The sequence below is a fragment of the Manacus vitellinus genome, unplaced genomic scaffold (assembly GCF_001715985.3).
Source record: "Manacus vitellinus isolate BGI_N305 unplaced genomic scaffold, ASM171598v3 scaffold_47_pilon, whole genome shotgun sequence".
NCBI lineage: Eukaryota > Metazoa > Chordata > Aves > Passeriformes > Pipridae > Manacus > Manacus vitellinus.
Genome location: NW_021940585.1, coordinates 3,854,120 through 3,922,158, shown reverse-complemented (window position 1 = coordinate 3,922,158; position 68,039 = coordinate 3,854,120). Strand labels below are relative to the sequence as shown.

The 68,039-nt window shown below is 50.1% G+C and overlaps 4 protein-coding genes across 10 annotated transcripts in view; 3 read left to right on the top strand and 1 right to left on the bottom strand.

Annotated features, from left to right (window-relative positions):
* Window positions 1–10,407, top strand: part of IKBKE (inhibitor of nuclear factor kappa B kinase subunit epsilon) — a 13,210-nt gene extending 2,803 nt beyond the window's left edge. The window contains exons 6-20 of the mRNA XM_018079659.3: window positions 337–447; window positions 714–893; window positions 1,227–1,429; window positions 2,096–2,160; window positions 2,243–2,334; window positions 3,108–3,209; window positions 4,462–4,537; window positions 4,616–4,728; window positions 4,960–5,036; window positions 5,341–5,380; window positions 6,204–6,305; window positions 8,014–8,110; window positions 8,656–8,759; window positions 9,023–9,094; window positions 9,815–10,407. Of these exons, the coding sequence (XP_017935148.1) occupies window positions 337–447; window positions 714–893; window positions 1,227–1,429; window positions 2,096–2,160; window positions 2,243–2,334; window positions 3,108–3,209; window positions 4,462–4,537; window positions 4,616–4,728; window positions 4,960–5,036; window positions 5,341–5,380; window positions 6,204–6,305; window positions 8,014–8,110; window positions 8,656–8,759; window positions 9,023–9,094; window positions 9,815–9,848 (1,468 nt within the window). The 3' untranslated portion in view covers window positions 9,849–10,407. The remainder of the gene's footprint in view (window positions 1–336; window positions 448–713; window positions 894–1,226; window positions 1,430–2,095; window positions 2,161–2,242; window positions 2,335–3,107; window positions 3,210–4,461; window positions 4,538–4,615; window positions 4,729–4,959; window positions 5,037–5,340; window positions 5,381–6,203; window positions 6,306–8,013; window positions 8,111–8,655; window positions 8,760–9,022; window positions 9,095–9,814) is intronic.
* Window positions 10,408–14,828: 4,421 nt separating this feature from the next.
* RASSF5 (Ras association domain family member 5) lies at window positions 14,829–41,906 on the top strand. 7 transcript variants are annotated; one of them, XM_018079820.3, is made up of 8 exons: window positions 19,776–20,166; window positions 21,781–21,896; window positions 22,525–22,648; window positions 23,700–23,818; window positions 37,088–37,201; window positions 38,581–38,878; window positions 39,285–39,400; window positions 40,451–41,906. In XM_018079820.3, the coding sequence occupies exons 1-8, from the start codon at window positions 20,016–20,018 to the stop codon at window positions 40,601–40,603; spliced, it is 1,191 nt and encodes a 396-aa protein (XP_017935309.2). In that variant the 5' UTR covers window positions 19,776–20,015; the 3' UTR covers window positions 40,604–41,906. The 7 variants fall into 7 exon arrangements, with proteins under 7 accessions (XP_029818428.1, XP_017935306.2, XP_017935308.2 ...); XM_018079817.3 differs by lacking the exons at window positions 19,776–20,166; window positions 21,781–21,896 and adding an exon at window positions 18,588–18,769; XM_018079818.3 differs by lacking the exon at window positions 21,781–21,896.
* A 2,143-nt stretch (window positions 41,907–44,049) lies between these two features.
* EIF2D (eukaryotic translation initiation factor 2D) lies at window positions 44,050–54,575 on the bottom strand. Its single transcript, XM_029962557.1, has 15 exons — window positions 54,520–54,575; window positions 53,233–53,423; window positions 52,591–52,674; window positions 50,449–50,539; window positions 49,699–49,806; window positions 48,577–48,851; window positions 48,357–48,474; window positions 47,840–47,885; window positions 47,264–47,367; window positions 46,878–47,036; window positions 46,145–46,234; window positions 45,962–46,057; window positions 44,694–44,814; window positions 44,384–44,558; window positions 44,050–44,290 (listed from the first exon to the last, which is right to left on the bottom strand). Exons 1-15 carry the CDS (start codon window positions 54,573–54,575, stop codon window positions 44,220–44,222), a joined length of 1,785 nt encoding a protein of 594 aa, XP_029818417.1. The 3' UTR covers window positions 44,050–44,219.
* Window positions 54,576–56,545: 1,970 nt separating this feature from the next.
* DYRK3 (dual specificity tyrosine phosphorylation regulated kinase 3) lies at window positions 56,546–63,224 on the top strand. Its single transcript, XM_029962550.1, has 2 exons — window positions 56,546–56,687; window positions 60,454–63,224. Exons 1-2 carry the CDS (start codon window positions 56,604–56,606, stop codon window positions 62,014–62,016), a joined length of 1,647 nt encoding a protein of 548 aa, XP_029818410.1. The 5' UTR covers window positions 56,546–56,603; the 3' UTR covers window positions 62,017–63,224.
* The last annotated feature ends 4,815 nt before the right edge of the window (window positions 63,225–68,039 follow it).

Here is a 68,039-nt window from a genome sequence, read left to right as displayed (position 1 = left end):
GCCGTGTTTGCCAGCAGACTGATCTAGTGGGTGGCATCTCGTGGGTTGGAACCAGATGGTCTTTTAAGTTCCCTTCCAATCCAAACCTTGCTGTGACTCTATTATTCTATAAAATGCATTCCTATGACTTTGTGGCTAAACAGCTGGAAGAGGAGCCAGGGTTAATGTTGTCTTGGAAGTTTGTGACTGTTTCTTGCAGCATTTTCCCTCTGGGTATTTTTTTCTCTCTGTGAATTATCTCTTTCCCAGCCCATCCATACTCTGCCCTTTCCCTACCAGAGGGACACCCAAACAGAGCTCACTTGGCTCGTTTCAGCAGCAATTCCCTTTCCACAGGTACAAAATCACCACTGAGAAGCCTCCTGGAGCCATTGCAGGGATCCAGAGGCAGGAGAACGGGAACATCGAGTGGAGTTACGAGCTGCCCATCACCTGCCGCCTCTCCATGTGAGTGTCCCGTGCCAGGGGGGGATCCCACCACAGTTCCCACATCCTGGCACCACCTCAGACAGCACAGGGGGGGTTTAACGAGGCAGATAAGCTTTTCATCTGCGAGTGTCACAGCTCTCAGACCAGGTTTTTGCTTTACAGCCAGGAAAAGGGGGTGCAAGGCAGGGCAAGCTCAGTGCAGGATCTCCTGTCCCTGCAGCCGCCGCGTTCGTGGCTCGGGGTTACACCAGTCTGTGCAAACATCTCTCCTTCTGCTGTTGCAGGGGGCTGAAGGACCAGCTGATCCCCATTTTGGCTAACATCCTGGAGGCTGATCAGGAGAAATGCTGGGGATTCGACCAGTTTTTTGCAGGAACCAATGACATTTTGCACAGGATCGTGGTGGACGTGTTCTCCCTGCAGCAGGCTTCCTCCCACCGCATCTACATCCACTCCTACAACACGTAAGGCTGTGTTAAAAGCAAATTTGGGAATCAAGCTCGAGAGCCTCGGCCCCTCATTTCACTAGGTGAACCTTGGGGCAGCACCTGTTCCCCTTGCACCACACCTAAGCCAGGTTAAAACAAACCAGGCTCAAAACAGCCTTTGCTGGGAGCGCACTAACTGGGACCCGTGGGCACACAGAGAACCCCAGGGAGGTGTCCAGGGCTCTGCTGACCTTGTGGGATATTTTGCTAAGAGAAAATATCAACATTTTGGTGTTTTGAGGGCAGCAGGCTGCTAAAGCCATGGAAATCTGAGCTTGTCCCCACCTTGTCATTCCTTTTCTATTTCAGTACCACCAAGTTTTTAGACGCTGTCTTCAAACAAACGAACATAGTCCCTCACCATCAAGAATACTTTTTTGAAGGACACTTATATGAGCTGGATCCTAATCTCCAAGCTCACAATTTCTGCAAAACCACAGAGAGCAGCCCCCTGACCTTGCTGAGCACAGCTGAGCACCCCGAGGATGTGGTGGGGGTCCGGTACAGAGACCGTGAGTACCCGTGGTTGGAGATGCTCATGGCATGAGGGCGGGTGTAGTGAGAGGGATTTGCTTCAGGTTTTATCCCAAGAGCTTTCCCATTCCCATTCCCTGTCTGGGTGATGGGCCCATGTTGTGGATGATCCCTGGTTTCAGTGCCTGAGCAATGTTGGACCCTGATCCCAGTTCCCAGCAGGGTTCCAAGTTCACCAGACCGGTCCCCAGGTCCTGGAGCAGTGCCAGCCAGTGCTGCTCCCATTTCCCACTTCCAGGTGGTGCCAGTCCCCATTCCCAGAACTGATCCCTGTTCCCAGCAGTGGGGAGTGCTGGCTCCCAGTGCTGGTTCCTATTCCTGATGCCAGTTCCCATTCCCAGTGCCAAATCCAGGTCCCATTTCTGGTCCCTGGTGCAGGGCAGGAGGGGAAGGGATTGTGCTGCTGGAGCAGGATTAGGAGGTTTCAGGGTCAGTTTTCCCCTGCCATGTGCTGGTGCTCCACGCACCACACCGGGCTTTGCAGGCGATTCCTGCCTTCATCCATGTTTCCTAAATATCTTGGAGGGCTGCACTGAGCCTCCAGCAACCCAGCAGCTCCTGTGCCCAAGCTCCTGAGTGGCTGCAGGGTTTGTTGGTGGGTGTGAGATGTCCCAAAGCCCCCTGACCGCCGTCTGTCTTTCCAGCGGCACTTGAGTTCCCGAAGTTTGTCCCCAAGGTGGACGTGGTGGCCGACTGCAGCGCAGCCAAGGTAGGTGGGAGTGCCCAGGGGGCTCGGGGAGGGGCCCGTGGGGCAGCCCCAGGCCACTTTTTTGGTGCCCTTTGCTTCGCAGAGCGCGGTGGGCGCCGCACACCAGACCCTGCGCATCGGGCAGGCCCTGCGGCGCGGCCGGGAGCTGCTGGCCAGAGGCCTCCACTGGGTGATGTGAGTGACAGGGACACCCTGGGGGGGTGGCAGAAGGTGGGACATGTCCCTTCCCGGGTGTTCAGTTGAAGCACTTGGGGTTTTCCAGCCTCTTCAGCCAGTGTGGGACCACTGGGGATGGTGGGATGGGGTACCGGGGTCCTGGGGTACCGGGAGGGAGCAGAACATAAAGACCAGGATGGACCCACACAGGGGACACAAGTGCCAGGCTGTGAGGGGGCTGCTCCTGTAGGAAAATACCCCTCAGTGTTGTGAGGATGTTCCCGTCCCCACTTGTTAGTTTTGAGTCACTTTTTTCAGTTTAGGAGGCGCTGAGGAAAAAGTATCATTATTATCATCATCATTATTATTATTGTCACCATTATAATTATTATTATCATAATTATTACCATCATCATTATTATTGCTATCATCATTATTATTATCATCGTTATTATTACCATCATCATCATTGTGCATATCACTGTGGAAGGTGTACCTGCCCATGGCAGGGGGTTGGAATGAGATGATCTTTAAGGTCCCTTCCAACCCAAACCGCTCCATGATCCCACGATGATTTTCACTGTCCCACCCATTTCCTTCAGGGCAGGAGCCTCATGTGCAGTGGCAGGACCAAAACCCAGGAGCTGCACCCAGTTTTAGGGGCATCCAGCCCCCCTTTTCTGAGAGAAGCCACCATCTCCATCCTCCCCTCACCACATGCAGCTGGCCCCGGGATGGAGTTCCTGATTCCAGGGAGCACGTGTTGGACGGGCTGTTTTCTCTCTTGGCAGAGGGGACCTGAAAACAGAGTGCTCGAGGATTTTGGAGCAGAGGAGGGGGGCTCTCTCAGTGCTCAGCTGCCTGCAGCTCACCGAGGTGAAGACCCGTGTGCTGTAAGTGTGGCCTTGCACGTGCTGGGCTGTGGCAGAGAAAATATGGGGCTCTCAAAGGGGAATTATCAGAAATCAGGACAATTCCAGGAATAACCTGGTATCTGGGAGGTAGGAGGCCTTTTCACTGTATGTGGAGGCTGCAGGAAATGAGCCCCTCTGGCTGTTTGTCCCTCTTTGCTTCAGTTTTTAATGATCCCTGGTTTCACAGGAGCCCAGAGTTTAGCCCTGGCTGTGGCTCCTGCTCCGGGGTTTTCCAACTGTTACAGCCCATGAGCTGCAGAGTAAGTGCAGGAATGGGACAGGGCTGCTGCTCCAGCTCGGGGCAAAGGGAAAAAGAGCTGAGTTAAAATAATGGGCAGGATGGCACCAGCTGCCAGGGCCCCTCGGGGGTCTGGCCCCCACCACAGCCCTGCAGAGCTGGGCACAGGGAGCATCAGCAGTGCTGGGATGGGTGACATTCCCATGGATCCAGCATCCCTCCTCACACCATCCATGGTGAGATGTCTCGTTTCCACTCAAGAGTCTCCACTAATGGAGCTGAACTACAGAGGAACCCTGGGCTGCCCTCGACCTTTCCACTCCCCACATTCCCACCCAGCTGCCCCGGGGTGGGGAGGGGGAAGCTGAACCCATTTAAAAAGCAACCCAAGGATATATTTTGCTCTTCTCTTTTGTTGTAGTTGTAGTGGAAAATTCTTTGCTGCTGGGTAGCTGTTCTTTTATTCTTTGCCATTTAGCAAGTCTCTTAATTTCCATTTCATCTCAAAAAAAAAATAAAAAAAAATAAAAAAAATAGGGACACATGGTTCCCATTGAGTTCAGCAGGATTAGAGCAGGGCTGTAGTGCCAAGAGCAGTAATGCTGCAGCTGGATGCTCTGGCTCATCCATCCCTTCCAACATGCTCTGGATCAGGGATATTTCTGCTGACTTAGCCCTCCCGTGCCAGCTGCAGGGAGCCAGACGGCATCTGATCTGGCCTGAAGCCAGCGGGTATGAAACCAGCAATTTTTGGAACAAATTGGCCACAACGGGGTGAGTTTTTACCAGATCAGCACTTTGCATCTTGTGGCTCAGATCTGTCACCCCTTGGATATAACTTTGGATGAGTTGTTGCCCGAGGAAACCACCTCCCAGCTCCGCAGGAATCCATCCAGCGCTGGCTCCACCGTGGGATGGGTTCTCCTTGCCCAGGTGATGCTGCCTCTGGCTCAGGTTCCACTTCAGGAATATCCATTTTCTGGCTTCCCTCAGGTACGAGGCTGTTCCTGCAGGCAGTGGGGTGCCAGCTGTGATGGACATGGCCATGGTGAAGACAAGGCTGCAGAGGGTGAGCCCCCAGCCCGGGGTGGAGGAGCATCCACAGCTTCCAGAGCTGCCAGTCCCAACCTCTCCTCCTCACCCACAGGTCGCAGAGGAGCTGTCTCAGTGCTCCCACAACATCTTTGACTTCCAAGGGGCGCTGGATGGGATTTTGTCCGAGCTGGTGAAGGACAGGCAGAAAGTGCACGAAGACAAAAGGTTTGTGGTGAAATCCCTGATGACACTTCGCTGTTCCCAGCTGGATGGAGCAGCTTTGCTGTGGGATCCATGCAGGGCCATGCACAGCCCTCCCTGTGATGTCCCTGCACACAGACATGGGGAGCAGCAGTGACTCTGAGTTCAGATTTCACCCCAAAAGTGCTGATTTTACCCCAACCTCCCACCCTTCCTCTCGGGGGCCCTCATGCCTCCCTCCCTGTCCCATTCCAGCACCCAGCAGATCGAGTGCTGCCTGGAGAAGATGCAGCTGATCTACAAGCAGTTCAAGAAGGCCAGGACATGTCTGAGTGAGTGATGGGGAGGGGGAACACGAGGGGTGGGGCTGCAACAGGAATGTCCCTGTGCTGGTGGAAAAAATGGATGGTTTCACTTTGCTGGGTTTAAATTATTTCATACAGTCATCGAACCACAGACTGGTTTGGGGTGGAAGGGACTTTATAGATCATCTATTTCTGTGCCATGACAGTGGCCCCAGGGGCTGAGCCCTAAAAATCCCCTTGAGTGATTTCTGTGTGTTGTGAAATTGCCCATTTATTGGGGTGTGAACAGGAAAATATGTGGTGAGTGGTGACCTGTGTCTTTCCTCCTCAGGGCTGGGCTACAATGAGGAACAAATACACAAGCTGGATAAGTGAGTCCCAACCCTCTCCCCTTTCCAGGACCTGCCCCTTGCTGTGTCCAGGCCGGTGTTTGGTAGTTCTGACTGAATCCTAAAGGGATATAAAAAGTTCTCTGGTCACCAGTGTTGCCAGAGGGCACCTGTAAGTGGTTCCTGTGATGGTTCATCCAGGCAGGACCTTTCACAGGGAAGTTTTCAAGCTGTGAACTATTTCAGATGAAGAAGTCAGAGAACCTCTGGGGACAGAGAGCTGCTGTTGGGCCAAATCCCTGTGTTGGATGTGGGGATAAGCACATTCCAGCCTATTGCTCACACAGGGCTTAGTTTGGGGCTATTTGTTACAGAGATGCTGATTTAGGAAGTGCCCCTGCTTAACTTCCACTGGGAGTGAAGTGCCTGATGGGTTTTGTACCTTTAAAAATCCTCCTTTCTGTTTCCACTGAAATCAGGGGAATTAAACAGAGGCAAAAAATAAAAATGCCCACTTCAATGTATTCTAGGAAGAGTGAAATTTCACAGGCAGCTCCTTTAACTCAATTAATCTTCAGTCTAAGACTGAACATTTGCCTTAAATTCCAAGTCAAAGACTACTCAGAAGTGCCCTGGAGGGGATGACAGCCCAACTGGGCATCCCCCCCAAAACCTCTTGCTCCTCTTCATCACAATTAGGGCTTGTTTTCTCTATAATACTGATCCAAAATTCATTACTGAGCATCCAGCCCCTCTTTCTCTATTCAGCAGCCAGCTTTAGGTCTCTGGCCACGTGAGCTGTGATGTTCATTTTCATACATATAAGGAAGTAACAGTGTTGTCTCTTTTTTTTTCCTGGTTTTAGGATGAATTTAGGGAACCTGGCCAGGAAGGTTCTGTCGATTTTCCAGAATGATTGTGTCAAGCAGTACCAGGACGCCCTGGCCCTCCACAGCAGCAGGATGAGGTACCAGCCCTCCCTGGGGGTTTGGGGGCTCTGGATTTGGGACCCTGGTGTGGATGGGAGAGGGAACTTTCCAGTAACCCAGGACTTCTGAGTGCTCTTTGCTATGGATCAAGATGGGGATGGAGATGATGATGTTGGGAACTGCTGAGGGACTGCAAAGGGGCAACAAGCCCTCAAAGCAGCTGGAAACCCCACTTTGTGGGCTGGCTCCTAGCCCATGCCATGTATTCTGCCTTGTTGTTTAAAGTTTATTTTTAAAAAAAGCCCCTAAACCTGCAGCTCGAGTCCAGGCAGCTCTTTCCTCGCTCTCAGGGTGGGGAGAGGTTGTTTTATTGAGACAAAATTGGTATTGAGACAAAGAGATCTACTTACAGGGAATGATCTTGTGTTAAATGGTGCTTGGGGAATAATGCAAAGAGCAAATTACCCTGCGGTGCTGGAGAGCAATCCACCGACCAGGGCAGCAACAAAGAGCAGGGAGGGGAGGCAGTTGGGAAGAGGATGGAGCAAGAATTGGATTTTCATTGCTTTTAGAGAGGAGCATCAGTGCCCTGAGCTGCCAGTGTGGGCAGAGGGAGTTTATGGAATTCCTTAGAATTAAACCCAGCTTTTGACCTGGTCCTGTTTTTGATGGGGAGCAGCCCCGTGTGGGATTTGCCAGTGGGAGGGATTTTTAGGCTGGAAGTTTGTCTCAGAAACGCTCCAGGAGCCACGGGCAGGGTCTGTCCTGTCCCTGTCCTCTCCCTGCCTTCTCCCTGCCTCCTTTCCTGCCTTCTCCCATCTTTTCCCAGCCTTCTCCCATTCCCAGCCCAGCTCCTGCCACCGGGGTTTCCCTTACTCAGGGGTAGGTTTCACTCTGGGGACAGGAGCTCTGTCCCACAGTTCCCCCCCCCACACATCCCATCCCAAGGCAGTGATACCTCCCTTGGCTTCACTGGGAATTTTGTCTTGGGGTGAGATTCCTCTGGATGTGGAACTCCACAAAATCCATGCAGCACAGGAGCCTCGTCTGCACTAAAATAGGGTTTTAACTCTGCTCATAGGGAGGAAAAAAAGCTTCTTCATGTTTTCCTGCAGTATTTTTGTACCTGGTTTTCTGTCCTTAGGGAGAAAACATCGTGAGTCACAGCTGGGATATTTTTAATTTATTGCTACTTCAGTTCTAATTGTCCTGGTTTGGGTTGTTTCCTGCCAGGGTTTGTGGTGTGGTGGCTGGGTTTTTTTGGGGGACTGGAGGTGGATCATCCACCTGAAATATTCTTTCCTTTGTTTTTTTTTAAAGCCAAAACAATTTTTTTTATTTTTTTTTTTTAATATACAACTCATGATGTGCCTGTTGAGTGTTGGGAGCAGCACCAGGGAGCTTTTTTGGGTAGATTCTCAGCCCTCCACGGGACACAGAGGACCAGCCTGTGCAGAGCTGCTGGCAAAAGTGATGGGCCTGAGCTGTCTGTCTTACAAACAGCACTTTCCCTAATTAATTTGCTATTAGTGCTGTTTGGATAACCAGGCTGTGGTGACTTAACAAAGCTGCAACTGTAATTTCAACACTGCTCTGACTCACTTGCTTTCCTTCAGGATTTTAGCTTGGATCCAGAAAGGTCTGCAGGAAGCAGTGCAGAGTTAAAACACATAAAAAAATTAATGATCCCCACCGATGCCAAACACTGACTGGGGATTTTGTCGCCGTGTTTTCTTTTCTTTCTAGGAAAGTTTGTGAGATAAAGAAGCACCTGAAGAGGCTCAGCAACCGCATCAGCACCTGCAGTGTGGAGATGACAGAGTGCCAGGACTGCCTGCAGGGCGTAGGTGTCCAGGGGGTCCTGCCAGGGATGCAGCTCCACAGTCTCCCCCTGCTCCCTGACGATGCTCCTGCTCCCCTCTCCCAGCTCCCACGGGGTGCAGGAGCACCTGGGCTAAGTAGGGAAACCCTGGAGTGTTTTTTAACAGCTTGCTGCAGTTCTTTGTGGCTGATCTCACACTGGAGATCCTGTTTTGCCCCCACGGTGCGAGCAGGGAATGGGGAAACCTTTGGCAGTGGAACCCCTGGTTGCCAGGATTGCCTGGCACGGGGGATCTGTCCCCAGCAAATGGGAATTGCAGCAGTAGAAAAACGATGCTTCACCTCCAGCTGCCACGATAAACTGGCTGATCAGCTGGGGCACAACTTCCTGGGAGGTGTCCTGGTCCTTTGGTTGTTTTGTTTTGTTTTGTTTGTTCTGGAGAAGTGGATGTGCTGGGTGTGCTGTCACTTCCTGGGGGTTTACCCAGGCAGGCACTGCATCCCCCCGGGGTCAGACCCCCAGACAGCCCCTGCTGTGGGGACTGCCAGGTCTCTCCATCTCTGCAGGCTCTGGACAGGTTTCTCCAGATGGAGAAATGGAGTTTGGCCCCAGTTCCTCCCGTGCCTTCCCCCGTCCATCCAAGCCCGGCGCGCCAGGAGATGGCTCTTCGGTGAGTCTCTTGGAAATCTTTTGGAAGAGGGTTTTGGGGACAGCCCAGCTCCTTGGGGAGGAGCAGAACCTCCTGCTGCTCATCCCCTGCAATGGGGGGAGGACTCTGTGTCCACAGGGCTGGAAAACCCTGTGCCAAGCCCTTCACTGTGGCCCTGCCGGGCGTGATCCCTGCTCTGTGACCCCTGGGACACCCCAGCTCTTCTCCCGTGGGAAGCAGGGTCTGAGCAGCACAGGAATAAGGGGCTGGTCGTGTCCCTGCAGGATGCAGGAGCTGCTGGAGCAGATGAGGTCAGTAAGTTGTGATCTCCAGTTCAACAACAGCATCATCGAGCGGTGAGTGAGAGCCCCCAGAGCTGGAATTCCTGCTCCTTGCACCGGGAGATGTGGGCACACCCCTGGCAGAAGGTGGAGGGTCTGGGTGGTCTCCCTGGGAGCTGCAGTGTGGGAGCTGTGCCTGGTGCTGAGCACAAGCACAGCCACCCGTGAGCTGGTCCAGTGGGGGGTTTTAATGTCACCAAATTTACACCACGGTCTGGCAGCAGAAGAGTTTATCTTTCCTGGAGGTTTAGCCACGATCCTCAGCAAAGCTCTGTCATTTCTACACCCTCTTTCCAGCCTTTTCCCTGTGCTGCCCAACTGCTGACTGCCACAGAGAAGTGGAAGCTTTCTCCTTCTGTATAAAACTCTGTGTAAACCCAGCATGTACTGCTGAAAAAAACCTGATTTTCCTCCTCTGCCACCTTTTTTTGAGGCTCTTGAGGCAAATCGAGAGTGAGGACATGCAGACCAGAATGTCAGAGAGTTTAAAAAAGCAAAAAAGAAATCGCAAATTCACCCCAGCCCTGTTTTTTATAGGACCAAGTGTGGTGTTGCAGCACATCCACTGTGAATAGGGGGATAAGAAAGGTCGTGTTTGCTTTCTCTAGGAAGAGCTCATCCCAAAAGACACGGGAACAGGTCCAAAGCTTAGTGCCTGGCTAGAGCTGTAGTTTGGGATTGCACGTGCCCAGGTGACCCCTCTCTAGCCTAAAGCCTTTGGTTTTGTCCCTGCAGGTTGGGAGGGGCTGCTCCCACCCCTGGCGTTTGAGGGACGTGGGGAATGTGCAGCTGCTGAAGCAAAACCACTTCCCAGCACGGGGAAAGCCCAGCACTTGGGGAGCCATCGGGCACTGGTGTTTGAGGAGCTCTCTGTGTCCTACCTCTCTGCCCCAGCACTTTTGCACGTTCACCAGCATTAGCTCTGAGTGCCTTCAGCCTCTGGAAGTCTGACCAGAACATCGAGTGGGGTTTCATTTTTCTTCATTTCTAAAAAGTGCTCGAAGGACTCCGTGGTGTTCTGGCTTCTCTGTATCACCGTGTCAGAGGAAGAAGAGGCTAGACCTTTTGTCTTCTTACTTATTTAGGGATTATTCCCACTTTTAACCTACTTCTTCTCCCTGGGGCTTCATGGAGTGGGGCAGGAGGGATTGCTGATGGATGAGAGACTGGATCCAGCCCAGGAGGTGATGGCACAGAGAATGTGGGAGTCACAAACCTCTGCCCCTGGGCACTGCAGCTTCTACTCCTGCTGCAGGGCTTCTCCTCAGCCCAGCCCCGTGCTTGGGCTGCTGAGGGCTGTGGGAGGGGGAAGCCAAGGGAGGCTTCTCCTTTTTGGTACATTTCTATAAATATAATCTCGTTCTGTGGATGCACGTGAGGGTTGTGCCTTCTCCAAACAACCCTGGACTCAAAACGTGGCTCCAGCCACCAAACTCGGGGGTGCTACTGAATTACCAAGGCAAAATCTCAGATGAAAGGACTCCCACGAGCCCTCTCCAGCCACACCACTGCAGGAGAAAGGGGGGATATTCCTTTTTCTTTTAGATAAAAGACAGAAAGAAATCCCAAGCAGCCCCCCCCGCCTTTGACACGAAGGATGTTTTCACATGTGGGGGTGGCAGAGCAGGGATGGGGACAGGAGGGACTCCAGCTGTGAGCACTTGTTGCTGCCTTGGGAATGGCATTCCCAAAACTTCACTCCTGTTACGCTCCAGAGAAATGAGGCTGGAGAGGAAACACATTACCCCTGTCCTTGTTGTCCCTCAGGGCAGCACACAGAGAACTGTGGGAGGACCCTGGTGGCAGGGCTGTCCCAGCTTTTCCTACTGGTTTGTGACCTTGGGTTTGATGAGGAGCTGTAATCCCCTGGATGTCAGCCAGCAGCAGCATGAGGAGCAGTGATATGGGATGCCTGGGATCTCAGGAGCATTAGATGGTATCAGGGAGATATTTGTGGGAAGGGTCAGTCACACCTTCCCCCATCCACCTCTCCCTGCCCATCCCCAGCATGATTTATGGGCTGTCACCCCAATCCCACCCCCCAGATCCCATAATGCAGCAGAGGGGAGCAGCATTCCAGCTGCACCCAAAGCTGGGCACAGCCACAGCTCCCATCCCACTGGGATCAGACATAGGGATTTACACCTGGGGGGCTCCTGGCACATCAGTGGGCACATTGCCTTGGCTCTCCCCACCCCTCCCTGGCACACACCAGTGCAAAGACACAACAATCCCTGCCCTGGGCTCTCTGGGAAGCTCTGGCCCCCTAAATCCTCCTGCTGGGGAAGGGGCTGCATTGCTGGGGCTCACAGTGGCAGCAAACAGGCCTTGGGAAGCTCATGCCCCCCAGGTTGCACTGGTGGGGGGTGTTAAAAGATGTTGGGATTCATTCCTGTTCCCTGCACAAAGCCCTTCCCTTTGTGTAAACCTGGTTACTCCAGGGTGCAGACTGGGACTGGCTGCTGGGGATAAAGGAGGCTGGAGGAGGGACTGGGGATCTGGGATTTTGGGCAGCATCAGCACCAGCAAAATCCCAGGGTGGGGGACCCTCTGCAGCTCCCAGGGACTGACTGTGCATCTGGAAGGAGAGGCTGGGCCATCAGCCAGGCAAGCAAACGTGTCAGAGTCAGCAGAGGGGATGCTCAGAGGGCCTGCCCAGACCTGCCCTCCAGGGAGAACACAGCACCCTGCTCAGCCCTTCGCCTTTCCTCCAGTCCCCTCCCCAGCACCTCTTCTGGAGGTGACACCTGAGCCAAACCTCCAGCTGAGTCTGGGCCTGATGTGGCTGTTCTGGCTGTCCAAGGGTTGCCCCCAGCCCGAGAACCAGGATTCAGGTTATCTGGCAGTGCCCAGGGGTTGAGAGACAGCAGAGACAGGGCAAGGAGCTGCCTGCTGTGGATGCTCCTGGGATGGACCCAGAAGCAACCCTTTCTAACCTCTGCTGGGAGACAGAATCGTGGGATAGTTTGGGTTGGAGGGGATCTTAAACACCATCTCATTCCAAACCCCCTGCCATGGGCAGGGACACCTTCCACTAGCCCAGGCTGCTCCAAGCCCTGTCCAACCTGGCCTTGGACACTTCCAGGGATGGGGCAGCCACAGCTTCTCTGGGCAACCCGTGCCAGGGTCTCCCCACCCTCACAGGGAAGAATTCCTTCCTAATTTCCTAAATAATATATGGGGACACAAGGCAAACCAGTGCATCCCTGGAGCTGAACATCTTGCTGCCCTGAGCCTCAGCAAGGGAACAAAGGAAACCAGGAGCAGCAGCTGCAGGGCTGTGCCCGGCTTGACTTTCTTGTAGGAACACGCCAAGGGTGCCCAGGAGCTCCCCCCTCCCAGGAAACCTTCTCCGGTGGAATTTGGCACCAAACCTTGCCATTTGTTTTAATTATAAAGACCAACATCCTGAATGTCAAACCCATCTATTTACTGTGGAGAGGTGGAACTGAGCCATCGCTTAAAAGCTTTTCTCCTACAAATTATTTTCCAGGATCCTCCTGGTTTTCTAATGAACGTGATTTTTAATCCAGCTCGAATTTGCTGATATTCCCTGTAGGAACGGGGCAGGAAGCCCAGGCAGGGTCTCCTGCTGCACTTCCTTGGATTCAGTGGAGCTGCACTGACTCGCACCAGCTGAGAGTTTGACCTGGAACATGTTTGGCTTCCACAGAAAGGGATTTATTTCTTGGCAAAAAGAAAAAAGAGTTGTTGCTAATAGCCCTTGTCATGCTTAAACTGCCGTAACACAGCAGCTGCAAAGGGGACTCCTGGAATCCAAATGAAATGGGAATTTTCCTGCCAGTGTTAATTAGCTGGGTGGTTTTTCCCCCCCCTAATATTTTAACCCATGGCCTAAAAGAGCTTCATGTGCTGTCAGCCCTGAATACCTGCAGAGACAGATGAGAAGGATAGGACAGGTCTCTTGTGCAGGTTTGAGCCAGATCTTTCTATGGGGACGGAAAATATTACATTTATTTAGTATTTACGTGCCCTGGTGCTGCAGAATGGAGACTGGAACTGTGTCCTGAGATTGCACTGGGAAAACAAAAGTCCAGAATGGCTTTAACAGGTTCCCAGCCAGGTGCCAGGTAGACCTTTGCCCTCAGAAAGGTCATTTCCTTTCTTGGAGGTGATTCCTGAGACAATTAACAGCCTGAGGAGAACATAGGATAAAACTCCAGGTTTTTGTGAAACAATTTACTGAGGAATAAATCTGCTGCTGTTCTCTGGCACGAGCAGGAGGCATGAAAGTGAATCAGGATCCTGAATGGGGAAGAAAAAAACCTTCCAAAAATTAATCTTGCTGCTTAGCACAGAATAAAGCTGCAATTTTTCAAGCTGCATTATTCCTCCTTCAGTTTGAAGGTCTTATTAGGGGCTGCTTATGGCACTAGTCTGCTGTAATTCAGAGCCAGTGTTTTAATCCATCCTTTAAATTAGAATCCTTGAAAAGGATTTAGATATCCTTGGCTTATCCTGTCCTCAGGAGTACATGGGAGACGCTAAATTCAGCTTCCCATGAGCCCAGAAGCCAGGATTCACCCAGCCCAGCCCTGCACTCACTGCAAACACCTCTCACCTGGAAACCAAAGAAATCTGGGGGCAATTCTGGCTGGATTAATGTATTTCAAACCAACACGAGTGAGAGCAGCAGAGAAGGGCCAGTTTTGTCCTGCACGACTCGGGGTGATGTGTCACCTTCTCTGCGCTCTGGGCTCCACCCAGACGTGGGGAAGGGGTTATGGTGACAGGGACCTTCACATCATCTGCGACATCCAGCCCTGCTGCTCAAAGGGGGGAGTCACTTGGAGCGGCCCCAGGTCCAGCCACCCTCATTTGTGCCCCCCAACCCCTCCTTTGCCCAGGGCGGGGCTGTGCCAGCAGCTCCCCAGGCACCGCCGTCCTCTGAGCCGGAGCCGCTGCAAAATTTTGGCCGCAAGGTTTTCCCTTTCCCATTTCCCACGACCACGGGAGCCTCAGCTGGGGGAGATAATTCCCCCCGCGTCGCGCCGGAGCCCGGCTGTCCCCGCAGCGGGGAGAGGGGATCCAGCTGCGCTGACACTCGTGATCCGCCGTATCCCGTGGGGACAAAGCCCGGGACGCGGCTGGGAAGCTCCGGCAGCAGCCCCCGACTCCGCTTCGTGCTGCGGGACCCCCCCGGGTGGGGATGCACAGAACACCCCCCACCCCGGGGCATCCCAGCCCCCGTGGGGGTGCCCGTCCAGTGGGGAGAGGTCCCCCGGGAGCGGGGATTCCCACGGGGGGGAGGCTGTTGGGGGGAGATTCCCGCGAGGAGGGGGGAATCCCACGGCGAGGAGCGTTCCCACGAGGAAGCATCGCACGGAGGGGTCCCAGGGCGAAACCTTCAGAGGGGGGAGGGTGTCCCCACGGCCCCGAGGGGCCGATCCCGGTCCCCACCCGCCGCCCCCCCCGCCGTGTCTCCCTCCCTCCCGGCCGGTGCCAGGCGCCTGCGCTGCCCCGCTCCGCCGCTCCGAGCCCATGGCATCGCCGGGCCGTGGGGCCGTGCCCCCCCCCGCTGCCGCCCCCCCGTGCCCACCTCGATGCTCCGGGGGCCCCGCCGCGCGCCAACCCGGGCAGCCCCTGCGGGCTCGGGGGCGCGGGGCTGCGGCGGCGGCGGCGGGGGAGCCCCGGCTCTTTGCCCCGACGTGCGGAGGCATCTCGCGGCGCCGCGGGAGCCCCCCCGAGCGAGACCGCGGCCACCGCTTCGCCCCCCGGCTCCCGCGCCGCGGATGGTGCGAACCTGTGCGGGGAGGACGGTGCGGGAGCGCGCCCTGCGCTGCGACTGTGAGTGCTGGAGCCTTGCTTGAGCCCTGCCCGCGCCCTTGCCTGTCCCCTGCCTTCACCCTGCCTGTCGCCTGGCTGTCCCGCACCCCTGCCTTGCCCGCATTCTCCGCCCGGTCTTGCCGGTCCCGCATCCCTTCGCTCTTGCCCCCCCAGCGCTCCTGCCCGGACTCTGCCCCCCGGACTTTCTCGTTCCCCTTCTCCCAGCTCTGCATCCCCCAGACTCCCGCTCCGGGTCCCTCTGCCTTCCCCGGGTGGGTCCGGTCTCCGGGAGGGACCGAGTGGGGGTCTCCGGGTGCGGGCGGTGGGCGCGGAGCTGCCGGGCGGGTTTGGGAAGTGAAGCTTTTCCAGGAAAGAGGAGATGGTCAGCTCATGGGCGGGTTTGGCGTCGCGGCGAACAGGGAGGGTTGGCGTTTGTAAAAGCTTTATGGTGAGGGGTAAAGTCCTCTGGAATTCCTGAATTTACCTGAGGCTTTGCCCAAACTCCAGCGGAAAGAGAGTTCCTGCCAGTGGGGTGCCTGTCTCGTGTGAGATACGTGCTGTGCTGGTGCTCGTGTTAGACAGGAGAGATTCATCTTTCCATCGTGTGGGAAGGGACACAGAGGGCCCGAACGAGGTGACTCAGCCGGGGCCGTGTCCCGTGTCCCATGTCCCGGGGTGCTGCTCTGTTTCCCTGGAAAGGTGTGACCCGTGTTAGTTGTTGCAAGGGGGGGAAACCGAGGAGGTTTGAGCAGACCCGTGCCAGGGATAACTCGGTAGCGTGTGCTGTGCTCTCTGCTGGCCCTGGGACTGCTCCTCTCCAGCTCGGTCCCTCCGTCTGGGGGAAACTTCTCTTTCAGGACAGAGCTGAAGTGCTGCACTTGGCCTTGAGGGACTTGAAAATTTGCTGGTCGGGGTCAGCTGAGCCTCTTGATTTTTTGGCAGAAGTTGTTAGTGCTGATGCCATTCACACAAAACCACCTGTAGGTGGGTGAGGATACCCCGAAGTGTCGGCGTGGAGGGCAAGTAGCTGGTGCTGGCGGTAATTTGGGAACGATCCGTGTCCCACCGGGAGCTCAGGGCTGGCTGGAGGAGGCGTCGTTGCTCATTTTTGGGTTCGTTTGGGGTGGGGTGGGGGTTATGCCGGGCACGTGCTGCAGCGCCAGCCTCACCGGGGCAATTAGCGCCTCGCTCAGCCAGTTCTGGTCCTTACGCTTGGCTTTCCTTAGATTACGAATCAATTAAATGTTTCTGCTGGTGATTTGCATGGCGCGGGGCGAGCGGGGCTCTCTCAGATGCCTCCTGGTGCCGTTCGGAGTGAAGGGCAATTGGGAGCGACAGTCGCACCATATGGCCCTGCTGCATCGCATTAAGGGTTTAGCCCTGACTGCTGTTAATTAAATGTAACCCAGCCGTCCCCACAACGTGACACGGGGACACGCCGGGGCCGGGGAACTCGCTGTGTGGGGCGTTGTTTGAATGAGGACGATGTAAATCTGTTTTCTGGGGTGCACCTTTGCTTTCCGCCTGCTGTTCCTGATTAACTCCCTCAAAACCTGGTAAGGGCCGGATTATCCCCCTGGGGGGGCGGCAGCTCAGCAGTGTCTGGTGCACTGGAGCAAACGTGTGAATGGCTGTGCTTAAAGAAATGGCGCGTTTAATAAAAATAACGCTTATTGGAAGGCAAACAAACTTTGTCGGGGCTTTTGTCTTTCCTGGAGACCTGCCCCAGGGGTGCAGGATGAGGTACTGCTTTGAAACCCTGACCTAAAGTACAAATTCACAGAATTTCGTGGTGTTGTGAAACACTGTAAATAGTCGTTTTGAGGGACTTCTCCTCTGGCAGGATGTTTTCCATAGTTATATTGAAACAGATCTTAAATAGTTCTATTTCCCTTTTCATTTCAGAGAATTATTCAGACTGTGGGAGTAGTTCTGCCTCAAAAAAAACTCCCTAAACAACCAGGATGGGGGAGAGGGACACTCATAACATCATCTGCATTCCCTGTCATCCCAATAGTGATTCCCATTAAAAATGCCTGAGAGCTGCAAACAGGGTGTGCTCTCCTCCCCTGGTGAATATTTCCTTTTCTTCTGCTGCAGAGTTGCTGCTTGTTTGCTTTTGACTTGCAGCCTGAGGATACTCGGGGTTTTGTTTGTACAGTTCTGGCCTATTTTTATTTCTGTCAGGTCTGGTTGTATTTAGTAAAACAGGAAAGCGGTGTTTATTTATTTATTGTCTTTTATTATTATTTATTGTTCAGGTTGGAGAATAAGAGGCTCAGGGGGGACCTTCTTGCTCTCTACAACTCCCTGTCAGGAGGGTGATGCAGATATCTGAGATATGGGAGCCTTTTCCCTGCTTTTAGTGGGAGTGTTTAAGTCTGTCCCACGTGTGACAGACATCCAGCATGCTGCTCCCACTGGCATCAACCTGAAGGGATGGGGAACTGGGAGCTCAGGAGTGACTGCCCCGAGCCATCCTGCTGGCATTCCTTAAAAATCCTTGTTTCCAGTCTTGGAGGGAATGCACTCGGGCAGGAGGAGTAGCTGTGCCATTTCATGCTGTGCCTTGAGTATCTCCTACCTGATGTCTGTGGCTTTGTGCTGCTGGCACCTTTCAAAGCCTGAGTCAGTATTAAAGTAAATAATCTCAGTGTGGCAGTGTAAATGTGTCTGTCCCACTGCCAGCTTTTCCTGGCAGAGGAGCAGCTGGGAGAAGGGGGCTGGATGGGCAGGTTGCAGAGGTGCATCTTTGCCAGGGGGGTTTTTGGTGTGTTCTGGTGGGGCGGGTGCAGTTGGATGTCGTGGTGACTAAGGCAGCTTCAAAGCCCTCAGTGTGTTTTATTGGGCTTTGGGACAGCAGAGAAACCAGGCTGGGCTTGGCACTGGAGCAGCTTCCTGATGGGAAGGGTGGACACTGGTGGGCAGTGATGGGTCAGGTTTGGGAGGTGGCTCTCAGTGTCTCTGATGATCAGGGTGTTACCAAAATAGGGCGTTATGGGCTGAAGTGCTTCTTTGCAAGAAATCCACTGCAGGTCTCGGTGCTTCCCTGTGGGAAGGCTGCCTGTGAGGCACTGCCTCGAGGGAAACCTTGGAGCACGTCCAGCACCTGATGTTCCCAGTGGCAAGTGCAGTTGCACCTGAAGCAGCTTTTGATCTGTAGGTCTTGCGACACGATCTGGTTCAGTGAAGCACCTCAGCGTCCAGCTGGGTTTATGCCTCTGGTCTGATGCCACCTTTATCTCCCAGAGCAGCTCCTCCTTCTGTGTTTAGGCTCTGGGCTGAATCAGTCCCTATTTCCTTAAGAAGGGAGTTGGTAAAACTCCATTTCTCCTTCTAATTTGTAGAGCAAACTGCAGTTCCAATGTTATTTGTTCCCAAGTATGTTTGCTTAAGATAACAAATTCTTTAAGGAGCCCAGCCTGGCTGGGACGAGGTTCTGCTCACACCACTGGAGCTCTGCAGGACACGGTGGTTTTTCATGTCTCTTCTTCCATCACATCCTCCCACACTCAGTCGTGTCTCTGGTCTTGCCACTGTAAATAATAATTGCTAACAGCACAGGACCCACAGTACTTTGCATTTCTGTTCCATTTAGCTGATCCAGACAGATTCCTGAGGCTTGTCCTGCTGCCAAGTGACTGGGGCAGGTGGGGATGGCGTTTGCCAGGTTGGGTGAGGGTGGGGTGGGGTGCTGGGGTGGCTCCCCCAGGCAGGGCGTTCGCTTCCCTGGGAGGAGATGGAGGTGTGGGATGGGATGGTGACCTGCCCAGAGCTGTGTGGCAGGATCCTGGGGCAGCTCAGGTCTTTTAGGGTCATGTTCCATGCTGCAATCCAGTCCAGTGCCTCAGGAAGGATTTATGGACGGACACACCGGCCGAGGCTCCAGCTCTTGCCTTGCAGGTTAGTTTTTGGGCTGTCTCTTTTCTCCCTCTGCTTCATCCCTGGCCCAATGTGTGTAGCTGAGTCTCCACGTGGGAAGGAGGGATCTGTGTAGCTGCAGAGGTGCTGTCTGGGTGAATAAGGAAGCCCCCTGTGATAACTCATTGCTTGTGCTGCTTGGTGTGATTTCTAGGATTAGTTAAATCCCATCTTTGTGAGTCCCTGTGCAAAAGCCAGAGTGTGTTGTGCAGGAAGCTGGAAACTGAACACTGGAAACTGGTCTGCTCGTGAGAGGAGTCCTGAGCAGAGAGGGGACAGTCGTGGTGTAGTGGGTACAAAGTAGCAGATTTCAAGTGTGTTGTTAAACTGATGTTCATGTCCCACCCCATGGTTTGACACATGATATTGTTGTAACTGATACATCACAGAAGGGTTTGGGTTGGAAAGGACCTTAAAGACCACCCAGTTCCACCCCCTGCCACGGGTAGGGACACCTTCCACTAGCCCAGGTTGCTCCAAGCCCTGTCCAACCTGGCCTTGGACACTGCCAGGGATGGGGCAGCCACAGCTTCTCTGGGCAACCTGTGCCAGGGCCTGCCCACCCTCCCAGGGAACAATTTCTTCCTAACATCTAATCTAAATCTCCCCTCTTTTAGTTTAAAACCACTCCCCTTGTCCTAGCACTGTCTGTCTGTGTAAAAGGTCACACTCCCTCCTTTTTATAACTCTGTGACTTCTCTCGTTGCTCTGAAAGGCTCTAGAAACCCTTGCTGTGCGCAGAATTTAAATCTGTTTAAAACTCTTATAAATACAGTTTCAGTCCTATAAATGTAGTTCATCTCAGTGTATTTCTTTAATTTAATCTCTGTTTAAACACTGGGGACTTTTTTTCCACCCCCTAAACTTTAAAAGACTGCAGGGAAAAGCAGCAAAGCAAAGGGAGGATGCCGGGAAGAGACCTCCCAGCACACGGCCGGGTCCTGTGCTTTCTCTCTCTAATCTCTCCCGTTGGGTTGTTTTATCTTATCAAGCAAAAAGCCCCAGAAATAGAAAGTTTTCCATGGCTTACGGGACGGGCCCAGAGATGCACAAGCTCTGAGCTGCGGCGCTGCCTCATTGCTCAGAAAAATAAATAAATAACCCCGTCGAGTGGCAGCAGGTTGGGAATGGGCAATGTCAGGGTTTTATCTCCGTGGGAGAAAAGGCCCCTCGTGGAAGCAGCACGCTCTGTGTGTGCCTGGAGAGCTCTGGATCTCCTCTCCCAAGGATGACAGACGGCAAAGCAGGAGCAGCCACTTGCTTTGGGCTCCTAACAAAGAGAATTCGCAAAATCTTCCGGCATTTCCCCAAGTCCAAGCCTTGGTCCGAGGGGCTGCGGCCGCCCAGGAGGCAGAGCAGGGAGGTCTTGCTGCTCAGAGGTAGGTGGTGGTGTGAGTTTGGGGGGGATTTGGCCGTGTGCAGGTTTTCTGCTGCTCTTTGGGGTGCTCTTAGGGTTTCCTGTGGCGCTGCAGAGCCGCAGGGATCCTGCCTGGCAGGCAGCGGGGCTGGCACAGGGCTGGCATGATCTCCTGCCACCACATCTGTGACACCAGGAGGCTTCAACCTCTGCTCTGGCTCCTTTTTCAGCCCTGCTCTGGCAGGAGCACAGAGTGCTGCTCCACTGTAAAGGAAAATTTGCCTTTTAGTAAAAAAAGGCTCCAGAGCATCCGCCAGCAGCTGCATTTGTGCTCCAGATGCTGCAGCAGTGCAGGGACATCACAGAAGGGTGCCTGTCACCCAGGGGGCCTTGGCTGCTCTGGGCAAACAGAAGAAACACCCCCTTGGGGCTTTGCCTGTGTTTGCCAACAAATGAACCCAAACCATCTGGTTGAGACCTAAACCCGACGAGACAAAGGGGGCTGCAGAGACGGGGCTGGGTCGGCGCTGGGGGGGTGTTGGGATGTGTCTTGCAGGAGAACTGAGCCCCTGCCCTGCATTACTCTGGGAGTGCTGATGGTTGTGGTGGTGCCACAGGTCCTGCCCTGTCCCCTCAGAGCAGGAGGAGCCGCCTGACCCCACTGTCTGGTGTCACAGGGCCACATCCTGCTGCCATCACTGAGGTCACCCCGCTGACGTGGGGTGTGGGCAGAGGCACCCAGCAAAATCCAGCCTCGGGTGCAGCCTGCACTGAAAGGTGTGTGTGATGTGTGAGAGCCCCTGAAGGATTCTGGAGTGTTCTGCCACATTTTCCCCTTCCAGCAGAACCTCCCTTCTCCTTTTGTTGGGGAATTGAAAGGTGCCCCAGGGGGGTCTGTGGTATCCTGGAGGTGGGGGTGGGAGGATGGGGCTGGCCAGGATGACAGGAGAAATTGTTCCCTGTGAGGGTGGGGAGACCCTGGCACAGGTTGCCCAGAAAATCTGTGGCTGCCCCATCCCTGGAAGTGTCCAAGGCCAGGTTGGACAGGGCTTGGAGCAACCTGGGCTAGTGGAAAGTGTCTCTGCCCATGGCAGGGGGTGGAACTGGGTGGTCTTTAAGGTCCCTTCCAACCCAAACCATTCTATGACTGCAGCCCTGTGTTTAGGCATTTGAGATGAGCATCTGTATTGGACTGGTTTACTCTATCCAGCTTAATCCCCCTGAGAGACTTTAATCTTTGGAGAAAGGGAAATTCCCTTCAACCACCCAAGTTTTTCACAGTATCAGAATCAGACTAATTTTTTTTTTTTAAAGAAACTACATTTCCAAGCGTTCCTTTGTTTGACTGGAATGGAAATTATCTCAGTGTAAGTGGAGGCATCCTGCTCTTCTTGGCTAACCTGTCACGTGGCTGCTTCCTAAAGCTGTGCAGGGTTTCTAAAATTAGTGTTCCCTGCCGGATACAGGATGATTAGGTCTGTTAATAGGTGATGGTGACTAAGGAGGTGTCACACTTTAATCCCCTAAAGAAATGCCTGGCCACAATGGGCCTGATCCAGAGGTGTGCCTGGGAACTGGCATTTCTGTGGTCCAGGAGGTTACTAGTGTGTCACACCTCTGGTTGCCTTTACCCCAGGTGCTGGGAGGGCTCTTCCCACTCCAGGAGGTCTGAAAGAGCCAGGAGGCAGCTGCCCAAATGTGAAAATCTGGGGCCACACAGGCAGAAGGGACGTTCTGGTGGCAGATGCTCAGGTGAACCCGCAGCTGGAGCGTTCTCCAATTGGCACCTCCAGCAAAGACTTGGCAAATGTCCCCTATTAAAAGGCTGTTCCAGTTGCTCAAAAGGTCATGCATTAAATTACTGTGTAACTGCAGCTTATTTCTAATTAAAAAAAAAAAAAAAAGGGCAAGATTCCCTGCTTTTCCCCCAGGCTGACTTGAGACAACTGATTTGGAATAGGAGAATGATAGACAGCTCACGCCACATGAATGTTAAATGATAAATGATTTCCCTCTTTCCCCTGGAGATTGATGCTTCCCCCCTCAGGCACCAGCTCCCAGCAGTGCTTCAGCTCCTCTCATTCATTCTGGGGCGTTGGAGTATTCACCAGAGCTGAGCAGAAATCACTGTTTCCACAGCAAACATGAGATATTCCTTCGCCTTCCTGCCAGCCCCAGATATTCAAAACCATTGACCCAAATGCTAAAGAAAAAGGGAAAAAAGGGGGGAAAAAAAAAAGAAAAGTGAAAAGAAGGGTATTTAAAATGGGTTGGTGGTTCAGAGTGGGGTCACAGGGCAGGTGCAGGGACAGGCACTCCACTCAGTGGGGTGAACCCTCTTGCCTTGGTTTGGGGATTTTTTTCTTAATTTTTTTTTCAGGTTGGTGACCTCTCTGGAATTTTGGATAACGTAAAAGTAAATTTAATGCTGTTTGAACGGCAGTTAAAAATTAAAAGGCTCAGCTGGGCCATTAAAGTGGAAGGAGGTTGTTTGCTGCAGTCAGGTGGGTTTGGAGGAGTTGGGGCTTCGAGGGAAAGGGCTGTGGGAGTGATGGCCATGAGTGTGGGATAACTGGTGGAGGGAGGAAGCTCTCTGTGCCAAAGGCTGCCCCTCTGGAGCCGTGGGCAAGCAGGACCCTGTCCCCTAAGGGGTTAAACCTGGGCTCAGCAGTGTCTGTGCCATTCCTTCCTTGAACTGGTTAATGTCTGACATTGGGTCAGCAGCCAAAAAACCACTGTGCAAATGCATTACTGCACCTGGGACAGGAGGTCATGGCCCCTGCTCCGGCTGGGATGTGTCCCTGCCCTCTCCAGGGGAGGATTTGTGGCAGCCTGGAGGTGGATCTGTGCCTTAATCACTGTAACTGGCCCTTGCAGTGTTCGTATTTAGGAACTGGCACAGGTTGCCCAGAGAAGCTGTGGCTGCCCCATCCCTGGAAGTGTCCAAGGTCAGGTTGGAAGGGGCTCGGAGCAACCTGGGCTAGTGGAAGGTGTCCCTGCCCGTGGCAGGGAGTTCAACAACATGTTCTTTAAGGTCCCTTCCAACCCAACCATGCTATGATTCTGTGATATTTAGTGACCTTAAATACTTTGACTTCTGTCTAATACAAAGACGTCTCTTCCCTCCTGGTGGTGAAAGGTGAAGGATCCAGTGCAGTGGTCAAGCTTTTGGTCCAGATGTTTTGCAGGTGACTCCTCCCAGGAGCAGAGCTGGGGAGTGGGTACCCCGTGGTTTGGTGGGGTTGGGGTGTTTTCCATGCTTTGTGTGTCAGTGTGCCAGGTCTGGGGAAAGGCAATGGGACACGAGGCAGGAATGTGGCTTGTGCTGCTGTGGAAACACAGGCTGGGGAGAGGGCAGGGGAGCAGAGTTTGCTCTGGATGAGGTGTTTTGGTGCCTTTCCCCCCTGAGCGGGGACCCTGAACGGGCTGTGCTGGTGCCCACCAGCATCTGTCTGCCCTCCAGCTGGAATCCAGTCCCTTCCTGGGGTTCCCCCACCACCCCTCAACCGCAGCCTGCAGGTCTGGGCGCCTCACCTTCTCCTTCTCTCCCTGCAGACTGCAGATACACGTGTCACCAGGAGTGCCGCAGCCTCATCCAGCTGGATTGCCGCCGGCCGGGGCCGTGCCAGGGCCAGCTGTCCCCAGAGAGCACCCTGCTGCCCCCCTGCAGCCAGGTACCACGGGGAGGGGCTCGGGGAGGGGGGGCACAGCCTCGTGGGGACCGATGGCATCTCCTCCAGAGACCTGGTGTCTTGCATCCAAAGGGTTTTCCAGGAGGGAGGGCTTGTCAGAGCTCAGCCCCAGGCGGTGTCACTGATGGACTCTAAACCCCATGCCCAGGTGTCCTGCCTGGGTGGGTGTGTGATCTGGTGGATTGGAGGTTGGCCTTGTGGGCATCTCCCTCCCTGTAGAGGTGAGTGTGTGCAACTTTGTTGTGTTTAAAATGCTCCCATTCAGGAGTGGACGTGAGAGGAGCTGTGCCATGCAGGAATGCTGGTCCACGTTCTGCAGCTTGGCCATGTCCCAGTGCTCTGAGGGGTCATCAGCCCCCTCATCACATGGTTCATGTCCCTGTGCCTGCCGGGGATCACCAACACTGGCATTAAATTGTCATTAAATTGAGCAAAGCGCTTGTAAATCAGCAGCAAAGGTGCATTTTTCCTGCGTCGCCGCAGAGCACAGGTGCAGATTTCACCAGGAGTCCTGGCTAATGGCCTTGTTTTAAGAGTTTCAGTAGCCCCAGGGGATTGAGACCCTTCAATCTGCGTTAGGCATGTGCAGTAATCCCGGGGTTACTCCGGAAGGTTTAGCTGTTGGCTTAATCCCCCCAGGGTCCCGCGGTGTCTGTGCCGCAGTGTCCTGCGAGCCAGCGTGGGTGGGACAGGCTGCAGGGTGCAGGGACTCCTGTCACACCACGTGGGATGTAAGAGACTTAATGCTGGAAGCTTAAGGCACCGCTTAGAAACCTGCCTGGAGTGGATTTGACTTGAAAATGGAACCTTTTCAGTCTCTGTGTGTTCTTTTCTAACAGTTCTTTTGAACAGCTCCCCGCGGAAGCGGTGGAGTTGCCATCCCTGGAAGTGTTCAAAAACTGAGTAGATGTGGCACTTCATTCTATGGTTTAGTGGGCATGAGGGTACTTGGCTGAAGGTTGGACTGGATGATCTTGGAAGTCTTTTGCAACCTTAATGGTTCTGTGATTCTGTGTTTTCACCTTCATTATAAGGCTGTGTTTATATCCCTCTTTGTGGAGGACTGTGCTTGTGCAGAACTGGAGATGGAAACATGCACTTTTCCAAAGGCAACACAGGGTTTCTGTTGAGTTTGTGGGGTTTGGTTGTCATCCATCCTTTGCTGTGCAAGGTCTGCTGAGCTTGGTCTGGCTGATGCGTGGCTGGGCAGGTGCTGCTCAGAATAAACTGTTCAGGAGGGATCTGAAGTGAGATGGGATTTATCTTCTAAGTTACGTGTTACAAAGGGGCTCAGAGTGGGTTCCCCACTGAGCCTTGAGGTGTTTGTATAAGGATGTGAAGCCAGATTTGTGGTGGATGTTGTTGGGCTTCCCCCAGCAGCATGAGAAAAGCCTGGCTCTCAGGAAAATGAGGAAGGCTCGTTTCATCTCGGGGGCGATAACACCAGCCGGGGTTATTGATGGGCCTAATAACAAACACAGAGCCCGTGCTCAGTGGCAATCCATCACTCTGACACGGCTCTGCTGGGATCCCAGGGAAGGGAGGGGGGAATTTTGTGCCCAGGAAACAAAAGTGTCTCTCCAGTTCCAGCAGCAAACAGAAATCCATAAACCCAACCCCAAGGTCCTGGCCGGGGATTGTACCTCGAAACCTTTCGTGCTGCAAAGTGCTGGATGGAGCCTTGTTGCCTGTGCTGGGGGAAGCTGGAGGTGTGGGGGCTGGTTTGAGGGTTAATGAGGGTTAAATCACCGCAATAAGGCTCTGTTCTCTTTTATGGATACTGGATAATCAGGGGAAAATCATGTTTACTTGATCTGAGCCCGTAGAGCTGAGCACACAGCCACATTCCTGGAGTGTTTCTGTTGGCCAGGCAGGTTTTGCTGCTGGAAAGGAGGAGGATGGAGGGAAAGCACTGACAGTGTTCCAGTAGGAGACTAACAGGATGCCTGAATATGCTGGCAGGAGGGGAAGGGGATTGCACTCTGGAAAGACAGGAAAAATTAATAGCTGGCAGAGTTGGAAGTCATTAAATAGTATTATCAAAATTAAGCAAGCTGGAAGCATCGGAGAAATAACTACTTTATTATCACATATTTAATGCTGTTACCTTGTAATACCAGGCATTAATAATTTGGGCTTTGATCCAGTAAAGTACTTAAGAGTGTGTTACATTTGGGTCCCAGATCAGCCTGCCCAGCTGAAATCCAGATTCAGCTGGTGTTGGCAGCACCAGGAGTTTGGTCCCTGGTCATGTACTTCCCACCTGAGAACTGGTGCAGGTCACCAGTGGGTGGGTTTTGGGGGGGGCTGATGTGCAGGTAACCATTAAGTAGAGCTTCTGCTGGACCAACAGGCCAAAATTACTTGGGTTTATTTGGCTTGGTTGTTTTGGTTTGTTTTGTTTTTTTTTATGGAGCTGATCTCCCTCATAGGTGCACTGCAATGGAAAAGTGAGGGTTTCTTGGAGAATCCCATGGAGCAATGCAGAGGGAGAGCACCCAGCTTCACATGGGGCTGCCCCCTGGCTCCCCTGTGACACTCCTGGGGCTGAGACTTCATAGGAGACACCAGTGCTGATCATCAGCCCAACACTCACTTTCTGCTAGTGTTGCACATGCTCAATTTAAGCCTCTTTCTCCTCTAAATATATCCCCGTGGAGCAGGGGGGGTTGTGCTGCTGCAGGAGGACTCTGCTGCTGAAAGCATGGCTTATTTATTCCACACTGTTACCAGTTGCTTTGTAAATAAGCCACTTGGATTCTTGCCTCCCTCTTTTTGAGATGCAGATGTTGCCTCCTCCCTCCAGTCTTTTGCCATGTACATCTCAGTTTGTATTCCTGGGATGCTGCTGGCAGAGGGGCATGGAGCTTATCAAAGGCTTGGAGTGATTTAAGTCCTTCAACCAACAGATACAGATTTGGAGCACCATCTGCAGCCTATCAAGAGGGGAGGAGGTTTTTGTGCTGGGTGGTGGCTGTGAAGGCCTTGGATGGAGCCCTTTTGGACCAATTGGAGGAGCAAGTTTAGCTCAGGTACCGGGAAGGAATTCTTCCCAGTGAAGGTGGTGAAGCAATGACACGGATTGCCAGGAAAAGTTGTGGATTCCTTATCCCTGGAAGTGTTCAAGGCCAGGGCTCAGAGCAGCCTGGGCTAGTGGGAGGTGTCCCTGCCCATGGCAGGGGGTGGAATGAGATGAACTTTAAGGTCCCTTCCAAAGCAAACCCTTCTGTGCTCTCAGGCCTCGTTCCCTCCTCTGTTTCTGAAGTGTGGTGAAGAATTCTCAGCACGTACATTAATACTGCATTGCCTAAGCAGGGTCTTTCATAACACAGCATGTCAGGCTTTTCTTCAGTCCCCTCTACTTGCTCACAAACATGTGTTTTCAGGTGGCTGTGGATGTGCTGGGATGTGCTCCCCGTGGATGCACAGCCCCTCATGGGATCCCCCACCGAGGGAGGAGGAAAAGCCTGTGGGGAGCAGAGCTCTTCCCCTGCCTGGCTCCAGAAATACCTGTGATCTTCACCAAGCAGGAAGGTCACAGCTGCTTTAAAAGCTGCTGGGTAAATCACAGGGTATTGATGGGATGGTTGGCAGCTCTGGAGGGGATGGAGCAGGCAGTGCTGGGGTGGGTCAGTGCTGAGCTGGGTCCCTGCAGGGCTGGGGGGGCAGAGGGGACCAGGGATGATGCTGTTGTTCTGAGCCTCTTTCCAAGGCCAGCACAGCATTTTCATGAGCCTGGAGCTTCTTGCAAACAGGACCCAGGAGCTAAAAGGCTTTTTCCTGGGCTGCAGTTGAAGCTGCCTTATCTGGGTGCCAGTGCTGCTGAAACTGCTCCTGCTGCTCTAAAATTATCTGCAGAGCAGAGGGGCACCCAGTGCCTCCTGCAGTGTGATGGCCAGGGGTCTCTGGGACCCCGAGGAGGGTCTCAGGCTGCACCTTCACCAGCCCCCCCCTGCTTTCCCTACCACCTTTTGGTCCAGCCTAGCCTTGATTCCCAAAACCAGGCGATGCCCCGGCAGCTGACAGGGACGGGGCAGCATCCAGCCCTCCCCGGCGATGTGTTTGGGGTCACCAAGGTGGTGCCGGGGGTCCCCGGAGAGGGGGGGCCGGGCATTGCCCAGCACCTCGGCTGCGAGCGGGGGGGTGAGAAATTCTGCAAGAGGAAGTGGCCGGGGCCGCGCCGAGCGAGGCGAGGGCAGGAAGGGGAGGCGAAGGCGAGGGCGATGCTGCGCGGGCACCCCCGGGACCGGCCGGGCTGGGCTCCGGCAGCGGGAGCGAACCTGCGGCTCTGCCCCTTCCACGCTGCGCAGGGAGGCGGGTGGAGGAGGAGAGGGAAGGGAGGGAAGGGAAGGGTTACCGGCACGCTGCCTGTTAAAGAGGAGTAGCCTGGGGCTCCGGAGGATAAGCAGAAGGAGCTGCTGCCCGCAGATGAGCGCCGGCGAGCCGATGTGAGCGCGGGCTCGCACGGGGGATGGTGGCCCCCCCCAGAGCCCCCGGCGGACGCCCGCGCCCTCAGCCTTCGTCTCTGCTGGGCTTCGATGACCCTCGGCAGCAGCATGAGCAGCGGGTACTGCAGTTTGGATGAAGACCTCGAGGATTGCTTTTTCACGGCAAAAACCTCTTTTTTCCGCAGCGCGCAGAGCAAGGTCCCTGCCAAGGTAACGGCTCCGAACTAGTGAGGAGGGATGTGCTGGGAAAGAGGGGGGCACCGGAGGAGGGGGATGTCGGGTGTTCCCGCACGTTTGGCTGCGGGTGCTGCCAAAATGAGCTCGTGCAGGAGTCAGGGCAGAGCTGCCGGAGGGCTCTTCCCTCTCCTGTGCAGGGGGGTCTGCGCTGCTGCAGGTTTTCCTCAGCCATCTCAACCTTTACACGCCGGGTTTCCCCCTTCCCCGGGGGGGATTCACGCTGGAGGAGCCGACTCTAAACGCGATTTTTTATTTTTTTTTTCGGCGTTAGGTGAAATCCTGTAGCAACCCTGCCAGCTGTCATCCACGGGTCAGGCTCCCGGCCAGGGACCTGTGGTTTGGCCTCGCAAAATCTGCAGCATTGCTGAAAAATTGCGGGTGGGGAGATGGGAAAGTTCAGGACCGAATTAATCCGTGAGCTTATTAACACAGTGATGAATGTGATCCCTTCTCTGGGCGCCTTGGGCCATGTGCACCGGCCTTGGAGAAGGAAGAGAGGGTTTGGCTGGGCAGTGTTTCACCCCAGGGTGAGATTTCTGCCTCAGTAACATTGACAGGGCTGCTTCGTGGGTTTTAAGCATTTATTTAAATAAAATTAAAAATCCCTGTCGTAAACTTTGGGGCCCCAACCGGAGCTGAGCACAAAAGGAGAAGGTGCTGCTGCGGAAGTGGGGGTTTCACAGCACAATGAGAGCCCTGCAGCACCCACAGGTCAAATCTGGCCCAGGGAACAGCTTTTTTCACTTAAAACTCCCCTGTAAACCATTAGCACTGGCACACTCCTGTTCAGGCTCTGCTGCATTTGCACCTGAGGCTGCAGAGCAGCAATCCTGAGGAGGTGCTTTGGGGTTCATCCTCCTGCAGCCCAAGAGCTCTCCCCTGCTCTCCCTGGGAAGGTGGGGCTGCTCTGGGGGAGAGCTTCAGTCTGCTGGGAATTTTAATTTCTCTGAGGAAACACTCCCTTGGGTTTAAGGTGGGATATTCCCTGCTGGCCAGCAGCTCCCTTTCACTATGATTAACCGACACTTGCTGTTGGTTTTTAAATGTCATTTGATGATTCATTTGTGTAGGAGACGTAAGAGATCGGGGTGTTGGTGCTGCTCTGTTTGAGCCAGAGCACTGCAGATCCTTGGGTACCTTTTGGAAACCAGCCTGGTGCTGTTGGTGCTCAGGAGCTCTCCCTCACAGAGGGATTTGGAGCTGCTGCAGCCCCTTTTTTCCCAGCTCCTTGCCTGGATGTGACCAGCGTGGGTGGCAGAGCTGCTGGGGAAGATGGAGCCTTTCAGGGGTTTGGTGTTATGGGGAGGAAATGGTTCCTGTGAGTGGAAAGGACAAAAAAAACCCCCACACAAAATGTGCTGCTTAAAACCAACTGCTGTTGTGTAATGTGTGGGGATGGGTCCTGGTGTCTCAGGCTGGATGGAGGTGGAAACCACTGTCAGGCCTCGGGGGAGGAAGGTTTTGGGGGGTTCGTGGCATCCTTGGGGGGCAGTGGTGGGGCAGGTCATGCAGGAGGAGGAGGAGGTGGTGGTGGACGTCTCATATTGCTCACTCCCTGTCTCCCCTTTTCACCTTGGCACCTTAATTAAGTGATATTATTGAATGTGGAACCTTCCCACCAATACAAGAGCTGCTTGTGGCAACGGCTTTGTTTTTCCCCAAGTATGGTCCCTGCTCCTGGCCACGACCAGAGAACATCAGCCTAGACCCAAAAGTGAGTTAACCTGAGGGGTGTGTTTGGGAATGGTGATGTTTGTCCATCTTTTGATGCCCAGGAATGATTCCTGAATCCAGGATGCACAGTGTGGCACCCATCAACCCGTGGGCATGCCCTGCACTGGGCAGGAGGAAGCTAAATATGGATAACTTAGGGATACAGGTCTTGAAAGATATAGGAAACATGTCTGTGGAGGAAATGTGGGGGGTAGGAGGAGACATACAGGTCTCCAGTCACTTAAAACAGTGGAGTGGAATTTGTTCTCTATGATTACAGAAATGATTTTTCTGATTGAAATAACTGTATTAACCTGAAGAGCCTCTTTCCAGGATTGCTGTAATCCCTTTTTATTTTCAGAACCATCACTGCAATCACTCTTCATTAGCAAAGAACCGTTTTAGATCTCACGTGTGACCCCCTCCCTGGAGATCCATTACTTGGCATTTTCAGGCCTCTCCAGCTGAATGGCTTCAGTGGCTTCTGCCTGAAGCCTGATTGCTTAAAACTCTGCAAAATTGCTCTTGGAGTCCTGCATCAGTGGCTGCTGGGAGAGCTGGCTCAGACAGGGAGAGAGAGGGGCAAGTGTCTGTCCAGGAATAGAAAACACAGGAGGGACAGAAGCTGAGCAGGGGCTGGATGAGATGGTTTGTAGGGGTGCAAAGGGGGCATTGCAGATGAACCAGAGCCCAGGGACTAGTTCAGGGTCCTCCCTTTGTCCCCTTGTCTCTGTCCTGCAGAGCACAGAGTGATTCCCAGGGGGGAGGCAGGTACAGTCTTCCTGCAGGGGTGGCCCTGGGGCACCTCTTGGGGGAGGGAGGGGGGGAAGAAGCTTTTCTGACCCTGCAAGGCTGTGACCAGTTCCCAGTGTCTGCTCCTGAGGATCAGCAGATCCCTCTGATCCACCATCCGGGCTGGGGTCTCTGTGCACACAGACACTGGTGTGGTTGTGCACCCTTGGGGTCCTGTCCAGCCCAGACCCCCCTGAGATGCAACTCCTCGTGAGGACCTTCTCAGCTCTCACTGCTGAGCAGAGATGTGGCAGGAAAAACGGTTTCTAAGTGAAATCTCCATGGCAATCAAAACACTGAGCCCATCTTCACTTGCTCTAACCTCTCTGAAATGCAGCAACCATCCCTCTCCCCTCCTCTAGAAATGCACAGCTCTCTTATCTTCTGCCTTTTCCTCTGAACCCCAAAGCAAACCACAGCCTCTCATCTGAATTTCTCAAAGGGAGTGAATTGTTGGGGGTATTTAGGGTTTTTTGGGGGTGATTTTTGGTCTAAATCTGTTGTGTGATTCTCTCCCCTGCCTGTCTGTACTGGAGCAGTGGATCCTTTCCCAGCATAGTGCTGTGAACCGTGGGAGTGGGTGGTGAAGGGGAAGTGTTGGGTGTCGAGCAGTGATGGAGAGCTCTGTGAGAGCAGAGATGTCCCAGCTCTGGTGACTGCCCTGGCCCCCATGTCCCCCAGCTGCCACCACTCCCTGCTGCAGCTGGATTTACAGTTCTGAGCTGCTGCTTCTCCTGGATTTACAGTTCTGAGCTGCTGCTTCTCCTGTTTCTGGCTCAGATTTGAAGCATTCACTTCTATTTCCAGTCCTTTGTGCTGTGGTGTGATAGTGGGCACAGGAGGTGAGCTGGTGATGCTTCTCTGAACTGTGGCCCAGACGTGCTGTCCAGGCTTTGCTTTCTCATATTTTAGGACACATCTTTCCATAATAAGCAGGAGAACTGAGGGTTGATGCCCTGAGTTGTATAATCCCTTCAGAAGAGATCTTTGAAATACTCTTGCAGTCTGAACATGGAAGCCAAAGGGAGAGCTTGGGCTGTGTTTTTGGGAGTGCAAGTTGTCCCAGTATGGCTGATGTAAATGGTGATGGAGCTGTGTCTGAGCACCCCAGGGAGGACTTGGCCACTCCTGCCTCGAGATAAGACAGTTGATGCCAAGAATGTGGTGATGTTGGGGCAGATCCATCTCCACTGTTCTGCTCTTCAAATTCATTAACTAAATAGCTGGTGAGAAGAATTGACTGGGAGTGAGGGGGCAGGGATGGTGTCCCTGAGGCTGGTTTGGGGCTGCAGGGAAGTGGCCCTTGCTCCAAGGAGTGTCCCAGGGAAGGGCACAATCAGACTTTCTACCTACTGTGCCTTTCCATGTCTGGTTTGGTGGTGAAGCTTATGGCAAAGAGCAACTGCTGGTCTTCCACTTCTTGGGCTGTGCATCCAAATTGTAACCACAGCTCCTTTGTGCCAGCTGGGGCTGTGGTGGAGCCATGGGAGAGGGCACCATCCACCCACACTGCTGAAGTGGCACCAGAAAGCTCCTGGGTCCCACCTAGAGCTGTTATTCCCAAGATGATGCAGAGCTGCTGCCTTTGTTTGCTTCAAAAAGGTTTTTAAGTTGGGGGTCGACTTTGGGCAGGTGAGAGGCTGTAGGGAGGATGCCCTTTGGCTGGATGGGGAGGGTGTTTCTCCTCTCCAACCGATAAATGGAAATATCTGTCGTGGAGGCTTCGTTGTTGCCTCTCTTGGCTCAGAATTCTTTTGAGAGCGTGTCACCACAGTCACCAGGGCCTGTGGGTTTTCCATAATAGCCTGTCACAAGCTCACGGCTCATTAGCTGAGTGGTGGGTTGCAAAGAGGGGGTTGGTGTGGGGAACTCGTGGGGACAGTGGCTGCCCGAGCCCCGGGCCATGGGCTTTGTGCACCAGGAGCTGGGCAGCCTTTATCCCACTGAGCTTTAGCCCAAGTGCCAGATGAGGCTCGAGTCATTTCTTACAGCTGGTATTTCTTACAACAGAGGGATAATGTAGGGTATGGAAAGGACCTTCTGTGCAGGGGGAGGACATGTGCAGGGCCCTGTGCAGTCTGTGGGTGCCTGTGTCGCTGCAGCTCTGTGAGTTATTTTATGGCAGTGTCACACAGGCTGGCAAACCCCTCACCTGCTGAGTTTAAACACTGCCAGCGAGCTGACAGCCTGTTTAACCTCTGGCATCCACAGCCCTGCCATGTTCTGCATCAGGGTTTTCAGTGGAGCAGGTGTGGAATCACCCTGGCAGCTCCAGCCTCGCCGTCGCTCTCCTGCTGGTCACACAGGAGGGTGGCACGATGGAACGTGCTGGTTGTGCAGGCTGGCACACGGGTGTCCTCTTGTGAGGCCATGAGGTGATCCCCAAGGATGGCTGGGGTTGCTCTTGCCTGTTTTCCACCCAGGAAAGCTGCAGTGCCTGCCCAGGCTCAGGTGCAGGCAGAGGTGCCAGAGCTGTTGTTTTGTTCACAGCTCGTTTCCTCCCGTCCCGGTGCAACAGGAAATGTGGCAAGGGTTTATGGTTAAAAGCTTCTGTTTTTTCTTCCTTTAGCCAGAATTGCAGATTCTGCACCAGAAGCTTTGCACAACCGGAGGTCGGGGTGGATTTGTGAAGAGCAAAGAAGTGGCTGATCTGATCACACGGGAGGAAGGAGCAGCACTTCTCCTCTCAGGCCCCTTCCCAGGGCTCCCCCACCGTGGGGCTGGTGCTGCTGGGCTGCTTTGGGTCTCACTCACAGGCGGGTTTTGGTCTGTAGGACAGAAAAGCAGAGTCTCCAGCCGTGGGGAGTGCAGGCTTGGGATGGATGGGTGGTCCCTGCTGGGGCTCACGGCATAGCCAGGCCTGAGCATCACTGAAGGGTTGAGCCCTTGGAGCCCCAGTGCCCTTTATAGTCCCACAGAGCTCCCTAAATAGCTGCTGGAGCTGGGATGGCCCCACTGTGGATCCTGTGGGACAGCTTTTCCCCCATGACCTCATTGCTTGGCCGTGGATGGAGCGTGTGCCCCAACTTTCACCCGGACACCCCCTGTGCCTGTGCCGGGGTGGCTGCAAGGAAGGAGATTGTTAAAACTTCCTTTCCCTTCAGCAGGAGGGTGCAGGAGGAAGGTGAGCTGGCAGGGGGCTGAGCAAGCCATGAGAGCAGCAGGTCTGTGTGATCTGCCCTGCCGGGGGGGGGCAGGACACCCGAGGCTGGGCAGTGGTTTGTTGAAGCAGTCGTGTGGTGACGTGGGTGTGAGACCTGTGACGTGCCCCGAGCCAGGCTTCCTCCTGCTGTTCTTGGAACCCACAGCCACAGCACCTGCCTTGTGCCTACTGTGAGTCCCTGGGGCCCAGCACTGCTCCAGGCTCACGTGTTCCCGGGTGCTCCGTGTATCCTCCATGGAAACCGGGCGGCATCGGAGCACGAGCTGCTCCCAGGGCTCTTAATTGCTGGCACACGCCGTGTCCCTCAGCTGGAAACATCCCAGGAGGGGAAGAGGCAGCGACAGGGACAGGCTGAGCTGCTGTGTTTGCTTTTTCCACGTGTGTCTGGGTGGATGGATGGATGGGTGGATGGATGGTTGTGTTTGTGCCACGTGTGGTGAACGTGCACAGCCTCAGCTCTGCTGTGCAGCTACAACCCTCTGTGCATGTCCTGGGGGTCCCCTGGGCTCTCTCCCTGTGTAATTGAGATGGGGGTCAGTCCCGGGGAGGCTGTACCTGTCTCAGTGCTGTGAAATGGGTGACATGAGGAAGTGCAGGGTTTCTGACAGCTCCTCCTCTGTTAACTTAAAGGGAAGGGGGTTTTTTTTGTTTGTTTGCTTTTCTCTTTATTTTTTTTCCCTTTTCCCCAGTGCTGCTTTTGAAAATCTCAACCCTTGGCATTGTTTTTTTAAAGGCTCCCCTGCCAGCCCAGCACCTGTGTGCAGCCACATAGGAGTTGCTGCAGTTGATGTATCACAAATTGTGTGTTTGACAAATTGTGGAGTGGAAATTGCCATAATGATCAGTGGATGTTTATGTGAGATTCTTAAATACCCCAGGAATACTTGTCATTTATTTTCATAGAAGCACAGACTGATCTGGGTGGGAAGGGACTTTAAAGATCATCCTGATCCACCCCCTGCCATGGGCAGGGACACCTTCCACTAGCCCAGGTTGCTCCAAGCCCTGTCCAACCTCGCCTTGGATGCTTCTAGGGATGGAGAAGCCACAGCTTCCCTGGGCAACCTGTGCCAGGGCCTCCCCACCCTCACAGGGAAAAATTCCTTCCCAATATCCCATCTAAATCTCCCCTTTTCTAGTTCAAAGCCACCACCCCTTGTCCTGTCACTCCATGCCTGTGTCCCAAGTCCCTCTCCAGCTCTCTTGGAGCCCCAAGGAAGGCACTGGATGAGGAGACTGCAGCACACTGTCAGTGTTCTCCCTGGGGTTGCTGCTCCAGGTCGGTGTTTCCAGAGATCTTGTGCTGTTTGTTCGTCTCGAGCGGAAATTGTGAAATTTGTGACCTGTCACTCGGGGTTTGCTTGAATGAATTTGGGGCTCTCGAGTCCCAGGACTGCAGCTGCCTCTCCAGATTGCAACCAGGCTCTCTCAGTTTGTCCTGTGCTTGATTCTCCTCCTAAAAGAAATATCATGGGTAGCCTTGGGCAATATTGGCTTATTTACAGCTTGCTGCGTCCTTGTCTTGTGTGCTCTGGAGCTGCCTGGGAAGAGACAAGCTTTGTTCCCAAAGCTGCCTTTTTTCCCCCTTTCTTTTCATTGTCAAAGGTTGCAGTTTTTATTCTGAGCCTTCCTGGCCTTGATGGCACATCCCTTCACGCTTTCTGCTCTCTGCTAATGCCAACTTCTGAGCAAGCCCACAGAAAATCTGGGAGCGCCGAGCACAGTTCCAGGCAGCGCTGGCAAAATGCATTCACAGCCTGTCTCCAGGGAAGGTGGTGAGTTCTGGGAAGGCAGCAGAGCTCTGTACTGGGAGATCCAGCCCACTGAGCATTGCCCAAGACACACACAGGGCTTGTTTGCAGCAGATTTAGCAGATAAAGCAGGCGGGGCTTGAGAGGAGACCTGTTCTCCTGGCTGGAGGGAAACCAGGGGAGGTTTAGAGTGGATATTAGGAAAAAAATCCTTCATTGAAAGGGTGGTCAGGCATTGGAACAGGCTGCCCAGGGAGGTGGTGGAATCACCATCCCTGGAGGTGCTCAGGAGGCCTGTGGATGTGGTTTAGTGGTGAGCACGGCAGCGCTGTGCCAACAGCTGGACTCGCTCTTAGAGGTCTTTTCAAACCTTGACGATTCTGTGATTATTCATCAGTGACATTTCCATGGGTGGCCTTCAGGTGAAGCCCACCTACGTGCCAGACCTGCTGGTTTTGCCTCCCAGGAGGAAATTCCCCCAAACCCAGGCGAGCAGCGGCCGCCGTCACCCTCCCTGTGAACCCACGTGTGGGCAGACGGTCTCTGACACGGGCTGGGGATGCTTTGACTGGCTTTGCAGTGACTGATTTATTAGTCATGCAGCAGTCTTGCTGCCTGTGTGGTATTATTGCTCTGAGCTATAATTTCCACAGCTTTGGACAAGAGCAGTGAGAGATTTAACTTCAGGTTCTGCCTGGGTGAACCCGCCGGGAGCTGCTTGATGAGCACCCTGGGTTTTGGGGAGGCAGAGCCATGAATATTGGAAATGGGACGTGATTTTTTTTCCAAACTGCATCACAAGAAGTAACTGAGTGCTCACAGGTGCAGGTGGCTTTGCTTTGAAAGTGAGTTTTATAGGCTGGATTTTTTTTGTCCTGGTTTGTACTGGGGTGTTTTACTGCTTTGTGTCACTAACTGGTGGGTTTTGTGTTGCCCTCCACTGCCTGTTCCTGGTGTCCAGGGGTGGTTTGGGGGCAGGGCTGTGGCACCCTGCACATTTGGCCTCCTGGCTGCAGGGACCATCCCCACCTGTGAGCTCAGGATCTGCGCAGGGTCTGCTCCTGCTTTCCCAAGGAAGAGCAGAGCTGAGCAGAGGGAGTGTCACCCAACACAAAAAGCAGCTCAAGCCCTTCTCTTCTGATTGCAGAATGTGACACAAACAGTAGAAGAAGAAAAGCCCGAGCCTCCGACCATCCAGGAGATCAAACAGAGGATTGAGAAGTACAATGCCAAGGTCACAAACTGCCTGTTGATGAAGCTGGTACGTACTGGGCTGGTTTTGTCTCATCCACAGGGGCTGGTGCTGTGAGCTGAGCCAGCCTGGGGGAAGGTGTCACTGGGGCAACAGGGCTCTCGTGGCTGTTCAGCTGTTTTTCATCCTGCTTGGCTTCCCCTAGTGACCAGCACTGCAGATAACCCTTCCCTGCCTCCATCCCTTCAGGCTGGCACAGTAATCTCTGGCCAGCCTGTGCTGGCAATGACTTGCCACAAATAGATGAGCCCACGTTGTTCTGGCGGGGATGAGTCAGGCTGGAACTCTGCAGTTCAGAAACATAAGGAGTATTTAAAAGTACAAAAATCTTTCTAGAAAGAGATGCTTCTCCCCTCTCCACTGCCAGACTTGCTTAAGCAGAGGTCTAAGAAGCTTTGTGTTTTGAAGCTTTTATTGCAAGCTTGCTTATTGCCATCTTTAAGTAAAGCAATGTGGTGAGGAAACAAGGAAATCCCCTCTTTTGCACACTGGAGTAACACAAAGGTACAAACTTCACAGGGTCTTACAGAGAGGGGACAGAGCTTCTTAAAGAGTAAAATAATGAAATTGTAGACCTTCCAAGAATAGCAGCTACGTAACTCCCTGGTTCTTGACGACATCTGAAAATAAACCTGAAATTTATTTAAAACAGTGGCTGTTACAACAGTTTCCTCAGTGGAGGCTGCAGAGTAACTCTGCTGGAATGTCATCCCATTGATCTTGATCACCCCTTGACTTACAGGAGTCAGCTGGGACCCAAATGTTTACTCTTGAGTTGCTTTGCTTGGAGTTTAGCAAAAGCACAGTGTTGGGAGTTGATCTGGCCCTGGGACTCAGCTGCTGGTGGTGGGACCACAGCAGGAACCCAACTGGTTCCTGCCTGGCACACATGGATGGACTGTGCAGAACCAGGCTTTTCTCCTGATTTCTGCATTTTTGCAGAGCTGAGGGTGGGGTAAGGGACCTGTGAGGAGGCAGGCTGATCTCCAGTGGTGATTTCTGACATGGTGATGTTAGAACCCCCTAAACCCAGCATAAAACATGAGGGATATGGCTGGGAGATCCTGCTGAACACGAGGGCCCAGCCCTTCTCAGGGGTTTCAAATCCTCACTTAAATGCAACTACAAATTCCATGTAATGGTTTCCATAACTGAGCCGTAGCAGCGCTGGTTTGAAGTAAACCAAGATCCCACAGGGGAAGGGCTGAGTCATTGCTGAGGGGAAGGGACAGGAGAAAATCTGTGACTGACCCAAAATTACTGGTTACTTTTTACATGATTAGCAAGAACCCCCAAACCCCAGTGGCACCAAGGGGAGGGGGCACGTCCTGCAGACCAGAAAGGTCTGAGGGGCTGAGGGAGCCTGACCCACCTCTCCTGTGCTTCAGAACGAGGATGGGACGTACACAGGTTTCATCAAAGTGCACTTGAAGCTGCGCCGGCCCGTGACGGTGCCCGCCGGGATCCGGCCCCAGTCCATCTACGACGCCCTCAAGGAGGTGAACTTGGCTGACATGACGGACAAGAGAACCTCCTTCTACCTGCCCCTGGACGCCATCAAGCAGCTCCACATCAGCAGCACGACCACGGTGAGCGAGGTGATCCAGGGGCTGCTGAAGAAGTTCATGGTGGTGGATAATCCCCAGAAGTTTGCACTTTTCAAGGAGATGCGGAAGGACGGGCAAGGTGAGTTCGGGCCCTCGGACCCCGCCAGCTCTGCTGTGGCTGGTGGGTTTTGCTTCTGTTTTGTGTTGCAGAAATGCACCCAAAGTCCTGTAGGAACCAGTGGGGTGTCAGGCAGGCAAAGTCTAAATCCAGGTGAATAAATGGACAGAGCTCGGCAGGAGGGGATGCTGCTGAAGTTAACAGGGGAATTATTTTCAAAAGGAAATTGTTTTCAAAAGGAAATTGTTTTCAAAAGGAGCCAAAACCACTTTATAAAGATCATTATGGACCTGTGTTAGAGACTCAGCCCCTTCCCCCATGATCCTGAGCAGCATGACCCCCTTTTACATGCTCCAATTGACCTCCTGAGCTTTCCTGTGCCCTGGCAGCCACGACCTCACTGTGGATGTTTGCTGTGCCCTTGCAGTGCTCTTCCAGAAGCTCCCTCTCACCGAGTACCCTCTGTACCTCCGGCTGCTGGCAGGCCCTGACACAGATGTGCTGAGTTTTGTGCTGAAGGAAAACGAAACAGGGGAAGTTGAGGTATGTGGGGGCCTCTTTGCCTTGGTTTTCACATGAATATTTTGGAGCATGTGGCAAGGGCAGCACGGGTGAAGTGGTGCCACGCCAGAAAGGCTGTTTCCTTTTATTTGGGGCTGGGTTGGCCATTTGTTGCTCCTAAATGATCTGGATTTTTAAAACAATTTAAACTCGAGCTGTGAAAATGCTGAGGCCAGTTTTGATGGCCACCCCATAATCTGTTTGTGGAACCCAGCAGTGCCGCCCCTGAGTTAATCCTCACTAATTAGATTAGCTGAACACTGTCATAAATAATCCACGTATTTAAGTGGAAGCCAGGGATGCTCAGGTAATAAATTCACATCAGTTTTTGGTTGCAATCTTGCTCCTCACCACAGGGAAGGGAAATGTTGGGAGCTGCTGCATCCCGTGGGATTCTTCCTCGTGTGCTGTGGGGTGGCTGGGACTTGCTGTGCTGACAGGAGCAGGACTGGGGTTGGGAAGGATGCCATGGGAATGCTGGATTCCTGTGGCAGTGCTGAGCAGGCACACAGCAGTATTTATTAAGTGATCAGAGTCATCAGTCTGTGTCCTGCCTGTCCCTTGCTGTCAGGTGACAGCTGAGCAGCCTGTGTGTGCCAAGGGCTTTTACTGAGGCTCAAACAGTTTGGATAACTGAGAAAAAAACAAGAGAATTGGCTCCTCTGGGCAGAGTCACCACTGGGACCTCGGTCCCCTTGTACCAACAAGTGTGGGTGGATGTCACATCCAGTACTCCCACATGGATTTCAGTTCCTTAGGGAATTGTGGCATCTCCTGCAGTGGGAGCTTTAATTCACCTGAGTAAAGATGATTTTTTATTGCTTCTACAGTCTCAGGGGCTCAGGACTGGGATGGCCCTTCCTGCTGTAGCCCCTTATCCCATCTCTCACAATATGAGGTTAAACTCCCTGGAGATCAGATATGGTTAAATATCTTTTATTGTTCCACTTCACAGATTGAGGGGGGGAAAATAACCCACCAAACCCATAAGGTGAACAGGGTGTGCTCACTTTGTCTCTGCTGGTTTTGCAGTGGGATGCCTTCTCCATCCCAGAGCTTCAGAACTTCCTGATGATCCTGGACAAAGAAGAAAAGGACAAAATCCAGCAAGTGCACAGGAAGTACGAGAGGTTTAAACAGAGACTGCAACAGACCTTGAAAGAAGCCAGAGGCAAACCTGGATAACCTTCAGGAGGCACCAGGCATCGGACTAAGCTAGATACTGTTTTTGAATGAAAAGACACTTCTCAGGACACCTTAGTCACTCTCCCTCTTCATCCTTCCATTAAGGACTTGGCTCCCAGCACCCCTAAAATGATCCTATTGCATTTTCTTCTTCTGAAACCTCTTTATCCCAGGACCAGAGCCAGTCCAAGAACGGGAAGCCTGTTTTAAAACAGGTCAACAAACCAAACACAGCTGCTGGTTGGCTTTTCAGCTGCACCATCCGATGGAGAGGCTCCGTGGAAAATCCTCACTGTTAAACCCAACAGGAACATCTCCTGGCCAAGTGTTCTGAGCAGGGCAACACTTGCTGTTCGTGCTCCTCCCTCAGCTTGGCTGGTTCCTGTTCAGAGGTGCTCCAGCCCACGTGGCCCAGTTCTGGTTTTGCAAGGAGAGCACAGGAAGCAGCAGAGAAAGGGGAGGAGGTTGTTGCACCGAACCACGTGGGTGTTGCAGCTGTAACCAGTGCTGGACGGACTTGTTCAGGGCTAAGGTAGCCAGGGAAGTGCCAAGTTATGACACCAAGGCAGCTGCAACACCCAAACAGGCTGTTGATAAGTATTATTGAAACTTGGTAACGTTAATTCCAGGAAAAGTCGTTCGTTTTGGTTCTGTTTGACTTCTAATTTTGCAAAGGCGAATTAAGGCAAATACCCCTGATGCTTAGCTAAGCCAGTATTTTATGAGTTTCCTGCTCTGTAGGAATTGGCACTTATGTTTTAGGAAATTCTGTTTGAAAGGTGTAAAGATGATGGTTAGGGCATAGGCTGATGGTTCAGTATTGAATGTTTAGCAATACATCTAATACAACAGATTAACCCAGGAAAGCTCAAAACCCCTTCCCAAATCAGGCTGCTTTTGAGCTGTGAACAGGTCTGGCACCGAGGGGGAGGAGCTCCAACCAGGGCTGGGGTGTGGAGGTGGCACCAAGAGCGTGTGAGAAAGCCTTAAGACCAGGAGTAAGGGAATTATTGACCTTGGATGCTTTCTGCTCCCCCCCATCCTGTCCTTCCTCCTGCCCCCCCTCCTTGCACTGCTGTCCATGACACCCCTGTGCCACTCTGGGTCCTGTTCTCAGCTGGTGCTCACCCAGGGAGGTTCCCAGGTCCTGCTCTCTCCGTGGAGTTAGGAGAGGACAGCAGGTCTCTCTCCCTATCTCAGGGCTCCCACTGGATGCACACGCTGAGCATCCCTCAGAAAACTCCTCGAGCTGGAGCCTCAGCTCCTGCCCTCACTCTGACCAGAGTCCTGCCGGTGCTGGTGCCCAGGCTCCAGGGATTCCAGGGGGACAGGATGGGCCCCACGTTTACTCTGTGCTTCCTACCAAGCACGTTGCACACAGCCAGGGCCAGCCCTGCCTCTGTTTACACAGGACACCACGACAAGGCGTAGGGAAAAGGGGATGTTAGTGCTGCTGGAATGGGATGGAGCACGGGAAAGGGATTCCTGTTGACTTGATGAGCAAAGTGTCCCTCTGAGCTCGTGGGCTGCTCTGATCCCACCTGCATCAAGTGGGAGGGGAGGCAACAGGTTATTGGGTAACATGGGGGAGTCTAAAATTTACCTCAGTGCCTTTTTTTTTTTCCCTTAAGTGTGAAAACTTTGCATTTTGGGCTAAGGAGGAACCTGGAAAGGGCTTCTGTCAAGAGGCCTCGACTCTCCTGCCCCCCCAGATACCCAAAGAACTGGTGTGATGAGGCTGCTTTTGTCTGTAGAGGGGTGAGGAACTGTTTTGTTTCTTTCTGGAAGGTGACTGCTTGGGATTTTGGTTTTTTTTTCCAGATTTGGAGAGCATGTTTGTTTGTAAACCATATGAGAGTAAACTGAGAGTAACTGCATCTCTTAAAGCCACTTTCTGCAGCTCCTGTTTTGGTCAGTAGTGAGAGGGTTTTGCTCCCAGGGCAGGAAGGGCCTCCAGCTGTACTGTAGTCTACACCTGATGACCTTTAACAACGTGGTGGCAGCCACAGAGCAGCAATTTCCACGCTCTGGGGCTGTTTGTCCAGTTACAAGAAGACTTATTGCTTCACTATTCCCTCGTGAAGCAATTTAAATAAAATTTTATCTAGTGCTTCGAGTCTTGAAAGCACCATATAAATATTTCTGTTCCATCCAGGGGGAAAAACACTGTAAAAAAAACTGCCATTGGTTCTGAGAAGTAAGATCCACACGCTTGGACTTAAAACCGTTTTAAATCCCTTTTCTTTCTGGCTGAAAGTTGTGCAGATTTCTTCTTTTTTTTTTTTTTTTTGGTTGTTGTTGTTTTTCTACCAGTTTTGGTGACTCCCTCCCTGGCCCCCAGCATGTCTTTGACAGTTTGTAGAAGGCATGGCTTCTTATGCAATCACTGTGGATGCTGCTGAAAACCTCCTGCCAAGAGGAGGGCTCTTTCTTTTGTTTGTTTTTTTTTTCTTTTCCCAAGATAAAGGGGCGTTTGAAGAATTGTTAAGTCTTGAAACTCCAATTCTCATAGGTCAGTTGAGCTGTTTTTAGAAGTATTTGCCCCTTCTTTAAGCAAAATACTGTTGGCAGTGCCTTTGGTTAGTAATTGTCTTGCCTAGGTCGTGTGAGTTTATTTTTCATGTCTACTGTAAAACATGTAAAATACTGTGTATAGGATGGAATAGCAAAGCTTCTATGGCAAAGTGAAATGCATTTTTTGCAATGCTGTAATTTATTTTTACTACTCCCTAGTAATTCTATGGCATTTTTAAAAAATGTCTCACTTTCAGCTTTTTTTGAAGGTTCTGAAACTACTTGTTCATATGCAGACAGTGTAAGAGACAATGATAATAAAACTGTCAGTGATTAAAGAAATCTCTTTATTTGCTTTTTCTGGCGCCCTCCTATGGAACTTCCATGCATTAAGTCTAAAGGGGAAAACAGGAATCCTCCCTAGAAGTGAATTTCTATTTTCTAACCCCACTGTAAAGTGTTTAAGCTTCATTTTAAGAGCTACAGAACATCTGTGGAACCTGACCCGAGTGTTCCATTAATCTTTCTTAATATTTCAGCTGGGTTTAACAGAACTGTTACCTGTGATAAATTACAGCTAATGTCATACATTAAAATGTATTTATATATATATATAAATAACATAAACCATAAAAGTCCAGCTAATAGAGTTTGTTCTCAGTGCTGAAATGTCTGTATTATTACCTGGAAATGTTTAAAAGGCTAAAATCTAAAGGCAAATGGGTTTTTACTTCTGACAAACATAATTATGGCAGAGCATTGAGGCTGTCCCAGGATGATGTGTTGGAATGCATTTTGCTCACATTTTATCACATGCCCTTAATCAAAAATGCAAAGCAAGAATGTTAAACTACCCAAAAGCCACTGCAGCCAGAAAATCAGTGTATCACTAGGAACTCCTACAAAATATGACAAAAGGATAATGCCAGGGGTTTTATTGAGCTTTTTATTTTTATGAAAAATGAACACCTGGAGCAATATCATTATTTGGGTGAATTCCAGACCTTGTAAACATCCAGGACTCAGTTTTGAACGAACAGGGCCTGCACGTGATCCTTGATTTGTTGGCAGAAAACACTCCTAGAAACAGGAGATTTTTCTCCTACTTCTTCCTGCCGAGCTTTGGGGCCTTCTCCAGGCCTCGGATGTACTTCCGAGGGAGCTGATACTCCTCTGCAACACAACCAAGAGTTCACTCACTTCAGCTGAACAAGCTCAAGAATTAAAATCACATTCTTGCTGCAACCAGCCCCAGAATCCACTCACCCAGCAGGATCTTGGCCAGGTGATGGATTTGGTTCCCTTGGATCTGGACCTGAACTCTGTCTTTGGCTCCTGGTACCGGGTTGAGGGTGGCACTGGCTTGTGCTTTCTGTTGCAGGGTGTTGGCCACACACTGGGGGTCCAGACCAAAGGGCTCCAGGTTCTTGATAATTGTCACCTGTGGGGTTAATGAGGATTGCAAACACCCCTGCTGGAGGAATCAGCAAATCATGGATCCCTCAGCCCAGAAAAAGCCCAGCTCTTGGGATCTGGGCTTCTGCTCAGACACCCTAATTTCAGTTCTCTTTTTTACCTTCTTATTTGATGATCTCTGGGCTATGGTTATGTCGATGTGGGTGATGATTCCTTTCCTCACAACAGGTTCTTGTCCAACAAATGTCACCTGGTGGAAGGGCTGCAGTCGTTCAAGGCACCTGAAGAAAGTTTAGACACCCAATTACTCACTGCAGCAGTTCATTGTGCAGCCTCTCACAGGTTTTTGGAAGCACAAGAAAGCCAAGACTGTACATGGAATAAGAATTTGTATCTTAAGAAGATAATGAAAGATGGTCTCCTGAAAAGATTTGCATCCCAGCTATGATTTAAAGAAAGAGAGTGACTAAAAAGAAAGCAAGTCTACTGACTCACAAAAATTACAGCTTAGATGATAAAGTTTTACCAGGTACAAATTAGTTCTTGCAGAGGAAAAACCTTATTTCACTTGGCCTTTAATCTATTGTTCAGCTGTTTTTCACAGACTGGTGAAGCAACTTCAGTTTAAAATTCAGCATAAATTGTGTTCCTGACCCACAAGCAAAGCTGAGTTCAGAAACAAAGGAAGCAGCTGGAGGAGCCTCAGAAACAGTGTGATGAAGAAACTCAAGGTAAGAAAGATACTGGATATATTTAGGCAAAATATATGGAAATGATCTTGTGTCAGATACTTGGGGCTCTTAGATCTAAAAGGTGGAGTTAGGTTATAAATGCAAAAGTTGTCTTGAAGCTGAAAGAGGATATTGGGAAGGAATTCTTCTCTGTGAGGGTGGGGAGGCCCTGGCACAGGTTGCCCAGAGAAGCTGTAGCTGCCCCATCCCTGGAAGTGTCCAAGGCCAGGCTGGAGCAACCTGGGCTAGTGGAAGGTGTCCCTGCCCATGGCAGGGGGTGGAATGAGATGATCCTTAAGATCCCTTCCAACCCAAACCATTCTGGGAGTCTCTGAAGTTGTGCTGCACAGAGGAGCAGGCTGACTACCTCCAAAGGGCATGTTCAGTTATCTACTGCAAAGATGACTTTATAAATATGTACACATGGATTATACACAGAACCAGCCACTGTTTGTTTAGCAAGTGTTCCTTGATAAGTGGTTACCAGGTAAACAAAAAAAACCCTCCAACAGTAGTTAATTGTATCTACTCATTAAATAAAGAATGAGATCGTTCAAGTGCAGGTCTCTGGCTACTTTTGTTGTATTACCAGCAGGAAGTTAAAACTTTACCAGCTCCTAACATGTGGCTTTGAGTTGCATGCAATAAACCTGTGTAATTCTGAAAACTGGGAAAAAAACACTGGGAAAACAATCACCTGCTCAAGAGGTCATCCCATGTAAGGTGTGAGATCTCATCTTGTTCTGATTTTTCTAACAGGCAGTCACACAGAATGGCATTCACCTTCACAAGGCTACAAAACAAAAACATGCATTAGAAGCAAATCACTTTTGCCCTCTAATTTCAGCATCTCCCACGGAAGCAGGGCAGGAAAACTCACTTTTTGTTTGATTCATGCACCAACTCGTTAGTCTTCACATAGTTAATGATGATGTCTCTCACCTCACTGCTTGAGAGGACACTGCCTTTTCTAAAGAGAAAGAACATTTGGAACTTATTACTTTAATTATTTGAATGCTGGGTCACAAACAGCAACTACCCTGATTGCATTCAGTAACAACAGCAAAATACTGATATTTATCTGCTAAAAAAGGGTTTCTTGCTATGCCTCAGTTGCTGTACTAAGATTAAAGGCTCAGAGCAATAATTACAGAGATTCTAAACTTGTTTTGGGAGCCTAGTTTGGGGGGGATGACCCTAATACACACAAAGTCTCAGCTGAAGAAAGACTGAGTACAATCTAAACTACACCAAACCAGGCAAGGCAAGGGCACAAGGAGGCAAGTGAGTTCTTTAAATTACCTCTTTTAAGTAAACCACATGTGGGTGGGCAGGATATGCCTCATCCAATGGGAAATTAAGACAATCCAAGTAAAATGTCTCAATTTTGACACTTGAGCTATCACCTCCTCAGCTGTGGGAGAAGTGATGTACTTGCTGAAAGCAGCTGTCACAGCCTCTCATCTTTCTTCCCTTTTTGAAGCACTGAATCTCTTCCTGAGTGCCATCACAGCCTGGCAGGGCCCTCCCCAGGAGAGCACACAAATGGTATCAGGTTTGTTTGTCCCTCTCTTCAGGTAACAATGGTTTTGTTGTACTTCTCTAGTGCTTACCCATGTCCAGACTCCTGGAAGAGTGGGACCATTTGGGTTGAGACCCCATAAAGAGGAATGATTTCAGGAGCATGGTACACTTGTTCCCCATCTTCATTCTTGCTGTCTTGGGCAGCAGAGGCTGAAGAAAATTCTTCAGGGACTGCAAATGCTTTAATGCTGAAATAAGGATTGTTTGGTGTGAGTGAAAGAGCAGGAAACATAAGAAATTATGTACAGAAAGAGGGTATAAAACCCCCGTAGAGCATATTAAAATCAGGAAATGAGGGCTCTGCAGCTATTCAGGAATTCAAGCAGAGTATAGGAAATAGAGCTGGAAGCAGCAGGTTCCACTCCCTTATTTCAGAGATTACCAACTTGTTTAAAGACTGGGATATTCTACGTACTCTGGGTGTTTCCAGTCCACTTCCACAATGCTCTCCACACCTTTGTTCAGCTCCTTCACTTGTAAGATCTTCTGGTTCTGCATGGATTGCAGGAATTTGGAGAACTGAAGGAAGCAACCATCAGAAATGTGGAGTCAAGCATTTTTAATTGCTGTTCCCGTGTTTCTGACTACCCTAAAGTTACTTGCTAAATCAGAAAAACTTCTTTTAAAGAAAAAAAAAACAAACACATCCCACACCTTTGCTTCTCAATTGCTAAGGAGCAGTGAGTGCCTCTGTAAAACAGAGTAAAAGCAAGTGTTCCTTTGGTAGGTCTCAGTACATGGTGGCAGAGAGCATTAGCTGCATTCCAAGCAGATCCATGCTCATGCCTTCAGGATAATTACTTTTCCCCCTGGATCCCACAGGAGCAGAGAGCTGAGAAAAAGAACCTGGCTTTTAAGAACAGCTTCTAGGTTTTTTTTGGTTTGCATGTTTTACTAACGCTTGAACAATTCTGACTTCAAACTTTTTCTTTCCTCCTGTTTCTTATTTAAATCATTGGGAAAAAAAATAAACCCACCAGAAAAATCTCACCTTCTTATAGCTTGATTTCTTTATGTCCAGTTGTTGTCCAGCAGGGCTACAAATGGATTTTTTAAAAGCTCTTTAGTTATAAGTCACCCTTCATTTCTTCTTAAATCTTGCTACTTAGGCTAGAAGTTTCTTAACAGTGGAAATACAAATCACACAGAGAAAGAATTACTTAAGAAGCCAATAAATAGAACATGATGAGTGAAACTAGTGCTGATGTTCTTGTGGACAGGCAAACAGCCATTCAGGTGAATAAATCATCTTGAAACAAGTGTCAGCCAGCTCAAGTTGGCTACCAAGTGCAGATTCAGGTCTGGACAATCCTTACATCCAAGTATTTGATGTAAGGATTATATTTGATCAAAGCATTTGATGTCACAAGTGAGCATAATCTTAGATCATTGTAGATAAGGACTGGATTCTACTTTTGAGTCAAAACCTTCATCCTAAATATCAATCTCCATGTTTTAAAGCCCAAATCCCAGCATGCAAATCCCAAGGCAATCCCTGTACCACGTACCAGCAGGAGAACATGTGGCTTCTCAGGAATGTGCTGGTGAGCAGAGGGAGATCTGACTTCTTCACTTTGCATTTTAAGGCATGAAAAAAGCACTGATTAAATAAAGCATCCATTTGCTCTGCAGGGGAAAAAAAAAAAAAGGACAAGTAGGCTGTGAGTTGTTTGTGGGGTTCAGCAGACCAAAGGGGCACAGTTTGGTTTCATTTGGGTGCAAAAATACCTTGTGGAGTCCTGCTGTCTTCAGGTTGCTGCTGATCCTCTGGGCTGGCATTTTCAGCTGGTTCTGCAGCTCTGCTCTCAGGGGATTCCTCCTTTCCCAGCAGTTCTGCACAACTGTCCTGCTCCTTCAGGCTCAAACCCCCCATGTCCACGTGCTGCACTGGGTCAGGGGGGAAGCTGCTGACAGGCTCTTTCCCCTCCTGCTCTTCCTCATCTCCAGCACAATCTGGGACCGAGGGAGCTAAGGTAGGAGGATAAGATTTGTCACCATATTCCCTACAAAAGGAAGAAAAAGCATAACACAGCTTTGAAACCCACAGGGCAATGAACAAATGTCACCCTGAGAAAACAAGGCACTGGCAGCCACACAGATAATTTTCTGCATTCTCAAAACTATAAAATTTAATTTTAACTCATCTTCCTCCATAAACTCTTATGTTCCCCCATCAATCTTAATTTAAAACTGGGCAGACCAGTTGAATCTGAATGCAGAGCAACTCATTTATTTGGTTGAGATTGGCACAGCTGACTGATTATAAGCAAAAATTATTGTAATTTCAATCACAGAATGATTTTGGTTGGAAGGGACCTTAAAGCTCATCTCATTCCACCCCCTGCCATGGGCAGGGACACCTTCCACTATCCCAGGTTGCTCCAAGCCCCATCCAACCAGGCCTTGGACACTTCCATTGGCTTTCCCCAATTTTATCTGCTTTCTTCCAGTTCTGCTCTAGGATTGCCAAATTAGACAGCAAATCCTCACTAGACCAGGTTTCTCAGGGCCCCATCCAACCTGGCATTGAACAAGATTTTCTAAAATAAGGGCAGCAGGATTGCTCTAACTTCATTTCTATAATAATTACACTCAGGCTGAAGGAACTGAATCAAGTGAATAATTTTATATACCTAATTCCAATATATATAAAGGAGAGATATCAGGACAGGCACCTGCTTCTGTCAGAAAACTGTGGTCAGTCAAATCAAGCAGCTGAAACCTTAATATAAGCTGTACCCAAATAACTCAATAAGTTGACCTGACCAGTCTTATTGGGGCACAGATTTTGATGTTAGTGAACAGTGGGACTTGTTACCCATTCTCCCAAAGGCCTGGCAAGGTACCCACCAGAGGTGATCCAGGTAAGTGTGCAGCACAGCAAAGCCCTTCCCTTTCATGCCAGCAGCCAGCATTTGTGCAGTGGACATGGTGGCAACTGCAACTGCCACTGGAGCTCTGGGAAAAGAAGGGAGTGTCAGAGCAGGACCACAAACACACTGTGCTGTTGGACAGGCTGTGCCACTGGGATACACTGAATTTCTTTTACAGCATCCTTGCTCTTTAGAACCTGGTTTTTTTTAAGCATCTGTGTGGTTTATGGTTATCTTTCTGCTGTGTAAAGTCTTCCAAAGAATCCCAAGGATATGTGCAGCTGGGATGAAGTGAAGGTTGTGCAGTCACAGATTTTAATAAATTACCAGAAGTGCATGCACTGCCAAAAGAGATTAGCAGTGAGGGGGAAAACAACAGCTTTAGCACTGCTCCCTCACTCAGAATTTCACAGACAGAAAGACAATTGTGTAGAATCCAATTTTTTGCAAAATAAATTGCTCTGTTTCAAAACAAATCTACCAGTCATGCCCCCACCAGTCCAAAAGAACCACCTCAGCTCAAACATATCCTAACCCAAAAAATTAAGTGGATTTTTTTTTCCTGCTGTATTTTCCATTTTTTAAGTCCATAGTGCATCAAATGCACGGGAACAATTCTGCTTTGATGTCCTCAAAAACCCCAGAGGCTCCCTGTTTAAAAAAAAAAAAATCTCTTTGTTTAATTTTTGCTTTCTAAAAAGGATGAGAACTAAAGAATCCCCTGTACCTGTTTCCCAGGAGGGTGACAGCACAGAGTGTGCCCTGCTCCACCTGAGGGAAGCCAGAAGATGGCACCACAACTCCTGGCAGCATCAGATCTGAGGGAAGAGTGAAGAGCATCCATTTCTCAATGAAAGGCTCAGCCACGGCCTCCTCCACCCCCTCCCTCCTGTTACTCAGCAGAAACACGAGCCTGTTCTCAGCTGAGCACATGGCAGAGAAAACCTCATTCTCCAGCTCTCCTGGTAAGGCAGCACTTCTTCCCTGTGGAGTAAGGGATCCAGTTCATAAGGGTGCTGGGCACATCCCAAAAAACTGCAGAGCTTGCTCAGGCCTGAGGGACTGTTTTGAACAGAAAGGTACGAGCTCCCAGCCTAGAGAGCATCACTCCTCATTAATGACATGAAAAGAGAAAGGAACAAGGAGATGTCTCTGGAACCATTTGCTCTCCCCTGTGCCAAGGACAGGTTATCCTAGCAGCTCTCTCCCTGAAGAGAAAATTGCCTGAGATCTGCCACTGGTGTCCCAGCCCTCCTGGATGTGACACAACAGCTGCACTCAGCTGTGCCTTCTCAGGAAGATGCCTTCATCACCTCCTTGCTGACCTGGACAGAAACTGTACACCTGCCTCCTTCAGCTTTCCACACCTGGGATGAGCAGCCTGGCATGTGAGTAAGGCATGGCATGATGCCATCACCAAACTGTGTAAAGGGCACCAGCTCTCCCCCACAGCAGCTCTTTGCACTGACCTGTGTTCCACGGTCTGCTTTTGAAGGCATCTCACCCATTTTTCCTCAGCATCCCACATTTAATGTGTATGCTGAAGAAGCCAACAAGATTTTTTCCCCCCCTTCACTCAGAAATACTTTCAGCAAATCTAGAATGAACTCTGCAGCTGCAACCAAAGCTCCACACTGCTGAGGACAGAAACCACGTAAAGACCTAAATGGGACCAGGTAAGTAGCATTAAATTATGTCAGTAACCAGGGCAGATGGGAGATACTGGAATTCGTGGAAGAGATATCAGGAAAAGCACTACTATGCTTCTCTTTGTAACTGAATGCTCCCCAAATCTGCTCCCCCCCACTCCAAGTCTGCAGAACTGCTCATGCCTTTCCTCTCCCTTCTGAGAAGTGGCTCTACCTCTCCCACTGCCTTTGTGGCCATTGTCTCCTGGGCAGCTTCTTATCTTTGGATCCTACCCAGAGGTAGCCTGGTTGCCACGGGCGATGAATGACCCACAGCCCTTTCATCAACGTCCTTCCCCCATTAGTAGGGCTTTTTATTTTCCCCCCAGAAACTGGGTCATTACAAGTCAGCAGCCAGGCTTGCTCAGATGTCTATCACAGCCACACATTCAAGCACTTTATTTTCCCCAAAAGCAAACAAAGGGACCCGAGTTGTACTTTAGACACTGTGTAATGGAAAAAGACCTCTCTTCCTATGTGAACGCTGCCAGGTACAGAACAAGGCTGCAGCAGCTACAATTTAATCTTTTTCTGCTTGAGCAGTTCAGCAATTTAAAGTTTATAATGAGCTGATTCTCCTGAGGCTGAACTGCATCCAAAGCAGGTTCCAGAAAATAGACTCCTTTCTTGTTAGTCTTGATCCATAATGAGGTGGTAGAGCCAGTAGCCCAGGAATTCAACTCAAACCTCACCTGCACAATCCACAATTCACCTGACAGTGCTTGCAACTGCAGGTTCCAATATAAACTCACCTCTGTGAGTTTATCCACAGGATAAGTCAGTTCACCTCAGAACTGACAGGAAGCAGGGTGGGAGCAAAGGAACTCAGCTGCTCAAGGGAAGTTATAAAAGAGACAGACCAGTGGCTCAGGCAGCTCTGTGTCCCAGTTCAGAGCTGCTCATCACCCTGAGAAGTATCTCCAAATCTGAGACTCCCACGTGGAACAGGTTACTGCATTTAAACAGCTTAACCTACTTTGTTTCATTCATAAATCTTTTTTTTTTTACAGTTAATTTATTTTCCTTTTTAGGACACCACCACGAATTACCTTTGAGTACTTAATTCTTTATACAGGTATATTTTTGCCACTGGGAAAGATAAGACCAAAAAAAAAAAAAAACCAAAAACTGAAGGCAACTCCTTTTTGCAGTGCAAAGTCACAAAGTTCTGGTTCTCTTACCTGCTCCTCCTGCAAGTTTCTGTAGCACTGGGGGCCATGTTGAAAAGGCAGGGAGAAGATCTGGGTAGGCCCACAGAGAGTACACTGTCCCAAAACAGAACCAAATTTCAAAAAAATCAAGAAATCTGAAGTTAGAATAATCCTGCAATAATTATTAGATGTGATGGAGAAAAGCAAACTGCTAATTGATTCAAGTTCTTATGAATTACTGTGAAGATTACAGATAAATTTTTGCATTATTTTCCTTCAATCACAGACACTTTGAGCTAAAATGCTACTGCAACAGGTAAGACTGCATATGAGAAAAATAAAAGCATAGAATACTAGAGTAATTCACTGCCCAATTCCAGGGTTGCCTGAGAGTGGATATCATGCTTCTTGGAATTACACCTTCCAGCAGACGAGGAAGAAAAGGGGCTAAGAAGCTAAATTATGGCTTAAAAGATTTGTTTCCTGGTTTCCAACCTCTGAGTACATCCATTTCCTTCTTATGGCAAGAATCCAGGATTTTGCAAAGATGTTGGTGGAATAAATGCACTAAAGATTATGAAGTGTACAGATACGACACTGATAGGTACTTAAGGAAATATTTTGGAGAAAGCTAAATAAAGAGGGAGGATTATTTCAGTTCCCTCCCCATACCTGTTGGATACAGAGCCTTCTCCACTTCAAACAGTATTGGGTTCCTCTGATTCATGTAAACAGTGACAGCCTCCCCTCTGTGACAGTATATTTTGATGACATTGAGCTCTTGCTTGTATGGAATAAACTCAGCCAGTTGTTCAGCACTGAAGTTGGGAAAAGCTGCTGCAACATCATTTCGTAGCTTTCTCCTGCAATGATGAAACCACAAATATGTTACAAAGCCTTTCTAGACTGTCAGAATAATTCCTAGATCAGTAGTTATTTTTGCTGGTTGTTCCTGAGATTCCCACCTTTTCACAGATGATAATTTGAGGCACTTGTGTCCAGGTTTACAAATGAGGTAGCTGTATGGTGGAGGAACACTGGAAAAAAGCCCAATACACTTGCCTCGCTCATATCTTCCCTAAACACCTGCTTACAGCTCCTGTTTGCTGTCTCTGCCTCTGTTTTGTGCTGTGATTTCATTACTCCGAGCTCCTGAGCACAAACCCTGGGACTGTCCCACTTGCTCAGCCCATCACCCACGGCCACAGGGGGAGCAGGGGGCAGCCAGATTTCCCTGTCTCCCAGTTTTAATTGGCGTTTAATTGGATTTTAAGGCTACATGACTGGCACAGAGTGGGTTTGTGTGGCCACTCACAGAACTGTCAAGTGAATCAGAGCGATCAGTAAGTCAGCCCAGCATCGCTGCTGAGGAACGTAAAGCAGAATTATAGAATCCCGGAATGGGTTGGGTGGGAAGGGACCTTAAAGACCATCTGGTTCCACCCCCTGCCATGGGCAGGGACACCTTCCACTAGCCCAGGTTGCTTCAAGCCCTGTCCAACCTGGCCTTGGACACTCCCAGGGATGGGGTTAGCCACAGCTTCTCTGGGCAACCTGTGCCAGGGCCTGCCCACCCTCACAGGGAAGAAATTTGTCCTTAACATCCCATCTAAACCTACTCTTTTTCAGCTTTAAGCCATTCCCCCTTGTCCTGTCACTCCATGCCCTCATCCAAAGCCCCTCTCCATCTCGCTCGCAGCCCTTTTACGTACGGTATAAATAAGCACAGAAGCCTCATCCAACCGTAACAACTCAATTAAACCTGCTTTAATTACTGCACCACCTTCACGCGAAACGCACCGTCCCCGGCCGGGAGTTTACCACGAGCAGGAGGTGAAAGCGGCCGCTCCCGGGGCAGCGCCGCCCGCAGCCCCCGAGCCCCGAGCCCCCCAGAGCCGGGCCGACCTCCCCGGCGCGTCCCCACGTGGGGTCCTTGCGGGGTCCCGGCGCGGCACTCACCGGTCGGAGCCCTTGGATGCGGTTTGGCCCTCACGCGGAACGCCCTTGGCGAACATGCCGGGCCCGTCCCCTTCAGCCCGCGGCGGCCGCCATGGCGCCGTTCCGCGCCACAAACCGCTCCGGCTGGAAACGCGCCAACATCCGAGCGGCCCCCGCCGAGCTCCCGGACACCCTGAGGGGCGGTCCCGGTGCCCGTCCCCGCGGGCCCCCGCACGAAGTCGGGAGGGATGCGAGCCCCGCGGCGCTGCGGGGGCTGCTCGGAGATTCGGGGGGGTGTGTTTGTTTTGTTCTGAAACTTCCGAGCTGTTTTCTGGCTGAGGTGCTCTTAACAGTGGGACCGTTCTCGCTGCGATTTGCTGGGCTCTTAGTGATTGATTGATTGATTGATTGATTGATTGGATTGATGGATTGATTTCTAGCGCGAGGTTAAGGAGCGTGGAGTGGGTAGGAGCGATACAGTGCTACAGCCTTCACGGGACCACAGAGGCACTGGAGGATGGAAAAGCTCTCAAAGATCACCGAGCCCACCCTGTGCCCACCTTGTCCCCCAGCCCAGAGCACTGAGTGCCACGGCCAGTCCTGCCTCGGACACCTCCAGGGACGGGGGCTCCACCACTGCCCTGGGCAGCCCCTTCCAAGGCCTGACCACCCTTTCCAGGGAGATTTTTTCCCAAGTATCCAACCTGACCCTCCCCAGGCACAGCTTGGGGGTCTTTCTTCTCCTTCTGTTCCTTTTTCCCTGGGAGCAGAGCCCGATTCTCCCCCGGCTCCCCCCTCCTGTCAGGGAGTTGGAGAGAGTGAGAAGGTCGCGCACACACCACTTTACTATTATTTTTTCTATTACTTTAATAAAGGTTTGGTGAAGTACATACACTCCATACATACATACACTTGTAATTACGAGAGCCCTGCTGCTGTAAAACGCCACTGCTACCTCCCAGTGAAACACAGGATTCCCCGTTCCGCACCGTGCGGAACCCGCGGCTCCTCAGAGCAGCCGCGGATTAAGCAAACACTGCCCTTGACTCGCAGGGGAGCAGTGACTTTAACCCAAATACACTCTCCCAAGAATCCTCGTACGAGAGCACTTGGAACCTCACCCGCCAGCATCCGCCCCGGCGCGACCAAACCCCCGCCGAGGGCTTGCTGCACATCGCAGGGGCGGCATTTCTCCCTTACGCGAGCCAGGGAGGCTTTAAGGGGTTGGGAGGGAGGAAGCACGGGAGAGAAGCGGGAGGCGAAACTCGGCAGATTTGCGCGTGCGAGTCAGCCCGCGCCGGCCGCGCCTGCGCAGGCGCGGGTCGGGCGGCGGCGGGGGACCGTTCCGGGGCAACGGCCGGGGGCCGGGGCGGGGCGGGGCGGCGGCGCTTGGGAGCGGGACCCGCCAGGGGGATGGGGCGGGCGGGGGTCGGGGTCCCCCGGACGACGATGCTGCTCGGCAGGAAGCTGGGAGGGGCCGCTCGGGCGTGTGAGGCGCGCGGGAAGGGGGTCCGGGCCGGGGAGGGATGTGGGGCACGTGCGGGTCGGGGAACCCCGCGTTGGTTTCCGCCGCACTTCCGCCTTCTCCTCCTTCCCCCCCTCCCCAAGTGTAATTCGCGCCATCCATCTCTTTTTTGTTTGTTTTAGTTTTTTTTTTTTTTGGTTTAAGGATAGCCCGCTATCAAGTGGTTTTAAGTGCTTTTCTGCTCGTTTGGGATTACCCTGCTTAAAATGGGGAAAAGCGATGCGGAGCGTGGTGGGTTTAAATGTCTCTGCAGGGAGCGTGGTGTTTTCAGGGTTTCTCGAGGATGCGTTCGCAGTGCAGAACTTGATTAACAAAAGAGGAGCTCTGAATTGAAAAGTGCCTGTCGCACGTCGGGGTTCCCCAAGAGCTGCTCGCTCTGTCGCGGTATTAAAACGGAGTTAAATTTGGAGGGTCCTTTAATAAATGAATGAGAATCGATGATTTTGCAGATGAAAAGGTGGTAAGGGAGATAAGTGTCAGCGTTTGACTCTGTCTCTTATCAGTGTGAGTGGTTGTGACTAACTGGTTTGTATATGGGACATTTCCAGGCAGGTTTGGAGATGGATTATATGATTCCTATATGAGGATAGATGATTTAAGATACCAAGAGCCTTCAAATGAAGAACGCAGCGCCTCTGGACCTTCTTCCCTTCCAAGACCTCAAGTGAGTATTTCAAAGTCATCTGTGTCTTCAGGTTGTGTTGTGAGGCAGTGAGAACTATCCAGGAGTGAGATATCTCCCTATAGACCAAAAAAAAAGTGGGATTTTGCAGCTCTGTAGTAGTTTATTAACATTATTGTGTTCACTAAGCATAAAAATGATGTGCTGCGTTCGCTGTAGAACTTGCTGGCAGCCTCAGGAATCCCATCTGAGTGTCCTCAGCTTGTGTTTTAATCAAAAAAGTCACTTTGCAAAGGGTTGAAGTGTTCTGCCATGTCGCCTTGTGCTGATAAGTAAATCCACACACACTTTGCTTTACCTCCTGCACGTTTCCATTTTAGTTTCCCTCATGAAAATTCCAACGGATAAGTACTTAGGAACAGCAGAAGGAGCAGTGTGGGTTTGCATGGCTGCCAAACATCTCACAAAAGTATCTTTCTCCTCTGAAAACTTGGGCATTATCTGTCACTTCGTCTGCTACCAAAATAGCTCTTCATGGACTGAAGGTGTTAACAGGCTGCTCCACAAGGGCTGTGTTCCCTCAGCAGTTGTGGAGTTGGGAGATCTTTCCTTGAATTGATTCAGCTGAGCACTAGTGGTCATGTTTAGCTGTACTTTTGTACACTGATCTGTCTTTTAGATGGGTTTTTAATGTGTTTTGGCTCTTGTTCAGTTCTGGCAGAAGGGAAGGAGCTTGAGCTTAAAAAAGTCTCACTCTCTAAAAAGTGAAAATAGGCATTTCCCTGAGTAAGATGCATTTGGAAATCATCACCTTGTGGGATTTTATGGTAACAGGTATTAGTCATTAATTTGGTCTGTGCAAACCCGGGCATGGGTCTGTGTTTTCCCTTTTTGGCAATGTTGAGGGAGAGCAGAAGGAATTTAGGGTTTTGTTGAGCAGGAAAGTTTGAAGAGTAGTTGGCTAGGGTTTTTTTGTTTGCAGGGATATGGAAACATTGCAGTGTTTTAAGTTGTAGTGTAACTTCAATTGTTCATTACTGAACAAAAGTCAGTAGAATGGAACTCTCCAGTTAAATACAAGTATAACTCCAGGATTATTTTGTTTGACTGGTGTATCTTATCTTCATCTATATTTTGACCCTGAAGCCTGTTAACTTCCTAAAGCAAGATTAAGGATTATAACATGCTCAATTTTGCATGATGGTACATAAATAAAATACAACCTCAGTGGTATCATGCAAGCAGGAACTGAGGCACAGCATGCAAGGATGATACTCAATTTTAATGGGGAAGCATCTGGATTTAAGTGATATTTAGTTTCCTGGCAAGATTTTTCTGTTAGGATGTAATGTTACATGAGAATTGAGTCCTGGTGACTGCAGCTGCCCATTCCTTCAGCTGAGCTGCAGGAGAACATAAGTCTCTCTGCTTGGAGAATACATGGGTTGAATTCAGCCTGTCTAATTCAGTGTTCAGAAAATATCTGATGCACTTTTGCTGAGCCAGTTGTGTAGGAATTGGGCTGTTTCCTTGTCAATGAAAATGAAGTTTCGTAAGTGAGAGTTTGAGTTGTTGTCAGCCTTATTTCTTGCCTGCTGGTAGTGCTTTTACCAATAAAACAAAAGCTGTGGTTTGTGAAATAAAGCTGGTGTTGCCCAGAAGTCGTGGGACTTTGAGTGCAGCTCTTCTGAGTTCAAGTAAAGATGGATCTATATTTGTGTCTCACCATCACGTGGCAAATGATTTTGGGAGTCCTCTAAGAATGAAAATTGAGACCTTACTACTGTTGAGTCAGGTTTGAAATCCAAAACCAAGGTTCCTTCATTAAGAAATCGTTCCAGGATAAATGGAATAATGAATTCCTTGGTTATTTAGGGATTCAAAGGTACAGAATGTTTTCTATGAACAGCAGCATGAGCAGAGTTGCTGTTGCTCCTGAATAGAGAATATTAAAACAAATGTGAACCTAGTTCTGTGTTTATATTTTCTGTTTGTTTGTAAACTTACTGTTTGGGTCTGCTGGACTGGATAGTCTTTTAGCCAGCTCTGAAAAAAAAGCCATTCTTATCTCAGAGGTTCAGCCAGGCTCCAAGAAAAAGGCGTTTATTCGGAGTTACCAGGGCTGGGCTTTGTTGCTTTTGCTTCAGGCTCTCTGCAGAGGCGTGTCTCTCCCAGTACACTGCATTTTGGGGTTGATAGGACCCAGAGGAGTGGAACTTAGTAGGATGTATCCGATGGCCCCTCCTCACCATCGATAAGCACTGACTTCTGCAGGAAATGCCCATTTTTGGGGGCTGGTGAGCAAGAATTAACATTTGAAGGCAGCGCCAACAAACAGACCCTTTTAAGAGATGTGTGTAGTTGTTTTTGGCGAGAACATTCACTTCCCTTATTTACTGACCAAGCCAAGATGTTGGACTGGATGTAACTAAAAAGGAATTTGGTTTTATTGCTGTGGGGCTACAGGTTTATTTATATTTTTTGTTTGATTCCTGTATAGTTATTTTGGTTTTCAGGGATTCGGTTTGGCATGTGTCTGAGATCTTTATTTTTAGATTAAAGGACAAAATGGAAAACAGATGTTGCCACTGCAAGGCAGGGCTTCCTCAGGGCTGCATGGGATGAGACAACACCTCTGTGCTGTCCATCAGCATGGGGTGTCAGTGAGCAGAAAGGGGAATAACTGCTGTGCTAGTAGGGAACTGACCTCTGGGGAGTGCAGCATTTACTAAACTGCAAAAATGACAAGCTTGAAACATTTCACAGTGTTCTTCTCACCTTCTGTGGGTTCATTTCAGATGTAAATATTTTAGTGAGAGGCAGTGGTTAGGCCTGCTGTCAGCTGAGTGGGAGTAGGAGATATTCTCAATTATTCAAAGCTTCTAAGTCTGTCTTAAGATAGTTGTGCAGCTCTCTCTCCTCTGTGGTGACCAGACAGGACCCAAGGGAGCTGCTGGAGCTGTGTCTGAGCAGGGTCAGGTTGGATCTCAGGAAAAGGTTCTTCCCCCAGAGGGTGGTTGGCACTGACCAGGCTCCCCAGGGCAGTGGGCACAGCCCCAAGGCTGCCAGAGCTCCAGGAGGGTTTGGACAACACTCTCAGGGACAGGGTGGGATTTTGGGGTGTCCTGTGCAGGGCCAGGAGTTGGACTGGATGATCCTTGTGGGTCTCTTCCAGCTCAGGACTTTTATGATTCTGCCATACAATGGATACAACGATGTTTTGCCCTTCAAAGAAAAAACATGTTTGTTAGATTTTTTTTTTTTTTAAAGGATGGTTTACCTTGTCCTGCCCTGTCATCCTTCTGCTCCTCTCTCAGCTGGGGCACACCAGCCATATGTCACCTGCTGGGGTTTCTTTGTCTTCCTCTGGCAAGTTGTCTGTGTGATATTCCTGCCGCTTCTCGGCACGTTCACGTTACGTTGCCTGTTCCAGACAGGTGCAAGTTGCATCTGTCGTTGGTTGTGTTGCTGCACCCACGTTTAGAGCTAAACATAGCTACTCCCTGGCAGTTTGCTGACTAGAGATAGGTATTGTGTCCTTTTGGAGTGTTTGGCTCTCTAGGGTTTCCCTTTATGGATTTAAAAGCACGTTGCGTCCGTGCAAGTGCTGTTTCAGTGAGTTGCTTTCTCTTTGTGTACCTTTTTATAACTGTGCTTGTAACTTAATTTAATCCAGCATTTTATATTTGTTCCTAATAAATGCCAAACGCATTGGTGTTAGTGATTTTGTTTTATGTTGGTTTTACTTTTGTTCTTAGCCTGTGCTTTAAAAGATAAACTAAAGTCCTTTTTTTTCCTCTATCTGTAGGTTTCTATCAACAAACTCATGATGAAGGATCAGTCTCTGCCTGGAAATCAGGTCAAAGTGGAGCAGTTATTTGAGGACTCTGGCAACAAAAGGAGCAGTTCTCTCCAGAGTGCAGGAGTTTCTGGTTTAGACAGACCTCTCCCTTCCTTGTCAAAAGATAAAATCGTAGACAACGTAAGCTCTTCTAGAACTGGGGGCAGAGCACTGAGATGTCTTTCCCAAGCTCCAGAGCAGGCTGTCAAACAGTACAGGCACCAGTTATCTGCTTATGAGCAGCAAGAGATATTTAATTTTTCTGAGATTTACTTTGTGGGTCCAGCTGCAAAAAAGAGACAAGGAGTCATCGGCGGCCCCAACAACGGCGGCTACGACGACGACCAAGGCAGCTACATCCACGTGCCCCATGACCACCTTGCCTACAGGTATGAAGTGCTCAAAATCATTGGCAAGGGCAGTTTTGGACAAGTTGCCAAAGTCTACGATCACAAACTCCACCAACACTTGGCCTTAAAGATGGTTCGCAACGAGAAGAGGTTCCATCGCCAAGCGGCGGAGGAAATCCGGATCCTGGAGCACCTGAAGAAGCAGGATAAAACAGACACCATGAATGTCATTCACATGCTGGAAAGCTTCACCTTTAGGAACCACATCTGTATGACCTTCGAGCTCTTGAGTGTGAACCTGTATGAGCTGATTAAAAAGAATAAGTTTCAGGGCTTCGGTCTCCAGCTGGTGCGGAAGTTTGCTCACTCCATCCTGCAGTGTTTGGCTGCTCTTTATAGGAACAGAATCATCCACTGTGACTTGAAACCAGAAAACATCCTCCTAAAACAGTATGGGAGGAGTGCAATCAAGGTTATAGATTTTGGGTCCAGCTGTTTTGAGCACCAAAGAGTCTACACGTACATCCAGTCTCGGTTCTATCGGGCGCCAGAGGTGATCCTGGGAAGCCGCTATGGGTTGCCCATAGACATGTGGAGTTTTGGCTGTATCCTGGTGGAGCTTTTGACTGGGTACCCTCTTTTTCCTGGGGAGGACGAGGCAGACCAGCTGGCCTGTATGATGGAACTTCTTGGAATGCCACCCCAGAAGCTTTTGGATCAGTCCAAGCGAGCCAAGAACTTCATCAACTCCAAGGGTCACCCTCGCTACTGCACTGTCACGACGCACGCGGACGGCAAAGTGACCCTGAACGGGAGCCGCTCGCGCCGGGGGAAGGTCCGGGAAGCTCCGGGGAACAAGGACTGGGTGACAGCCCTGAAGGGCTGCGATGACCCCTTGTTCATAGACTTCCTGAAGGAATGCCTGAGCTGGGATCCCGCCGCGCGCATGACTCCGGGCCAGGCTCTGCGGCACCCCTGGATTTGTAAACGAGTGCCCAAACCGCCCCCTCTGGATAGAACCACCAACAGAAGGATCCCCAGCTACACAAGCTCCTTCCAAGGGACGGGGTCCAGGCTGCCTTCCGTGGTGGCAGGAGCCAACAAGCTGAGGGCTAACTTGGGATCTGACTCTGGTAGCAATATTCCTCTCTGTTCCGTGCTCCCCAAACTGGTCAGCTAGTGGGGAACTCTGGATTTCCAGAACACGCCCCTCATGTTCTAACTGTCCGTTCACGACGTGCAAGGAAATTAAATGCAGAGGTTTTTAATGGAGTTACTGTCTGTTAGAGGCTACATCTTGAATTTTCAGAGATCAGTCAAAATGTTCACATTTAAAGGGCTAACTTTTATCCAGTTGCTTCACTCACACCGTGGGGGATATTCCATTCCTGGGGAGGTCAGCTCAGCTGGTGGGTACAAGGACAGCGTGGCAGATGTGCTGTTTAAAAATGTTGTTTTAGAAATCAAGCTGTTTCTTATCATGGTTTAACAGACTCTTTTGCTTAAGACAGAAAGGGAACTTGATTTCAAATACATATTTTCAGTTATCTCCAACTGAACTCTTTTTATTCTGGGGAGAGTTTTTACATCTCTTGTCAAAAGCACAAGTGCATTAATGCAATGCATTAGGAACTTGCAAATTGCTAAAGTTTTAAGGATTTTATTTCTCTGCACTGTTTTTCCCTTATCTATCCTGAGATTTTAAAAAAAAAATGCCATGAGATGTAGATACCAAAAAAGGAATTTGTTGTTGGGAAAGAAAACACTTAGATGATAAAATTTCAAAGGAGCATAGAAATGCCATGAAACACAAGATATAGCTAAATAAAACTATGAATTTCTGTAACACTTGCTATTTCCCATAAAAGTCTGTGGGAATTGTAGGGGAATTTGAGGTCAGGCCTGGTCCATCACAAGAATTCCAGATCAGGCCTGGTCCTTCACAAGTGTGAGCCAGTTTGTTCAGGGCTAATGATGCAATTATGTTTCTTTGGAGCTCAAATTTCAATCACCAGTTCTGCCAGGTGTGTGTCTTCATTTTTCCTGTGTTGTTCCTAAAACAAAAACGTTGGACTTTTAAGAGCTGGTTTATATAGATGTTTGAAATTTTGGTCATTTAAAAAAAAAAAGTTATCTTTTTTTGTGTAGAGTGAATTCCATTGAATTACGTGAAGCTCTTTTAATAAAATGCAAACATGCCACTCCTGTCAGACAAGTAAAAGTTTTTAAGGCCTGGGATTGTGACTAGAAAATGAGGGGGTGGGGGAAAACACCAATGTAATAATTGGAAGTGTGCTCTGAAATCTAAAAAAAAAAAAAAAATCTGTGAAAACATAACCAGGAAAGACTGATAAACTGGTGGATCCAAATGAAAATATTTTATGGGAAGAGCTGCTTTATTTTTAATTGTATTCCTTCAGGCCTTTGGGTGCCTACATTTTCTCTTTCTTGAAACCCATGAGCTTGTATTTCTTCTTCCTTTATCTTCCAAGAACATGACAAGGGTGGTGTGACCTGTCATGACAACAGCACAGCTTGTTGGGGTGGTTCATTCTTGCAGCCTCATGGCCCGAGTCCATTTCCAAAATCATCTGATCCCTTGCCAGGTGTCTGAACACAATTTTAAATGCAATTCAGAGCTTTTATGAACAGAAGGTTTTAACCTGAATGACTTTTTCTCTGCAGCAGGTTTTGAATGTTAAAACAAGGAGTTGCCAGGGTGGTTTTTAAGACGTCCAGGAGGAGACCCTCCCTCTCTGAGGAGATGGGGCTGCATTCTGTCCTCTCTGGGGTTAATTTAGCACTGGGGAAATGCTGGGTGGAGGCCTTTAGAAAAAAAAGGCAAAAAGACAGAGCCAAAGCTCCAAACTTCCCAGGACTTTAAACTGAGGTTCCCAGGAGTTGGAATCAAGGTTCTCGTGTACGGAGCTTTTCTGAGTTGTTTTGTTTCCCAAGTGTCAATTCAATAAGCCTAGTAATAACATTAAAATAACAGTCTAGCTTTTATCTGTGCAGCTACCAGCATGTATGGCATGTTCATGGGTCACTTCCTCATAACACATGGCTGGTATTTTTTATTTTGCTTGGCTGGGTGAAGTTTTATTTGAATGGAGAACCAGGGGAGTGGATTTTGTGGGGAAGTGGCAGAAGACACCATTGATTTTTAGTAGAATCTCTAATAGATTTGGCACATTTTCAGAAGCCAGAAATATTCTTCTTCTTCCTCTGCCCTTTTTTTGTTTTGTTTTTTTTTTTTAAACAAAATATACCTGGTGGATTAGGAGAAACGAACCTTTCAGGAGCAATAGCTTGGTAGGAAAGATGCCTAAAAGCAGTTTATGCAGAGGCCATGAGGGGATGGTGGTGATGGAGCCTGACAGAAGGAGCAGGGTGTTGGTGTGCTGGGAGCTGTACAAACAGGTCTCTTAGGAACACCCAGCAGTGTCCTGCTTCTAAACCATTTTGTCTATAAAATGCCACGTGCAGAGTAATAATTCTCCTGTGACTTCTGGGAAGAAGTGACTCCAAGGTAACCCCTGACCTGGCAGTTCTGGTGCACACACAGTAATCTCACCTAAGGCTGGTGCTGTAAAGCTGCAGATAAAGTAATTAGCTGGCAAAAACATGGCTTTTTATCTAGAAATTGTGCTCAGCACACTCTGACTGCACGAGGTGCCTGTTGTGGGTTGTGTTTAAGACTGAGTGTTACTTGGGACTACTATATTTGAAAATCAAACACATGGTTCAGTGTCTTGTCTATACAGGTGAGAAGGAAGAGGAAGCAGCCTCAGCAGATATTTGCTGGATTGGAAAGGGCTTTTTCCTAACCCAGGCAACATAGCTGAGAATACTGGGGTCTTGTTTCCAATTCCTAATCCCAACTTCCTTCATAAAGCACTTGCTTTCACTGAATTCTGTGCCACAGTATTCCCAAGCTGGGAGAGCCCTCCAGGTGAGCTAATAATTTGGGAGAGAGGTGAGGAATTGTCCCTGTAGTACTGGACCTGTTGAATTCCCTGTGAGTTGGTGGAGGGTGGGACCACAGGCTGTGTCACTGGACTGTCATTTATCAAGGGTGGCCACGGTCACAGTGTCTGTGCTCACCAGATATGGTCAAACCTCAAAGTCACACTTGTTTTTTTGGAGAGCTAAACATTGGTGAGGTCTAAAATCACCAGTGTCCATCACTTTCGTGAGTTGTGCTACTGCTAAGAGTGTTGGAAGTGGTCTAAAATTAAACTTGTCAAAATAGATTAAGAGAACAACTATTATTTTTGTGGTAGCTTTGCTTTGCAGGTTTGTTGATCTGCCAGCACTGGAATTTCAGTCATGTTCTTCTTGGAAGTTAGCACAAAACATGCAGACTGCCTGAGTTCGTAGCAAAACAGGCATTGCATTTCTAAAAGTCACCCAAATTTGTTGCTTATAAAGTTTTACTGCCCCATTAGCCTCTGTGGGGTGAATAACACACTGCTTTTTGTCTGCAGTTTGAGCTTTTTGGCTTAGGTGTGTTTTTATATAAAAGAGGGACAGGGCATGAGCATCTGACAGGTGCACAGGGTCCAAAGAGAGTCCTGCCTGTCCACATGGCCAGGGAGAGGCCTGTTTTTATTGGAATTCAGTGGGACAGTGAGGAATTCTTCCTGTGGAACACCCACCCAGGCTGGGTTTAGTTCTTTGCAGGCTTGGTCTCAGTCACAGCAGCTGCTCAATGTGGGGTTTGTTTGACAGCAGTGACCCGATTCTAGAGATCTTCTGGGTACAACAGACACTCCTCACTAGTGGTTTTTATCCTTCCCAGCCAGCTTGAATGGGAATCCTAGTTGTCCAGGGACCTAAAAATTCACAGCAGACTAATTGTAAAGATTTAATGTCACTTTTGTGAAAGAGTGGGTGTGTTGCTTACAGTCTTTTTTTACCTGTTAGGATTTAATGCAGCTGAAAACTTCTCAAGCAGCAGTTTATCAGCAGAGGTTCTTTGCAGTGATCAGCCTCTTTAAAACCACCTCTGAAACAAAACCAGGCTCCTTTTTAAAGGCTTGTTCACTGCAGGCTGCAGCTCTTCTTGTTGTTTTTTTTTTATTTTTCTTGTTTAATACTAATAGCTGCTCTGGCTGTGAAACCTATACATGATGATCTCAGCAATGTCTTGCTAATCCCAGGCACACAAGCAAAAGGCTGATGCTGCACCCAGAGATCTCTGCTGAAATGATTGATACAAATCCCCTGCCTGCCAAAGTTTAATGCCCTTGTGGAAGTGGAGAGCCAAAATAATATGGAAAGATCTGTGGGACTTGTGTGCAGCACCCAGCTGAGGTTCAAAACAAACTCCCCTCCTGTCAGGGAGTTGTGAGAGCTACAAAGTCGCAGACACCACCTGATCAATATTTTTTTATTAATTTAGCAAAGATTTTGGGAAATGTGTACACTTCCTGCATCCCACTAGAGAACCCTGATGTTCTGAAATGCCACAGTTGCCTTCCAGCAGCTCCCAGTGTCCCGTGTGAAATCCGTGGCTCCCCAGAGCAGCCGTGGGGAGGTGAAAACTGTCCTGGACTCACAGGGAGCAGGGACTTTAATCCAAATAAATCCTTGCAGAGGGGCTCAGTGGGTTGTACAAGAGACCCCTACACACAGCACTGGGCCTTAGGACTTCACCAGCCAACATCTGTCTCAATCAAATGACCATCCAGGGGTTCTGATGCCTTGCAGATGTTCACACTAAATGTCTGCAGGATTCACAGGTTAGCCTTTTTTATTATAAATGCTGTGATGAGGTGTAAGATGGTGGGGAAAGTTGGAAAGCATCGAAGGTGCACGTGAGTATAACATTCTGGAAATAAGTCAGTCTCAAGCCACGTATCTAAATGTAACGAGCATTGATTTCCTAAAGTTGTGTTTCGGGTCGTTTTGAAAAAGAAAAATAAATCCGTGATTTTCTTTAGCGACAGAGTGTGCAAATTCCTAAAAGTCCTTGATTAAAAAGAGGGGGGAAAAAAAAAGGTATTGATGATTTCCAGCTGGTGGGACTTACCTTGTGCTGCCAGACACCACCTCCTGTGGCATCTGGACTAGAGAGGAGAGAGAATTTTCACTCTGTGAGCAGATGCTTTCAGCGTGTCTGTGCTAAATGTGCCGAGTGCCCTGGTGTGACAAATGTTCCTCTCGTTAACAGGGCTTTAATTAGAACCCACCAGAGTTTTTGCCATGACATTCTCCAGTGTCATTTTCTTATTCAGCCCACTGGAGAGCCTTTTTAAAGCCCAGAATCCCGCTTATCCCCGGGGCTGAAAGGAGAAATCCAGTAATAGCCACTTAGGGAAGATTTGCTTTTATTAGAAACCTATAAATGGGTAACCTACTGTACACAAGTGGATCTTGGGATGGTTTGAAGATGAAATCATGCTGCAGTAAAAAGGGCTGTAGCTACGACCTGTGTGATTAAACCATGTGTGTTACACGCAGGGAGTTTGCAGACAGCACCGAGGGATTTGTTGTTTTTTTTTAACTTGTTTTAATGTGGGTGAATGGAAAACATCTGATTTTTAAAAAGTTTGCAACCTGAAAACTTAAAAAAAAATATTTTATAATATTATATATCTTCAAACTCTAAAGGTAGAAATCTTACAATTATCAACTATTTTGCATTTTATACCTTGCTTTTCAAAAAAATGATCTTAAAGCTCTTTAATTTTCTCAGAGAATTAATACATTCTTGTACATCTAAAATTCAGCCAGATAGCTCCAATAATCTTCCACATTTATCCTTGATTTCACAAATCATTATAATTATACTCACACACTGCTGCACTGCAGACAAGATATCCACTCCCTGGGTAATAAGTAGTTTATATAGCTGTCTAATATGTGCATGTTTCTCCTGAGAATTCACAAGGTAGGCTTTAGCATGGTGCACATTTTCAGGGTCCTCACATATTTCAGGAATATCCAGTTCTCCTGATTTTGATAGACATTCCAGCTGAAATACATAAACATATAAAGCAATGTGTGTTTAAAATAGCTTACAATTTCTTCCTTACCCACCTAAACTTTGTTGAGGTGAGTTTAAGTAATTAAATTTGGGTTCAGATCTGAATTTTAAATTTTACAAACTTCATGCAGTTTTAGATCCAAAATTTTATTCTGTTCAATAGGCTGATTAATGCTATTTCTTTGGGGAAAAAGGAAAAAAAAAAAAAAAAA

Bases quoted from the DNA above. Each gene is read 5' to 3' on its own strand.
- RASSF5 (XM_018079820.3), top strand. From the start codon at position 20,016: ATGACAGACGGCAAAGCAGGAGCAGCCACTTGCTTTGGGCTCCTAACA. The intron at 22,649-23,699 runs GTGGGTTTGGAG...CTCTCCCTGCAG, and splicing joins AGGTTGTTTGCTGCAGTCAG to ACTGCAGATACACGTGTCAC. The intron at 23,819-37,087 runs GTACCACGGGGA...TTCTGATTGCAG, and splicing joins TGCTGCCCCCCTGCAGCCAG to AATGTGACACAAACAGTAGA.
- EIF2D (XM_029962557.1), bottom strand. From the start codon at position 54,575: ATGTTCGCCAAGGGCGTTCCGCGTGAGGGCCAAACCGCATCCAAGGGC. The intron at 49,807-50,448 runs GTACAGGGGATT...TTCTTTTCCCAG, and splicing joins GTCACCCTCCTGGGAAACAG to AGCTCCAGTGGCAGTTGCAG. The intron at 47,886-48,356 runs GTACGTGGTACA...ATCCATTTGTAG, and splicing joins AGCCACATGTTCTCCTGCTG to CCCTGCTGGACAACAACTGG.
- DYRK3 (XM_029962550.1), top strand. From the start codon at position 56,604: ATGAGGATAGATGATTTAAGATACCAAGAGCCTTCAAATGAAGAACGC. The intron at 56,688-60,453 runs GTGAGTATTTCA...CTCTATCTGTAG, and splicing joins CTTCCCTTCCAAGACCTCAA to GTTTCTATCAACAAACTCAT.